Here is a 72,089-nt window from a genome sequence, read left to right as displayed (position 1 = left end):
TGGAGTAGCAACGGGCAGTAAAGTAACCTGAGGCAGATAATTGTACAGGTAGTTATAGACCAGAGACTGAGACAGACTGAGTAAAGGTATGCCAGGAACACATGTTAAACTATCACCTGAGTGTAGTTATGCAGCAGCAGTCTGGCTGAGGGCATCAGAATCAGAAGACAACTGGTGTATCTGTGTAACTATATATGTGTCTATGTAACAGTTTATATGTATCTGTAACTGTAGTTATGTGTCTGTAACAATATGTATGTCTGAGTTACTGTATATATATATATAAATATGTCTGTATATATGTATCACTGTAACTATATGTGTCTGTAACTGTATACATGTGTCTGTGTAACTATATGTTCTGTGTACCTGTATATGTCTTTGTAACTGTATATGTCTGTCTGTGTATAAGTTTCCGTGTCACTATGTATATTATATGGGCACAGTCGTGCTCCTTATATAAAGGCTGAATTTAAAAAATCTGAATTCTCCCATATAGAACTCCCGAGGAAGGGCATGGTGTTTAAGGGGCTACACCTCCAAAGTTATTGGAGGTACTGTGCTGAAATTTAGCATGGGCGGGTAGAACTGTCGCTCGTGCTGCATTCCAAATTTCATGGAAAAAACATAAATAAATAGGTATTGGAAGTAATCTGAATTTCCAAATGTCAGTTTTTTCTGACACTCTCAATTAGGACCACTTTTCTGCTGTTCTCTATAATGGATTTTTGGGAAGGCATAACTCAGGGTAGTGGATGAATTTAGACTTGGGTTTGTTTTATTAGGTTGCTTTTGTTCCAAGATAGGTACTTTTGGGGTTTAGGTTACTGAGAAAGTTACTGTATTACCTCACAAATCCGCCATTGTAGAGATAGGTAGTTCCAACTTGTTGCGCAGCATCAGTAGGTACAGATGTACTCACTGTGGCTTCACTTGGGTGCACCAAGATGGCTGGCCAGTGCAGGCGGTAGTGGCGCTGGGCTCTTTCTAGAGGGGGCTAATGCAACAGCCAGGGGAGCCCTTTGGCAGCACAGAAGACCTGCCAAAGAAAGAAGACACCGGGAAAGTCCTGGATGGGTGGCGGCCATAAAGAAGAGCTTAAAGGCCGCCGCCCTCCAGGTGAAGACACCGGAGAAGTCCTGGGGAAGTGGCAGCCATGCAAAAGAGCTTAAAGGCTGCCATCCCCCAGGTGATGGTACAGAAAAATAAAATTTTAAAACAATCGGTGTCTGTGTTTTTTCTATAAATTTCTTTTACAGGGATACTATAGGTATCAGCGGAGCTCTTTATGCCGTGCTTGTTGGTACTTGTGGTTCTCTAAGTACCAGCATGTGGGGAAGACTTGCTGGGGCCTGTAGTGCTTCTGTAAAAGACAATAAATTATATCTTTCTTATGCACTAAACATTACATAATCAACCCGGCACCCACCAGCCTGGGCTTGGGGTGCCCTGGAGAGGGGGAACCCTTTATTGGAGGAAGTCCCCAGGCATTCCCGGCCTGGGGGCTGACTAGCGGTCATTGTTGATGCTTCGGCCGGGGGTCCCAGTAAAAGCGCTTTCCTTGCTGTGGAATTAGCCCCCGCTAGAAAAAGTTTGGTGCTATCTCTGGTAAATACATATGGACCCTTCGCATATTTTTCACCTGTATTTCCAGGACCGACTCAAAGCCCATTTCTGGTTACGCTGAATACGGGGGCCCCCTACATCTTTTGTCCTCCTGTATTTTGGCAACCAGGACTGGTTCTAAAAAGCCTGGTGCTGGTTGTGCTTAATATGGAGGACCCTATGTCGTTTGTCCCATGTATTTAGCACAACCAGTACTGGGTGTCCAAAGCCCACTGCTAGTTGTTGTTTTTTTGGGAGGCCATACCCTGAATAATAGCTACCGAATAAAACAAACCCCAAGTCTAAATTCGCTACATAGACTGCATGTGTGTATTCCAATGAGCACACAATTTTGTGAATTAGCATTTACACCATTTTGTGAGTGACAGCAATTTCACTCTGTGAGAGTACTGAATCTGCAGTTAACCACAGGGTGTGATGGCATACCTTATTTTTATGCGCAAGGAACACTTCCATTAAGGTGATCAGAATTTCATTTTTTTTTTAGTTTAAGTGGCAAAAATTCAGTAGGTTTTGTGAAATTTCAGATCATGTCTAAGAATCCTTAATGGGACATGTGAAACCGTAAGGTTTTTTGTCTAAGGTATATATATATACAGTATATATATATATATATATATATATATATATATATATATATCTGTGTATGTGCCTGTGTCACTGGATAAATGTTTCTGTGTACCTACAGTAAATATGTGTCTGTGTAACTGTAAATATCTGTCTGTATATGTTTTTGTGTAACTGTATACTGTTTATGTGTTTGTACATGATTTTATGTAACTGTATATGCTGTATGTCTGTACCTATATTTGTTTCAGTGTAACTGTATAAATGTGTATGTGTATATAGGTTTCTGAAACTGTATATTTGTGTCTGTGTATATGTCTGCATAATTACATATGTGTGTAACTTTCTTTTTTAAAAAAACCATGTTTTTTCTAGTGGGCTGCAGTGATTTGCCTTTATTTTTTAGTGCCATTAGTTCCTTTCTGTCTCTTTTCTGTGCAGGATATTTATTGGGTTCACTCTCCCTGTTTTTATGTAGATATTGGGCTTCGGTGTCAAAGTCCTAAACAGCATTGCACTCACATTTCCCAAACATGAGACCTGTGGGTGTTTAAAGACACTTTTGGATTGAGGTGGGAAATGTGACTATTTGTGATTTGGCGTTTTGTCCCCAATCTTATACTACAAAATCTCTTTTGCCTAATTCCAGTATCGGTGTTAAATAAACCTGCAAACAGAGAGAGGTGTAATGTGATATATATGCATTTTACTGCATCGCAGGAACATTATTAAAACTCTAGGTTTGTCCAAGTGGGACCATTCCATCCAACAATATGTGAGGTCAACAGCCAAGCAATATTCATTTATGAATTATTCACCCGTAATTTCACCTCAGGACAACTGTGAAGTTGTCTTTACCACAAAACATTTACTCAAGATAGGGTGAAGTAAAATATTTATGTTAGGTATGGACATTTTACTTAGGCAAAACTACCTGTATATGTGCATGTATAATGTATAGCAGGAACATATTATCACACCTCTAACTTTTTCCAGGTGGGCCTTCTCCAATGAACAAAATGTGAGGTCAACAGCCAAGCATACTACATTGCTGGACTATTAGAAGGTCACCTTCAGTCCAAACGTCTACTTGGGACAACTGTGAGGTCATCTTTACCACAAAACATATACTAAAGAAACAAGTTGAGTCACCTGCCTCTGCTGACACCACAGGAGCAAAGCTTGGACCTGGAGGAGAAGCACAAGATAAGAAAACACAGGACAGGTAATTATTATTAATTACTGGTAACTCCCAGGCTGGACCCTTGTTCTAGGCCTGCAGAGGTGTGATAATATGTTCCTGCTATACATTCATACTGTTAGGGCTCACCTAGGAAACCACATGAATTCCTAGAATCATGCTAGAGAGGTCTTCACCTATAGCAGCTGCCATTTACATAGAGTTTTATATTCTCACAAGTACTTAGATGCCCCCCAAGACATAAGCTCAAGATAGTAGGAGTTTAAGTAAGAAACGAGGTGGCTGCAGAGAGTTAAGCTGGAGTAGCAACGGGCAGTAAAGTAACCTGAGGCAGATAATTGTACAGGTAGTTATAGACCAGAGACTGAGACAGACTGAGTAAAGGTATGCCAGGAACACATGTTAAACTATCACCTGAGTGTAGTTATGCAGCAGCAGTCTGGCTGAGGGCATCAGAATCAGAAGACAACTGGTGTATCTGTGTAACTGTATATATGTGTCTATGTAACAGTTTATATGTATCTGTAACTGTAGTTATGTGTCTGTAACAATATGTATGTCTGAGTTACTGTATATATATATAAATATGTCTGTATATATGTATCACTGTAACTATATGTGTCTGTAACTGTATACATGTGTCTGTGTAACTATATGTTCTGTGTACCTGTATATGTCTTTGTAACTGTATATGTCTGTCTGTGTATAAGTTTCCGTGTCACTATGTATATTATAAGGGCACAGTCGTGCCCTTATATTAAGGCTGAATTTAAAAAAACTGAATTCTCCCATAGAGAACTCCCGAGGAAGGGCATGGTGTTTAAGGGGCTACACCTCCAAAGTTATCGGAGGTACTGTGCTGAAATTTAGCATGGGCGGGTAGAACTGTCGCTCGTGCTGCATTCCAAATTTCATGGAAAAAACATAAATAAATAGGTTTTGGAAGTAATCTGAATTTCCAAATGTCAGTTTTTTCTGACACTCAATTAGGACCACTTTTCTGCTGTTCTCTATAATGGATTTTTGGGAAGGCATAACTGAGGGTAGTGGATGAATTTAGACTTGGGTTTGTTTTATTAGGTTGCTTTTGTTCCAAGATAGGTACTTTTGGGGTTTAGGATACTGAGAAAGTTATCGTATTCCCTCACAAATCCGCCATTGTAGAGATAGGTAGTTCCAACTTGTTGCGCAGCATCAGTAGGAGCAGATGTACTCACTGTGGCTTCACTTGGGTGCACCAAGATGGCTGGCCAGTGCAGGCGGTAGTGGCGCTGGGCTCTTTCTAGAGGGGGCTAATGCAACAGCCAGGGGAGCCCTTTGGCAGCACAGAAGACCTGCCAAAGAAAGAAGACACCGGGAAAGTCCTGGATGGGTGGCGGCCATAAAGAAGAGCTTAAAGGCTGCCGCCCTCCAGGTGAAGACACCGGAGAAGTCCTGGGGAAGTGGCAGCCATGCAAAAGAGCTTAAAGGCTGCCATCCCCCAGGTGATGGTACAGAAAAATAAAATTTTAAAACAATCGGTGTCTGTGTTTTTTCTATAAATTTCTTTTACAGGGATACTATAGGTATCAGCGGAGCTCTTTATGCCGTGCTTGTTGGTACTTGTGGTTCTCTAAGTACCAGCATGTGGGGAAGACTTGCTGGGGCCTGCAGTGCTTCTGTAAAAGACAATAAATTATATCTTTCTTATGCACTAAACATTACATAATCAACCCGGCACCCACCAGCCTGGGCTTGGGGTGCCCTGGAGAGGGGGAACCCTTTATTGGAGGAAGTCCCCAGGCATTCCCGGCCTGGGGGCTGACTAGCGGTCATTGTTGATGCTTCGGCCGGGGGTCCCAGTAAAAGGGCTTTCCTTGCTGTGGAATTAGCCCCCGCTAGAAAAAGTTTGGTGCTATCTCTGGTAAATACATATGGACCCTTCGCATATTTTTCACCTGTATTTCCAGGACCGACTCAAAGCCCATTTCTGGTTACGCTGAATATGGGGGCCCCCTACATCTTTTGTCTTCCTGTATTTTGGCAACCAGGACTGGTTCTAAAAAGCCTGGTGCTGGTTGTGCTTAATATGGAGGACCCTATGTCGTTTGTCCCATGTATTTAGCACAACCAGTACTGGGTGTCCAAAGCCCGCTGCTAGTTGTTGTTTTTTTGGGGGGCCATACCCTGAATAATAGCTACCGAATAAAACAAACCCCAAGTCTAAATTCGCTACATAGACTGCATGTGTGTGTTCCAATAAGCACACAATTTTGTGAATTAGCATTTACACCATTTTGTGAGTGACAGCAATTTCACTCTGTGAGAGTACTGAATCTGCAGTTAACCACAGGGTGTGATGGCATACCATATTTTTTTGCGCAAGGAACACTTCCATTAAGGTGATCAGAATTTCATTTTTTTTTAGTTTAAGTGGCAAAAATTCAGTAGGTTTTGTGAAATTTCAGATCATGTCTAAGAATCCTTAATGGGACATGTGAAACCGTAAGGTTTTTTATCTAAGGAATATATGTATACAGTATATATATATATATATATATATATATATATCTGTGTATGTGCCTGTGTCACTGGATAAATGTTTCTGTGTACCTACAGTATATATGTGTCTGTGTAACTGTAAATATCTGTCTGTATATGTTTTTGTGTAACTGTATACTGTTTGTGTTTGTACATGTTTTTAAGTAACTGTATATGCTGTATGTCTGTACCTATATTTGTTTCAGTGTAACTGTATAAATGTGTATGTGTATATAGGTTTCTGAAACTGTATATTTGTGTCTGTGTATATGTCTGCATAATTACATATGTGTGTAACTTTCTTTTTTAAAAATCACCATGTTTTTTCTAGTGGGCTGCAGTGATTTGCCTTTATTTTTTAGTGCCATTAGTTCCTTTCTGTCTCTTTTCTGTGCAGGATATTTATTGGGTTCACTCTCCCTGTTTTTATGTAGATATTGGGCTTCGGTGTCAAAGTCCTAAACAGCATTGCATTCACATTTCCCAAACATGAGTCCTGTGGGTGTTTAAAGACACTTTTGGATTGAGGTGGGAAATGTGACTATTTGTGATTTGGCGTTTTGTCCCCAATCTTATACTACAAAATCTCTTTTGCCTAATTCCAGTATCGGTGTTAAATCAACCTGCAAACAGAGAGAGGTGTAATGTGATATATATGCATTTTACTGCATCACTGGAACATTATTAAAACTCTAGGTTTGTCCAAGTGGGACCATTCCATCCAACAATATGTGAGGTCAACAGCCAAGCAATATTCATTTATGAATTATTCACCCGTAATTTCACCTCAGGACAACTGTGAAGTTGTCTTTACCACAAAACATTTACTCAAGATAGGGTGAAGTAAAATATTTATGTTAGGTATGGACATTTTACTTAGGCAAAACTACCTGTATATGTGCATGTATAATGTATAGCAGGAACATATTATCACACCTCTAACTTTTTCCAGGTGGGCCTTCTCCAATGAACAAAATGTGAGGTCAACAGCCAAGCATACTACATTGCTGGACTATTAGAAGGTCACCTTCAGTCCAAACGTCTACTTGGGACAACTGTGAGGTCATCTTTACCACAAAACATATACTAAAGAAACAAGTTGAGTCACCTGCCTCTGCTGACACCACAGGAGCAAAGCTTGGACCTGGAGGAGAAGCACAAGATAAGAAAACACAGGACAGGTAATTAATTATTATTAATTACTGGTAACTCCCAGGCTGGACCCTTGTTCTAGGCCTGCAGAGGTGTGATAATATGTTCCTGCTATACATTCATACTGCTAGGGCTCACCTAGGAAACCACATGAATTCCTAGAATCAAGCTAGAGAGGTCTTCACCTATAGCAGCTGCCATTTCCATAGAGTTTTATATTCTCACAAGTACTTAGATGCCCCCCAAGACATAAGCTCAAGATAGTAGGAGCTTAAGTAAGAAACGAGGTGGCTGCAGAGAGTTAAGCTGGAGTAGCAACGGGCAGTAAAGTAACCTGAGGCAGATAATTGTACAGGTAGTTATAGACCAGAGACTGAGACAGACTGAGTAAAGGTATGCCAGGAACACATGTTAAACTATCACCTGAGTGTAGTTATGCAGCAGCAGTCTGGCTGAGGGCATCAGAATCAGAAGACAACTGGTGTATCTGTGTAACTGTATATATGTGTCTATGTAACAGTTTATATGTATCTGTAACTGTAGTTATGTGTCTGTAACAATATGTATGTCTGAGTTACTGTATATATATATATAAATATGTCTGTATATATGTATCACTGTAACTATATGTGTCTGTAACTGTATACATGTGTCTGTGTAACTATATGTTCTGTGTACCTGTATATGTCTTTGTAACTGTATATGTCTGTCTGTGTATAAGTTTCCGTGTCACTATGTATATTATAAGGGCACAGTCGTGCCCTTATATTAAGGCTGAATTTAAAAAACTGAATTCTCCCATAGAGAACTCCCGAGGAAGGGCATGGTGTTTAAGGGGCTACACCTCCAAAGTTATCGGAGGTACTGTGCTGAAATTTAGCATGGGCGGGTAGAACTGTCACTCGTGCTGCATTCCAAATTTCATGGAAAAAACATAAATAAATAGGTTTTGGAAGTAATCTGAATTTCCAAATGTCAGTTTTTTCTGACACTCTCAATTAGGACCACTTTTCTGCTGTTCTCTATAATGGATTTTTGGGAAGGCATAACTGAGGGTAGTGGATGAATTTAGACTTGGGTTTGTTTTATTAGGTTGCTTTTGTTCCAAGATAGGTACTTTTGGGGTTTAGGATACTGAGAAAGTTACCGTATTCCCTCACAAATCCGCCATTGTAGAGATAGGTAGTTCCAACTTGTTGCGCAGCATCAGTAGGAGCAGATGTACTCACTGTGGCTTCACTTGGGTGCACCAAGATGGCTGGCCAGTGCAGGCGGTAGTGGCGCTGGGCTCTTTCTAGAGGGGGCTAATGCAACAGCCAGGGGAGCCCTTTGGCAGCACAGAAGACCTGCCAAAGAAAGAAGACACCGGGAAAGTCCTGGATGGGTGGCGGCCATAAAGAAGAGCTTAAAGGCTGCCGCCCTCCAGGTGAAGACACCGGAGAAGTCCTGGGGAAGTGGCAGCCATGCAAAAGAGCTTAAAGGCTGCCATCCCCCAGGTGATGGTACAGAAAAATAAAATTTTAAAACAATCGGTGTCTGTGTTTTTTCTATAAATTTCTTTTACAGGGATACTATAGGTATCAGCGGAGCTCTTTATGCCGTGCTTGTTGGTACTTGTGGTTCTCTAAGTACCAGCATGTGGGGAAGACTTGCTGGGGCCTGCAGTGCTTCTGTAAAAGACAATAAATTATATCTTTCTTATGCACTAAACATTACATAATCAACCCGGCACCCACCAGCCTGGGCTTGGGGTGCCCTGGACAGGGGGAACCCTTTATTGGAGGAAGTCCCCAGGCATTCCCGGCCTGGGGGCTGAGTAGTGGTCATTGTTGATGCTTCGGCCGGGGGTCCCAGTAAAAGCGCTTTCCTTGCTGTGGAATTAGCCCCTGCTAGAAAAAGTTTGGTGCTATCTCTGGTAAATACATATGGACCCTTCGCATATTTTTCACCTGTATTTCCAGGACCGACTCAAAGCCCATTTCTGGTTACGCTGAATACGGGGGCCCCTACATCTTTTGTCCTCCTGTATTTTGGCAACCAGGACTGGTTCTAAAAAGCCTGGTGCTGGTTGTGCTTAATATGGATGACCCTATGTCGTTTGTCCCATGTATTTAGCACAACCAGTACTGGGTGTCCAAAGCCCGCTGCTAGTTGTTGTTTTTTTGGGGGGCCATACCCTGAATAATAGCTACCGAATAAAACAAACCCCAAGTCTAAATTCGCTACATAGACTGCATGTGTGTATTCCAATAAGCACACAATTTTGTGAATTAGCATTTACACCATTTTGTGAGTGACAGCAATTTCACTCTGTGAGAGTACTGAATCTGCAGTTAACCACAGGGTGTGATGGCATACCATATTTTTTTGCGCAAGGAACACTTCCATTAAGGTGATCAGAATTTCATTTTTTTTTTAGTTTAAGTGGCACAAATTCAGTAGGTTTTGTGAAATTTCAGATCATGTCTAAGAATCCTTAATGGGACATGTGAAACTGTAAGGTTTTTTATCTAAGGAATATATATATAAAGTATATATATATATATATATATCTGTGTATGTGCCTGTGTCACTGGATAAATGTTTCTGTGTACCTACAGTATATATGTGTCTGTGTAACTGTAAATATCTGTCTGTATATGTTTTTGTGTAACTGTATACTGTTTATGTGTTTGTACATGTTTTTAAGTAACTGTATATGCTGTATGTCTGTACCTATATTTGTTTCAGTGTAACTGTATAAATGTGTATGTGTATATAGGTTTCTGAAACTGTATATTTGTGTCTGTGTATATGTCTGCATAATTACATATGTGTGTAACTTTCTTTTTTAAAAATCACCATGTTTTTTCTAGTGGGCTGCAGTGATTTGCCTTTATTTTTTAGTGCCATTAGTTCCTTTCTGTCTCTTTTCTGTGCAGGATATTTATTGGGTTCACTCTCCCTGTTTTTATGTAGATATTGGGCTTCGGTGTCAAAGTCCTAAACAGCATTGCATTCACATTTCCCAAACATGAGACCTGTGGGTGTTTAAAGACACTTTTGGATTGAGGTGGGAAATGTGACTATTTGTGATTTGGCGTTTTGTCCCCAATCTTATACTACAAAATCTCTTTTGCCTAATTCCAGTATCGGTGTTAAATCAACCTGCAAACAGAGAGAGGTGTAATGTGATATATATGCATTTTACTGCATCACTGGAACATTATTAAAACTCTAGGTTTGTCCAAGTGGGACCATTCCATCCAACAATATGTGAGGTCAACAGCCAAGCAATATTCATTTATGAATTATTCACCCGTAATTTCACCTCAGGACAACTGTGAAGTTGTCTTTACCACAAAACATTTACTCAAGATAGGGTGAAGTAAAATATTTATGTTAGGTATGGACATTTTACTTAGGCAAAACTACCTGTATATGTGCATGTATAATGTATAGCAGGAACATATTATCACACCTCTAACTTTTTCCAGGTGGGCCTTCTCCAATGAACAAAATGTGAGGTCAACAGCCAAGCACACTACATTGCTGGACTATTAGAAGGTCACCTTCAGTCCAAACGTCTACTTGGGACAACTGTGAGGTCATCTTTACCACAAAACATATACTAAAGAAACAAGTTGAGTCACCTGCCTCTGCTGACACCACAGGAGCAAAGCTTGGACCTGGAGGAGAAGCACAAGATAAGAAAACACAGGACAGGTAATTAATTATTATTAATTACTGGTAACTCCCAGGCTGGACCCTTGTTCTAGGCCTGCAGAGGTGTGATAATATGTTCCTGCTATACATTCATACTGCTAGGGCTCACCTAGGAAACCACATGAATTCCTAGAATCAAGCTAGAGAGGTCTTCACCTATAGCAACTGCCATTTCCATAGAGTTTTATATTCTCACAAGTACTTAGATGCCCCCCAAGACATAAGCTCAAGATAGTAGGAGCTTAAGTAAGAAACGAGGTGGCTGCAGAGAGTTAAGCTGGAGTAGCAACGGGCAGTAAAGTAACCTGAGGCAGATAATTGTACAGGTAGTTATAGACCAGAGACTGAGACAGACTGAGTAAAGGTATGCCAGGAACACATGTTAAACTATCACCTGAGTGTAGTTATGCAGCAGCAGTCTGGCTGAGGGCATCAGAATCAGAAGACAACTGGTGTATCTGTGTAACTGTATATATGTGTCTATGTAACAGTTTATATGTATCTGTAACTGTAGTTATGTGTCTGTAACAATATGTATGTCTGAGTTACTGTATATATATATATATATAAATATGTCTGTATATATGTATCACTGTAACTATATGTGTCTGTAACTGTATACATGTGTCTGTGTAACTATATGTTCTGTGTACCTGTATATGTCTTTGTAACTGTATATGTCTGTCTGTGTATAAGTTTCCGTGTCACTATGTATATTATAAGGGCACAGTCGTGCCCTTATATTAAGGCTGAATTTAAAAAAACTGAATTCTCCCATAGAGAACTCCCGAGGAAGGGCATGGTGTTTAAGGGGCTACACCTCCAAAGTTATCGGAGGTACTGTGCTGAAATTTAGCATGGGCGGGTAGAACTGTCGCTCGTGCTGCATTCCAAATTTCATGGAAAAAACATAAATAAATAGGTTTTGGAAGTAATCTGAATTTCCAAATGTCAGTTTTTTCTGACACTCTCAATTAGGACCACTTTTCTGCTGTTCTCTATAATGGATTTTTGGGAAGGCATAACTCAGGGTAGTGGATGAATTTAGACTTGGGTTTGTTTTATTAGGTTGTTTTTGTTCCAAGATAGGTACTTTTGGGGTTTAGGTTACTGAGAAAGTTACTGTATTACCTCACAAATCCGCCATTGTAGAGATATGTAGTTCCAACTTGTTGCGCAGCATCAGTAGGAACAGATGTACTCACTGTGGCTTCACTTGGGTGCACCAAGATGGCTGGCCAGTGCAGGCGGTAGTGGCGCTGGGCTCTTTCTAGAGGGGGCTAATGCAACAGCCAGGGGAGCCCTTTGGCAGCACAGAAGACCTGCCAAAGAAAGAAGACACCGGGAAAGTCCTGGATGGGTGGCGGCCATAAAGAAGAGCTTAAAGGCCGCCGCCCTCCAGGTGAAGACACCGGAGAAGTCCTGGGGAAGTGGCAGCCATGCAAAAGAGCTTAAAGGCTGCCATCCCCCAGGTGATGGTACAGAAAAATAAAATTTTAAAACAATCGGTGTCTGTGTTTTTTCTATAAATGTCTTTTACAGGGATACTATAGGTATCAGCGGAGCTCTTTATGCCGTGCTTGTTGGTACTTGTGGTTCTCTAAGTACCAGCATGTGGGGAAGACTTGCTGGGGCCTGTAGTGCTTCTGTAAAAGACAATAAATTATATCTTTCTTATGCACTAAACATTACATAATCAACCCGGCACCCACCAGCCTGGGCTTGGGGTGCCCTGGAGAGGGGGAACCCTTTATTGGAGGAAGTCCCCAGGCATTCCCGGCCTGGGGGCTGACTAGCGGTCATTGTTGATGCTTCGGCCGGGGGTCCCAGTAAAAGCGCTTTCCTTGCTGTGGAATTAGCCCCCGCTAGAAAAAGTTTGGTGCTATCTCTGGTAAATACATATGGACCCTTCGCATATTTTTCACCTGTATTTCCAGGACCGACTCAAAGCCCATTTCTGGTTACGCTGAATACGGGGGCCCCCTACATCTTTTGTCCTCCTGTATTTTGGCAACCAGGACTGGTTCTAAAAAGCCTGGTGCTGGTTGTGCTTAATATGGAGGACCCTATGTCGTTTGTCCCATGTATTTAGCACAACCAGTACTGGGTGTCCAAAGCCCACTGCTAGTTGTTGTTTTTTTGGGAGGCCATACCCTGAATAATAGCTACCGAATAAAACAAACCCCAAGTCTAAATTCGCTACATAGACTGCATGTGTGTATTCCAATGAGCACACAATTTTGTGAATTAGCATTTACACCATTTTGTGAGTGACAGCAATTTCACTCTGTGAGAGTACTGAATCTGCAGTTAACCACAGGGTGTGATGGCATACCATATTTTTATGCGCAAGGAACACTTCCATTAAGGTGATCAGAATTTCATTTTTTTTTTAGTTTAAGTGGCAAAAATTCAGTAGGTTTTGTGACATTTCAGATCATGTCTAAGAATCCTTAATGGGACATGTGAAACCGTAAGGTTTTTTGTCTAAGGAATATATATATACAGTATATATATATATATATATATATATCTGTGTATGTGCCTGTGTCACTGGATAAATGTTTCTGTGTACCTACAGTATATATGTGTCTGTGTAACTGTAAATATCTGTCTGTATATGTTTTTGTGTAACTGTATACTGTTTATGTGTTTGTACATGTTTTTAAGTAACTGTATATGCTGTATGTCTGTACCTATATTTGTTTCAGTGTAACTGTATAAATGTGTATGTGTATATAGGTTTCTGAAACTGTATATTTGTGTCTGTGTATATGTCTGCATAATTACATATGTGTGTAACTTTCTTTTTTAAAAATCACCATGTTTTTTCTAGTGGGCTGCAGTGATTTGCCTTTATTTTTTAGTGCCATTAGTTCCTTTCTGTCTCTTTTCTGTGCAGGATATTTATTGGGTTCACTCTCCCTGTTTTTATGTAGATATTGGGCTTCGGTGTCAAAGTCCTAAACAGCATTGCATTCACATTTCCCAAACATGAGACCTGTGGGTGTTTAAAGACACTTTTGGATTGAGGTGGGAAATGTGACTATTTGTGATTTGGCGTTTTGTCCCCAATCTTATACTACAAAATCTCTTTTGCCTAATTCCAGTATCGGTGTTAAATCAACCTGCAAACAGAGAGAGGTGTAATGTGATATATATGCATTTTACTGCATCACTGGAACATTATTAAAACTCTAGGTTTGTCCAAGTGGGACCATTCCATCCAACAATATGTGAGGTCAACAGCCAAGCAATATTCATTTATGAATTATTCACCCGTAATTTCACCTCAGGACAACTGTGAAGTTGTCTTTACCACAAAACATTTACTCAAGATAGGGTGAAGTAAAATATTTATGTTAGGTATGGACATTTTACTTAGGCAAAACTACCTGTATATGTGCATGTATAATGTATAGCAGGAACATATTATCACACCTCTAACTTTTTCCAGGTGGGCCTTCTCCAATGAACAAAATGTGAGGTCAACAGCCAAGCACACTACATTGCTGGACTATTAGAAGGTCACCTTCAGTCCAAACATCTACTTGGGACAACTGTGAGGTCATCTTTACCACAAAACATATACTAAAGAAACAAGTTGAGTCACCTGCCTCTGCTGACACCACAGGAGCAAAGCTTGGACCTGGAGGAGAAGCACAAGATAAGAAAACACAGGACAGGTAATTAATTATTATTAATTACTGGTAACTCCCAGGCTGGACCCTTGTTCTAGGCCTGCAGAGGTGTGATAATATGTTCCTGCTATACATTCATACTGCTAGGGCTCACCTAGGAAACCACATGAATTCCTAGAATCAAGCTAGAGAGGTCTTCACCTATAGCAACTGCCATTTCCATAGAGTTTTATATTCTCACAAGTACTTAGATGCCCCCCAAGACATAAGCTCAAGATAGTAGGAGCTTAAGTAAGAAACGAGGTGGCTGCAGAGAGTTAAGCTGGAGTAGCAACGGGCAGTAAAGTAACCTGAGGCAGATAATTGTACAGGTAGTTATAGACCAGAGACTGAGACAGACTGAGTAAAGGTATGCCAGGAACACATGTTAAACTATCACCTGAGTGTAGTTATGCAGCAGCAGTCTGGCTGAGGGCATCAGAATCAGAAGACAACTGGTGTATCTGTGTAACTGTATATATGTGTCTATGTAACAGTTTATATGTATCTGTAACTGTAGTTATGTGTCTGTAACAATATGTATGTCTGAGTTACTGTATATATATATATAAATATGTCTGTATATATGTATCACTGTAACTATATGTGTCTGTAACTGTATACATGTGTCTGTGTAACTATATGTTCTGTGTACCTGTATATGTCTTTGTAACTGTATATGTCTGTCTGTGTATAAGTTTCCGTGTCACTATGTATATTATAAGGGCACAGTCGTGCCCTTATATTAAGGCTGAATTTAAAAAAACTGAATTCTCCCATAGAGAACTCCCGAGGAAGGGCATGGTGTTTAAGGGGCTACACCTCCAAAGTTATCGGAGGTACTGTGCTGAAATTTAGCATGGGCGGGTAGAACTGTCGCTCGTGCTGCATTCCAAATTTCATGGAAAAAACATAAATAAATAGGTTTTGGAAGTAATCTGAATTTCCAAATGTCAGTTTTTTCTGACACTCTCAATTAGGACCACTTTTCTGCTGTTCTCTATAATGGATTTTTGGGAAGGCATAACTCAGGGTAGTGGATGAATTTAGACTTGGGTTTGTTTTATTAGGTTGTTTTTGTTCCAAGATAGGTACTTTTGGGGTTTAGGTTACTGAGAAAGTTACTGTATTACCTCACAAATCCGCCATTGTAGAGATATGTAGTTCCAACTTGTTGTGCAGCATCAGTAGGAACAGATGTACTCACTGTGGCTTCACTTGGGTGCACCAAGATGGCTGGCCAGTGCAGGCGGTAGTGGCGCTGGGCTCTTTCTAGAGGGGGCTAATGCAACAGCCAGGGGAGCCCTTTGGCAGCACAGAAGACCTGCCAAAGAAAGAAGACACCGGGAAAGTCCTGGATGGGTGGCGGCCATAAAGAAGAGCTTAAAGGCCGCCGCCCTCCAGGTGAAGACACCGGAGAAGTCCTGGGGAAGTGGCAGCCATGCAAAAGAGCTTAAAGGCTGCCATCCCCCAGGTGATGGTACAGAAAAATAAAATTTTAAAACAATCGGTGTCTGTGTTTTTTCTATAAATTTCTTTTACAGGGATACTATAGGTATCAGCGGAGCTCTTTATGCCGTGCTTGTTGGTACTTGTGGTTCTCTAAGTACCAGCATGTGGGGAAGACTTGCTGGGGCCTGTAGTGCTTCTGTAAAAGACAATAAATTATATCTTTCTTATGCACTAAACATTACATAATCAACCCGGCACCCACCAGCCTGGGCTTGGGGTGCCCTGGAGAGGGGGAACCCTTTATTGGAGGAAGTCCCCAGGCATTCCCTGCCTGGGGGCTGACTAGCGGTCATTGTTGATGCTTCGGCCGGGGGTCCCAGTAAAAGCGCTTTCCTTGCTGTGGAATTAGCCCCCGCTAGAAAAAGTTTGGTGCTATCTCTGGTAAATACATATGGACCCTTCGCATATTTTTCACCTGTATTTCCAGGACCGACTCAAAGCCCATTTCTGGTTACGCTGAATACGGGGGCCCCCTACATCTTTTGTCCTCCTGTATTTTGGCAACCAGGACTGGTTCTAAAAAGCCTGGTGCTGGTTGTGCTTAATATGGAGGACCCTATGTCGTTTGTCCCATGTATTTAGCACAACCAGTACTGGGTGTCCAAAGCCCACTGCTAGTTGTTGTTTTTTTGGGGGGCCATACCCTGAATAATAGCTACTGAATAAAACAAACCCCAAGTCTAAATTCGCTACATAGACTGCATGTGTGTATTCCAATGAGCACACAATTTTGTGAATTAGCATTTACACCATTTTGTGAGTGACAGCAATTTCACTCTGTGAGAGTACTGAATCTGCAGTTAACCACAGGGTGTGATGGCATACCATATTTTTATGCGCAAGGAACACTTCCATTAAGGTGATCAGAATTTCATTTTTTTTTTAGTTTAAGTGGCAAAAATTCAGTAGGTTTTGTGACATTTCAGATCATGTCTAAGAATCCTTAATGGGACATGTGAAACCGTAAGGTTTTTTGTCTAAGGAATATATATATACAGTATATATATATATATATATATATCTGTGTATGTGCCTGTGTCACTGGATAAATGTTTCTGTGTACCTACAGTATATATGTGTCTGTGTAACTGTAAATATCTGTCTGTATATGTTTTTGTGTAACTGTATACTGTTTATGTGTTTGTTCATGTTTTTAAGTAACTGTATATGCTGTATGTCTGTACCTATATTTGTTTCAGTGTAACTGTATAAATGTGTATGTGTATATAGGTTTCTGAAACTGTATATTTGTGTCTGTGTATATGTCTGCATAATTACATATGTGTGTAACTTTCTTTTTTAAAAATCACCATGTTTTTTCTAGTGGGCTGCAGTGATTTGCCTTTATTTTTTAGTGCCATTAGTTCCTTTCTGTCTCTTTTCTGTGCAGGATATTTATTGGGTTCACTCTCCCTGTTTTTATGTAGATATTGGGCTTCGGTGTCAAAGTCCTAAACAGCATTGCATTCACATTTCCCAAACATGAGACCTGTGGGTGTTTAAAGACACTTTTGGATTGAGGTGGGAAATGTGACTATTTGTGATTTGGCGTTTTGTCCCCAATCTTATACTACAAAATCTCTTTTGCCTAATTCCAGTATCGGTGTTAAATCAACCTGCAAACAGAGAGAGGTGTAATGTGATATATATGCATTTTACTGCATCACTGGAACATTATTAAAACTCTAGGTTTGTCCAAGTGGGACCATTCCATCCAACAATATGTGAGGTCAACAGCCAAGCAATATTCATTTATGAATTATTCACCCGTAATTTCACCTCAGGACAACTGTGAAGTTGTCTTTACCACAAAACATTTACTCAAGATAGGGTGAAGTAAAATATTTATGTTAGGTATGGACATTTTACTTAGGCAAAACTACCTGTATATGTGCATGTATAATGTATAGCAGGAACATATTATCACACCTCTAACTTTTTCCAGGTGGGCCTTCTCCAATGAACAAAATGTGAGGTCAACAGCCAAGCACACTACATTGCTGGACTATTAGAAGGTCACCTTCAGTCCAAACGTCTACTTGGGACAACTGTGAGGTCATCTTTACCACAAAACATATACTAAAGAAACAAGTTGAGTCACCTGCCTCTGCTGACACCACAGGAGCAAAGCTTGGACCTGGAGGAGAAGCACAAGATAAGAAAACACAGGACAGGTAATTAATTATTATTAATTACTGGTAACTCCCAGGCTGGACCCTTGTTCTAGGCCTGCAGAGGTGTGATAATATGTTCCTGCTATACATTCATACTGCTAGGGCTCACCTAGCAAACCACATGAATTCCTAGAATCAAGCTAGAGAGGTCTTCACCTATAGCAACTGCCATTTCCATAGAGTTTTATATTCTCACAAGTACTTAGATGCCCCCCAAGACATAAGCTCAAGAAAGTAGGAGCTTAAGTAAGAAACGAGGTGGCTGCAGAGAGTTAAGCTGGAGTAGCAACGGGCAGTAAAGTAACCTGAGGCAGATAATTGTACAGGTAGTTATAGACCAGAGACTGAGACAGACTGAGTAAAGGTATGCCAGGAACACATGTTAAACTATCACCTGAGTGTAGTTATGCAGCAGCAATCTGGCTGAGGGCATCAGAATCAGAAGACAACTGGTGTATCTGTGTAACTGTATATATGTGTCTATGTAACAGTTTATATGTATCTGTAACTGTAGTTATGTGTCTGTAACAATATGTATGTCTGAGTTACTGTATATATATATATATATAAATATGTCTGTATATATGTATCACTGTAACTATATGTGTCTGTAACTGTATACATGTGTCTGTGTAACTATATGTTCTGTGTACCTGTATATGTCTTTGTAACTGTATATGTCTGTCTGTGTATAAGTTTCCGTGTCACTATGTATATTATAAGGGCACAGTCGTGCCCTTATATTAAGGCTGAATTTAAAAAAACTGAATTCTCCCATAGAGAACTCCCGAGGAAGGGCATGGTGTTTAAGGGGCTACACCTCCAAAGTTATCGGAAATACTGTGCTGAAATTTAGCATGGGCGGGTAGAACTGTCGCTCGTGCTGCATTCCAAATTTCATGGAAAAAACATAAATAAATAGGTTTTGGAAGTAATCTGAATTTCCAAATGTCAGTTTTTTCTGACACTCTCAATTAGGACCACTTTTCTGCTGTTCTCTATAATGGATTTTTGGGAAGGCATAACTCAGGGTAGTGGATGAATTTAGACTTGGGTTTGTTTTATTAGGTTGCTTTTGTTCCAAGATAGGTACTTTTGGGGTTTAGGTTACTGAGAAAGTTACTGTATTACCTCACAAATCCGCCATTGTAGAGATATGTAGTTCCAACTTGTTGCGCAGCATCAGTAGGAACAGATGTACTCACTGTGGCTTCACTTGGGTGCACCAAGATGGCTGGCCAGTGCAGGCGGTAGTGGCGCTGGGCTCTTTCTAGAGGGGGCTAATGCAACAGCCAGGGGAGCCCTTTGGCAGCACAGAAGACCTGCCAAAGAAAGAAGACACCGGGAAAGTCCTGGATGGGTGGCGGCCATAATGAAGAGCTTAAAGGCCGCCGCCCTCCAGGTGAAGACACCGGAGAAGTCCTGGGGAAGTGGCAGCCATGCAAAAGAGCTTAAAGGCTGCCATCCCCCATGTGATGGTACAGAAAAATAAAATTTTAAAACAATCGGTGTCTGTGTTTTTTCTATAAATTTCTTTTACAGGGATACTATAGGTATCAGCGGAGCTCTTTATGCCGTGCTTGTTGGTACTTGTGGTTCTCTAAGTACCAGCATGTGGGGAAGACTTGCTGGGGCCTGTAGTGCTTCTGTAAAAGACAATAAATTATATCTTTCTTATGCACTAAACATTACATAATCAACCCGGCACCCACCAGCCTGGGCTTGGGGTGCCCTGGAGAGGGGGAACCCTTTATTGGAGGAAGTCCCCAGGCATTCCCGGCCTGGGGGCTGACTAGCGGTCATTGTTGATGCTTCAGCCGGGGGTCCCAGTAAAAGCGCTTTCCTTGCTGTGGAATTAGCCCCCGCTAGAAAAAGTTTGGTGCTATCTCTGGTAAATACATATGGACCCTTCGCATATTTTTCACCTGTATTTCCAGGACTGACTCAAAGCCCATTTCTGGTTACGCTGAATACGGGGGCCCCCTACATCTTTTGTCCTCCTGTATTTTGGCAACCAGGACTGGTTCTAAAAAGCCTGGTGCTGGTTGTGCTTAATATGGAGGACCCTATGTCGTTTGTCCCATGTATTTAGCACAACCAGTACTGGGTGTCCAAAGCCCACTGCTAGTTGTTGTTTTTTTGGGAGGCCATACCCTGAATAATAGCTACCGAATAAAACAAACCCCAAGTCTAAATTCGCTACATAGACTGCATGTGTGTATTCCAATGAGCACACAATTTTGTGAATTAGCATTTACACCATTTTGTGAGTGACAGCAATTTCACTCTGTGAGAGTACTGAATCTGCAGTTAACCACAGGGTGTGATGGCATACCATATTTTTATGCGCAAGGAACACTTCCATTAAGGTGATCAGAATTTCATTTTTTTTTTAGTTTAAGTGGCAAAAATTCAGTAGGTTTTGTGACATTTCAGATCATGTCTAAGAATCCTTAATGGGACATGTGAAACCGTAAGGTTTTTTGTCTAAGGTATATATATATATACAGTATATATATATATATATATATATATATATATCTGTGTATGTGCCTGTGTCACTGGATAAATGTTTCTGTGTACCTACAGTAAATATGTGTCTGTGTAACTGTAAATATCTGTCTGTATATGTTTTTGTGTAACTGTATACTGTTTATGTGTTTGTACATGATTTTATGTAACTGTATATGCTGTATGTCTGTACCTATATTTGTTTCAGTGTAACTGTATAAATGTGTATGTGTATATAGGTTTCTGAAACTGTATATTTGTGTCTGTGTATATGTCTGCATAATTACATATGTGTGTAACTTTCTTTTTTAAAAAACACCATGTTTTTTCTAGTGGGCTGCAGTGATTTGCCTTTATTTTTTAGTGCCATTAGTTCCTTTCTGTCTCTTTTCTGTGCAGGATATTTATTGGGTTCACTCTCCCTGTTTTTATGTAGATATTGGGCTTCGGTGTCAAAGTCCTAAACAGCATTGCACTCACATTTCCCAAACATGAGACCTGTGGGTGTTTAAAGACACTTTTAGATTGAGGTGGGAAATGTGACTATTTGTGATTTGGCGTTTTGTCCCCAATCTTATACTACAAAATCTCTTTTGCCTAATTCCAGTATCGGTGTTAAATCAACCTGCAAACAGAGAGAGGTGTAATGTGATATATATGCATTTTACAGCATCGCAGGAACATTATTAAAACTCTAGGTTTGTCCAAGTGGGACCATTCCATCCAACAATATGTGAGGTCAACAGCCAAGCAATATTCATTTATGAATTATTCACCTGTAATTTCACCTCAGGACAACTGTGAAGTTGTCTTTACCACAAAACATTTACTCAAGATAGGGTGAAGTAAAATATTTATGTTAGGTATGGACATTTTACTTAGGCAAAACTACCTGTATATGTGCATGTATAATGTATAGCAGGAACATATTATCACACCTCTAACTTTTTCCAGGTGGGCCTTCTCCAATGAACAAAATGTGAGGTCAACAGCCAAGCATACTACATTGCTGGACTATTAGAAGGTCACCTTCAGTCCAAACGTCTACTTGGGACAACTGTGAGGTCATCTTTACCACAAAACATATACTAAAGAAACAAGTTGAGTCACCTGCCTCTGCTGACACCACAGGAGCAAAGCTTGGACCTGGAGGAGAAGCACAAGATAAGAAAACACAGGACAGGTAATTAATTATTATTAATTACTGGTAACTCCCAGGCTGGACCCTTGTTCTAGGCCTGCAGAGGTGTGATAATATGTTCCTGCTTGACATTCATACTGTTAGGGCTCACCTAGGAAACCACATGAATTCCTAGAATCATGCTAGAGAGGTCTTCACCTATAGCAGCTGCCATTTACATAGAGTTTTATATTCTCACAAGCACTTAGATGCCCCCCAAGACATAAGCTCAAGATAGTAGGAGCTTAAGTAAGAAACGAGGTGGCTGCAGAGAGTTAAGCTGGAGTAGCAACGGGCAGTAAAGTAACCTGAGGCAGATAATTGTACAGGTAGTTATAGACCAGAGACTGAGACAGACTGAGTAAAGGTATGCCAGGAACACATGTTAAACTATCACCTGAGTGTAGTTATGCAGCAGCAGTCTGGCTGAGGGCATCAGAATCAGAAGACAACTGGTGTATCTGTGTAACTGTATATATGTGTCTATGTAACAGTTTATATGTATCTGTAACTGTAGTTATGTGTCTGTAACAATATGTATGTCTGAGTTACTGTATATATATATAAATATGTCTGTATATATGTATCACTGTAACTATATGTGTCTGTAACTGTATACATGTGTCTGTGTAACTATATGTTCTGTGTACCTGTATATGTCTTTGTAACTGTATATGTCTGTCTGTGTATAAGTTTCCGTGTCACTATGTATATTATAAGGGCACAGTCGTGCCCTTATATTAAGGCTGAATTTAAAAAAACTGAATTCTCCCATAGAGAACTCCCGAGGAAGGGCATGGTGTTTAAGGGGCTACACCTCCAAAGTTATCGGAGGTACTGTGCTGAAATTTAGCATGGGCGGGTAGAACTGTCGCTCGTGCTGCATTCCAAATTTCATGGAAAAAACATAAATAAATAGGTTTTGGAAGTAATCTGAATTTCCAAATGTCAGTTTTTTCTGACACTCTCAATTAGGACCACTTTTCTGCTGTTCTCTATAATGGATTTTTGGGAAGGCATAACTGAGGGTAGTGGATGAATTTAGACTTGGGTTTGTTTTATTAGGTTGCTTTTGTTCCAAGATAGGTACTTTTGGGGTTTAGGATACTGAGAAAGTTACCGTATTCCCTCACAAATCCGCCATTGTAGAGATAGGTAGTTCCAACTTGTTGAGCAGCATCAGTAGGAGCAGATGTACTCACTGTGGCTTCACTTGGGTGCACCAAGATGGCTGGCCAGTGCAGGCGGTAGTGGCGCTGGGCTCTTTCTAGAGGGGGCTAATGCAACAGCCAGGGGAGCCCTTTGGCAGCACAGAAGACCTGCCAAAGAAAGAAGACACCGGGAAAGTCCTGGATGGGTGGCGGCCATAAAGAAGAGCTTAAAGGCTGCCGCCTTCCAGGTGAAGACACCGGAGAAGTCCTGGGGAAGTGGCAGCCATGCAAAAGAGCTTAAAGGCTGCCATCCCCCAGGTGATAGTACAGAAAAATAAAATTTTAAAACAATCGGTGTCTGTGTTTTTTCTATAAATTTCTTTTACAGGGATACTATAGGTATCAGCGGAGCTCTTTATGCCGTGCTTGTTGGTACTTGTGGTTCTCTAAGTACCAGCATGTGGGGAAGACTTACTGGGGCCTGCAGTGCTTCTGTAAAAGACAATAAATTATATCTTTCTTATGCACTAAACATTACATAATCAACCCGGCACCCACCAGCCTGGGCTTGGGGTGCCCTGGAGAGGGGGAACCCTTTATTGTAGGAAGTCCCCAGGCATTCCCGGCCTGGGGGCTGACTAGCGGTCATTGTTGATGCTTCGGCCGGGGGTCCCAGTAAAAGGGCTTTCCTTGCTGTGGAATTAGCCCCCGCTAGAAAAAGTTTGGTGCTATCTCTGGTAAATACATATGGACCCTTCGCATATTTTTCACCTGTATTTCCAGGACCGACTCAAAGCCCATTTCTGGTTACGCTGAATATGGGGGCCCCCTACATCTTTTGTCCTCCTGTATTTTGGCAACCAGGACTGGTTCTAAAAAGCCTGGTGCTGGTTGTGCTTAATATGGAGGACCCTATGTCGTTTGTCCCATGTATTTAGCACAACCAGTACTGGGTGTCCAAAGCCCGCTGCTAGTTGTGGTTTTTTTGGGGGGCCATACCCTGAATAATAGCTACCGAATAAAACAAACCCCAAGTCTAAATTCGCTACATAGACTGCATGTGTGTATTCCAATAAGCACACAATTTTGTGAATTAGCATTTACACCATTTTGTGAGTGACAGCAATTTCACTCTGTGAGAGTACTGAATCTGCAGTTAACCACAGGGTGTGATGGCATACCATATTTTTTTGCGCAAGGAACACTTCCATTAAGATGATCAGAATTTCATTTTTTTTTAGTTTAAGTGGCAAAAATTCAGTAGGTTTTGTGAAATTTCAAATCATGTCTAAGAATCCTTAATGGGACATGTGAAACCGTAAGGTTTTTTATCTAAGGAATATATGTATACAGTATATATATATATATATATATATATCTGTGTATGTGCCTGTGTCACTGGATAAATGTTTCTGTGTACCTACAGTATATATGTGTCTGTGTAACTGTAAATATCTGTCTGTATATGTTTTTGTGTAACTGTATACTGTTTATGTGTTTGTACATGTTTTTATGTAACTGTATATGCTGTATGTCTGTACCTATATTTGTTTCAGTGTAACTGTATAAATGTGTGTGTATATAGGTTTCTGAAACTGTATATTTGTGTCTGTGTATATGTCTGCATAATTACATATGTGTGTAACTTTCTTTTTTAAAAATCACCATGTTTTTTCTAGTGGGCTGCAGTGATTTGCCTTTATTTTTTAGTGCCATTAGTTCCTTTCTGTCTCTTTTCTGTGCAGGATATTTATTGGGTTCACTCTCCCTGTTTTTATGTAGATATTGGGCTTCGGTGTCAAAGTCCTAAACAGCATTGCACTCACATTTCCCAAACATGTGACCTGTGGGTGTTTAAAGACACTTTTGGATTGAGGTGGGAAATGTGACTATTTGTGATTTGGCGTTTTGTCCCCAATCTTATACTACAAAATCTCTTTTGCCTAATTCCAGTATCGGTGTTAAATCAACCTGCAAACAGAGAGAGGTGTAATGTGATATATATGCATTTTACTGCATCACTGGAACATTATTAAAACTCTAGGTTTGTCCAAGTGGGACCATTCCATCCAACAATATGTGAGGTCAACAGCCAAGCAATATTCATTTATGAATTATTCACCCGTAATTTCACCTCAGGACAACTGTGAAGTTGTCTTTACCACAAAACATTTACTCAAGATAGGGTGAAGTAAAATATTTATGTTAGGTATGGACATTTTACTTAGGCAAAACTACCTGTATATGTGCATGTATAATGTATAGCAGGAACATATTATCACACCTCTAACTTTTTCCAGGTGGGCCTTCTCCAATGAACAAAATGTGAGGTCAACAGCCAAGCATACTACATTGCTGGACTATTAGAAGGTCACCTTCAGTCCAAACGTCTACTTGGGACAACTGTGAGGTCATCTTTACCACAAAACATATACTAAAGAAACAAGTTGAGTCACCTGCCTCTGCTGACACCACAGGAGCAAAGCTTGGACCTGGAGGAGAAGCACAAGATAAGAAAACACAGGACAGGTAATTAATTATTATTAATTACTGGTAACTCCCAGGCTGGACCCTTGTTCTAGGCCTGCAGAGGTGTGATAATATGTTCCTGCTATACATTCATACTGTTAGGGCTCACCTAGTAAACCACATGAATTCCTAGAATCATGCTAGAGAGGTCTTCACCTATAGCAGCTGCCATTTCCATACAGTTTTATATTCTCACAAGTACTTAGATGCCCCCCAAGACATAAGCTCAAGATAGTAGGAGCTTAAGTAAGAAACGAGGTGGCTGCAGAGAGTTAAGCTGGAGTAGCAACGGGCAGTAAAGTAACCTGAGGCAGATAATTGTACAGGTAGTTATAGACCAGAGACTGAGACAGACTGAGTAAAGGTATGCCAGGAACACATGTTAAACTATCACCTGAGTGTAGTTATGCAGCAGCAGTCTGGCTGAGGGCATCAGAATCAGAAGACAACTGGTGTATCTGTGTAACTGTATATATGTGTCTATGTAACAGTTTATATGTATCTGTAACTGTAGTTATGTGTCTGTAACAATATGTATGTCTGAGTTACTGTATATATATATATAAATATGTCTGTATATATGTATCACTGTAACTATATGTGTCTGTAACTGTATACATGTGTCTGTGTAACTATATGTTCTGTGTACCTGTATATGTCTTTGTAACTGTATATGTCTGTCTGTGTATAAGTTTCCGTGTCACTATGTATATTATAAGGGCACAGTCGTGCCCTTATATTAAGGCTGAATTTAAAAAAACTGAATTCTCCCATAGAGATCTCCCGAGGAAGGGCATGGTGTTTAAGGGGCTACACCTCCAAAGTTATCGGAGGTACTGTGCTGAAATTTAGCATGGGCGGGTAGAACTGTCGCTCATGCTGCATTCCAAATTTCATGGAAAAAACATAAATAAATAGGTTTTGGAAGTAATCTGAATTTCCAAATGTCAGTTTTTTCTGACACTCTCAATTAGGACCACTTTTCTGCTGTTCTCTATAATGGATTTTTGGGAAGGCATAACTGAGGGTAGTGGATGAATTTAGACTTGTGTTTGTTTTATTAGGTTGCTTTTGTTCCAAGATAGGTACTTTTGGGGTTTAGGTTACTGAGAAAGTTACCGTATTACCTCACAAATCCGCCATTGTAGAGATAGGTAGTTCCAACTTGTTGCGCAGCATCAGTAGGAACAGATGTACTCACTGTGGCTTCACTTGGGTGCACCAAGATGGCTGGCCAGTGCAGGCGGTAGTGGCGCTGGGCTCTTTCTAGAGGGGGCTAATGCAACAGCCAGGGGAGCCCTTTGGCAGCACAGAAGACCTGCCAAAGAAAGAAGACACCGGGAAAGTCCTGGATGGGTGGCGGCCATAAAGAAGAGCTTAAAGGCCGCCGCCCTCCAGGTGAAGACACCGGAGAAGTCCTGGGGAAGTGGCAGCCATGCAAAAGAGCTTAAAGGCTGCCATCCCCCAGGTGATGGTACAGAAAAATAAAATTTTAAAACAATCGGTGTCTGTGTTTTTTCTATAAATTTCTTTTACAGGGATACTATAGGTATCAGCGGAGCTCTTATGCCGTGCTTGTTGGTACTTGTGGTTCTCTAAGTACCAGCATGTGGGGAAGACTTGCTGGGGCCTGTAGTGCTTCTGTAAAAGACAATAAATTATATCTTTTTTATGCACTAAACATTACATAATCAACCCGGCACCCACCAGCCTGGGCTTGGGGTGCCCTGGAGAGGGGGAACCCTTTATTGGAGGAAGTCCCCAGGCATTCCCGGCCTGGGGGCTGACTAGCGGTCATTGTTGATGCTTCGGCCGGGGGTCCCAGTAAAAGCGCTTTCCTTGCTGTGGAATTAGCCCCCGCTAGAAAAAGTTTGGTGCTATCTCTGGTAAATACATATGGACCCTTCGCATATTTTTCACCTGTATTTCCAGGACCGACTCAAAGCCCATTTCTGGTTACGCTGAATACGGGGGCCCCCTACATCTTTTGTCCTCCTGTATTTTGGCAACCAGGACTGGTTCTAAAAAGCCTGGTGCTGGTTGTGCTTAATATGGAGGACCCTATGTCGTTTGTCCCATGTATTTAGCACAACCAGTACTGGGTGTCCAAAGCGCGCTGCTAGTTGTTGATTTTTTGGGGGGCCATACCCTGAATAATAGCTACCGAATAAAACAAACCCCAAGTCTAAATTCGCTACATAGACTGCATGTGTGTATTCCAATAAGCACACAATTTTGTGAATTAGCATTTACACCATTTTGTGAGTGACAGCAATTTCACTCTGTGAGAGTACTGAATCTGCAGTTAACCACAGGGTGTGATGGCATACCATATTTTTTTGCGCAAGGAACACTTCCATTAAGGTGATCAGAATTTCATTTTTTTTTTAGTTTAAGTGGCAAAAATTCAGTAGGTTTTGTGAAATTTCAGATCATGTCTAAGAATCCTTAATGGGACATGTGAAACCGTAAGGTTTTTTGTCTAAGGAATATATATATACAGTATATATATATATATATATATATATATATATCTGTGTATGTGCCTGTGTCACTGGATAAATGTTTCTGTGTACCTACAGTATATATGTGTCTGTGTAACTGTAAATATCTGTCTGTATATGTTTTTGTGTAACTGTATACTATTTATGTGTTTGTACATGATTTTATGTAACTGTATATGCTGTATGTCTGTACCTATATTTGTTTCAGTGTAACTGTATAAATGTGTATGTGTATATAGGTTTCTGAAACTGTATATTTGTGTCTGTGTATATGTCTGCATAATTACATATGTGTGTAACTTTCTTTTTAAAAAAACACCATGTTTTTTCTAGTGGGCTGCAGTGATTTGCCTTTATTTTTTAGTACCATTAGTTCCTTTCTGTCTCTTTTCTGTGCAGGATATTTATTGGGATCACTCTCCCTGTTTTTATGTAGATATTGGGCTTCGGTGTCAAAGTCCTAAACAGCATTGCACTCACATTTCCCAAACATGAGACCTGTGGGTGTTCAAAGACACTTTTGGATTGAGGTGGGAAATGTGACTATTTGTGATTTGGCATTTTGTCCCCAATCATATACTACAAAATCTCTTTTGCCTAATTCCAGTATCGGTGTTAAATCAACCTGCAAACAGAGAGAGGTGTAATGTGATATATATGCATTTTACTGCATCGCAGGAACATTATTAAAACTCTAGGTTTGTCCAAGTGGGACCATTCCATCCAACAATATGTGAGGTCAACAGCCAAGCAATATTCATTTATGAATTATTCACCCATAATTTCACCGCAGGACAACTGTGAAGTTGTCTTTACCACAAAACATTTACTCAAGATAGGGTGAAGTAAAATATTTATGTTAGGTATGGACATTTTGCTTAGGCAAAACTACCTATATATGTGCATGCATAATGTATAGCAGGAACATATTATCACACCTCTAACTTTTTCCAGGTGGGCCTTCTCCAATGAACAAAATGTGAGGTCAACAGCCAAGCATACTACATTGCTGGACTATTAGAAGGTCACCTTCAGTCCAAACGTCTACTTGGGACAACTGTGAGGTCATCTTTACCACAAAACATATACTAAAGAAACAAGTTGAGTCACCTGCCTCTGCTGACACCACAGGAGCATAGCTTGGACCTGGAGGAGAAGCACAAGATAAGAAAACACAGGACAGGTAATTAATTATTATTAATTACTGGTAACTCCCAGGCTGGACCCATGTTCTAGGCCTGCAGAGGTGTGATAATATGTTCCTGCTATACATTCATACTGTTAGGGCTCACCTAGGAAACCACATGAATTCCTAGAATCAAGCTAGAGAGGTCTTCACCTATAGCAGCTGCAATTTCCATAGAGTTTTATATTCTCACAAGTACTTAGATGCCCCCCAAGACATAAGCTCAAGATGGTAGGAGCTTAAGTAAGAAACGAGGTGGCTGCAGAGAGTTAAGCTGGAGTAGCAATGGGCAGTAAAGTAACCTGAGGCAGATAATTGTACAGGTAGTTATAGACCAGAGACTGAGACAGACTGAGTAAAGGTATGCCAGGAACACATGTTAAACTATCACCTGAGTGTAGTTATGCAGCAGCAGTCTGGCTGAGGGCATCAGAATCAGAAGACAACTGGTGTATCTGTGTAACTGTATATATGTGTCTATGTAACAGTTTATATGTATCTGTAACTGTAGTTATGTGTCTGTAACAATATGTATGTCTGAGTTACTGTATATATATATATATATAAATATGTCTGTATATATGTATCACTGTAACTATATGTGTCTGTAACTGTATACATGTGTCTGTGTAACTATATGTTCTGTGTACCTGTATATGTCTTTGTAACTGTATATGTCTGTCTGTGTATAAGTTTCCGTGTCACTATGTATATTATAAGGGCACAGTCGTGCCCTTATATTAAGGCTGAATTTAAAAAAACTGAATACTCCCATAGAGAACTCCCGAGGAAAGGCATGGTGTTTAAGGGGCTACACCTCCAAAGTTATCGGAGGTACTGTGCTGAAATTTAGCATGGGCGGGTAGAACTGTCGCTCGTGCTGCATTCCAAATTTCATGGAAAAAATATAAATAAATAGGTTTTGGAAGTAATCTGAATTTCCAAATGTCAGTTTTTTCTGACACTCTCAATTAGGACCACTTTTCTGCTGTTCTCTATAATGGATTTTTGGGAAGGCATAACTGAGGGTAGTGGATGAATTTAGACTTGTGTTTGTTTTATTAGGTTGCTTTTGTTCCAAGATAGGTACTTTTGGGGTTTAGGTTACTGAGAAAGTTACCGTATTACCTCACAAATCCGCCATTGTAGAGATAGGTAGTTCCAACTTGTTGCGCAGCATCAGTAGGAACAGATGTACTCACTGTGGCTTCACTTGGGTGCACCAAGATGGCTGGCCAGTGCAGGTGGTAGTGGCGCTGGGCTCTTTCTAGAGGGGGCTAATGCAACAGCCAGGGGAGCCCTTTGGCAGCACAGAAGACCTGCCAAAGAAAGAAGACACCGGGAAAGTCCTGGATGGGTGGCGGCCATAAAGAAGAGCTTAAAGGCCGCCGCCCTCCAGGTGAAGACACCGGAGAAGTCCTGGGGAAGTGCCATGCAAAAGAGCTTAAAGGCTGCCATCCCCCAGGTGATGGTACAGAAAAATAAAATTTTAAAACAATCGGTGTCTGTGTTTTTTCTATAAATTTCTTTTACAGGGATACTATATGTATCAGCGGAGCTCTTTATGCCGTGCTTGTTGGTACTTGTGGTTCTCTAAGTACCAGCATGTGGGGAAGACTTGCTGGGGCCTGTAGTGCTTCTGTAAAAGACAATAAATTATATCTTTTTTATGCATTAAACATTACATAATCAACCCGGCACCCACCAGCCTGGGCTTGGGGTGCCCTGGAGAGGGGGAACCCTTTATTGGAGGAAGTCCCCAGGCATTCCCGGCCTGGGGGCTGACTAGCGGTCATTGTTGATGCTTCGGCCGGGGGTCCCAGTAAAAGCGCTTTCCTTGCTGTGGAATTAGCCCCCGCTTGAAAAAGTTTGGTGCTATCTCTGGTAAATACATATGGACCCTTCGCATATTTTTCACCTGTATTTCCAGGACCGACTCAAAGCCCATTTCTGGTTACGCTGAATACGGGGGCCCCCTACATCTTTTGTCCTCCTGTATTTTGGCAACCAGGACTGGTTCTAAAAAGCCTGGTGCTGGTTGTGCTTAATATGGAGGACCCTATGTCGTTTGTCCCATGTATTTAGCACAACCAGTACTGGGTGTTCAAAACGAGCTGCTAGTTGTGGATTTTTTGGGGGGCCATACCCTGAATAATAGATACCGAATAAAACAAACCCCAAGTCTAAATTCGCTACATAGACTGCATGTGTGTATTCCAATAAGCACACTATTTTGTGAATTAGCATTTACACCATTTTGTGAGTGACAGCAATTTCACTCTGTGAGAGTACTGAATCTGCAGTTAACCACAGGGTGTGATGGCATACCATATTTTTTTGCGCAAGGAACACTTCCATTAAGGTGATCAGAATTTCATTTTTTTTTTAGTTTAAGTGGCAAAAATTCAGTAGGTTTTGTGAAATTTCAGATCATGTCTAAGAATCCTTAATGGGACATGTGAAACCGTAAGGTTTTTTGTCTAAGGAATATATATATACAGTATATATATATATATATATATATATATATATATCTGTGTATGTGCCTGTGTCACTGGATAAATGTTTCTGTGTACCTACAGTATATATGTGTCTGTGTAACTGTAAATATCTGTCTGTATATGTTTTTGTGTAACTGTATACTGTTTATGTGTTTGTACATGTTTTTATGTAACTGTATATGCTGTATGTCTGTACCTATATTTGTTTCAGTGTAACTGTATAAATGTGTATGTGTATATAGGTTTCTGAAACTGTATATTTGTGTCTGTGTATATGTCTGCATAATTACATATGTGTGTAACTTTCTTTTTTAAAAAACACCATGTTTTTTCTAGTGGGCTGCAGTGATTTGCCTTTATTTTTTAGTGCCATTAGTTTCTTTCTGTCTCTTTTCTGTGCAGGATATTTATTGGGTTCACTCTCCCTGTTTTTATGTAGATATTGGGCTTCGGTGTCAAAGTCCTAAACAGCATTGCACTCACATTTCCCAAACATGAGACCTGTGGGTGTTTAAAGACACTTTTGGATTGAGGTGGGAAATGTGACTATTTGTGATTTGGCGTTTTGTCCCCAATCTTATACTACAAAATCTCTTTTGCCTAATTCCAGTATCGGTGTTAAATCAACCTGCAAACAGAGAGAGGTGTAATGTGATATATATGCATTTTACTGCATCGCAGGAACATTATTAAAACTCTAGGTTTGTCCAAGTGGGACCATTCCATCCAACAATATGTGAGGTCAACAGCCAAGCAATATTCATTTATGAATTATTCACCCGTAATTTCACCTCAGGACAACTGTGAAGTTGTCTTTACCACAAAACATTTACTCAAGATAGGGTGAAGTAAAATATTTATGTTAGGTATGGACATTTTACTTAGGCAAAACTACCTGTATATGTGCATGTATAATGTATAGCAGGAACATATTATCACACCTCTAACTTTTTCCAGGTGGGCCTTCTCCAATGAACAAAATGTGAGGTCAACAGCCAAGCATACTACATTGCTGGACTATTAGAAGGTAACCTTCAGTCCAAACGTCTACTTGGGACAACTGTGAGGTCATCTTTACCACAAAACATATACTAAAGAAACAAGTTGAGTCACCTGCCTCTGCTGACACCACAGGAGCAAAGCTTGGACCTGGAGGAGAAGCACAAGATAAGAAAACACAGGACAGGTAATTAATTATTATTAATCACTGGTAACTCCCAGGCTGGACCCTTGTTCTAGGCCTGCAGAGGTGTGATAATATGTTCCTGCTATACATTCATACTGTTAGGGCTCACCTAGGAAACCACATGAATTCCTAGAATCATGCTAGAGAGGTCTTCACCTATAGCAGCTGCCATTTACATAGAGTTTTATATTCTCACAAGCACTTAGATGCCCCCCAAGACATAAGCTCAAGATAGTAGGAGCTTAAGTAAGAAACGAGGTGGCTGCAGAGAGTTAAGCTGGAGTAGCAACGGGCAGTAAAGTAACCTGAGGCAGATAATTGTACAGGTAGTTATAGACCAGAGACTGAGACAGACTGAGTAAAGGTATGCCAGGAACACATGTTAAACTATCACCTGAGTGTAGTTATGCAGCAGCAGTCTGGCTGAGGGCATCAGAATCAGAAGACAACTGGTGTATCTGTGTAACTGTATATATGTGTCTATGTAACAGTTTATATGTATCTGTAACTGTAGTTATGTGTCTGTAACAATATGTATGTCTGAGTTACTGTATATATATATAAATATGTCTGTATATATGTATCACTGTAACTATATGTGTCTGTAACTGTATACATGTGTCTTTGTAACTATATGTTCTGTGTACCTGTATATGTCTTTGTAACTGTATATGTCTGTCTGTGTATAAGTTTCCGTGTCACTATGTATAATATAAGGGCACAGTCGTGCCCTTATATTAAGGCTGAATTTAAAAAAACTGAATTCTCCCATAGAGAACTCCCGAGGAAGGGCATGGTGTTTAAGGGGCTACACCTCCAAAGTTATCGGAGGTACTGTGCTGAAATTTAGCATGGGCGGGTAGAACTGTCGCTCGTGCTGCATTCCAAATTTCATGGAAAAAACATAAATAAATAGGTTTTGGAAGTAATCTGAATTTCCAAATGTCAGTTTTTTCTGACACTCTCAATTAGGACCACTTTTCTGCTGTTCTCTATAATGGATTTTTGGGAAGGCATAACTGAGGGTAGTGGATGAATTTAGACTTGGGTTTGTTTTATTAGGTTGCTTTTGTTCCAAGATAGGTACTTTTGGGGTTTAGGATACTGAGAAAGTTACCGTATTCCCTCACAAATCCGCCATTGTAGAGATAGGTAGTTCCAACTTGTTGCGCAGCATCAGTAGGAGCAGATGTACTCACTGTGGCTTCACTTGGGTGCACCAAGATGGCTGGCCAGTGCAGGCGGTAGTGGCGCTGGGCTCTTTCTAGAGGGGGCTAATGCAACAGCCAGGGGAGCCCTTTGGCAGCACAGAAGACCTGCCAAAGAAAGAAGACACCGGGAAAGTCCTGGATGGGTGGCGGCCATAAAGAAGAGCTTAAAGGCTGCCGCCCTCCAGGTGAAGACACCGGAGAAGTCCTGGGGAAGTGGCAGCCATGCAAAAGAGCTTAAAGGCTGCCATCCCCCAGGTGATAGTACAGAAAAATAAAATTTTAAAACAATCGGTGTCTGTGTTTTTTCTATAAATTTCTTTTACAGGGATACTATAGGTATCAGCAGAGCTCTTTATGCCGTGCTTGTTGGTACTTGTGGTTCTCTAAGTACCAGCATGTGAGGAAGACTTGCTGGGGCCTGCAGTGCTTCTGTAAAAGACAATAAATTATATCTTTCTTATGCACTAAACATTACATAATCAACCCGGCACCCACCAGCCTGGGCTTGGGGTGCCCTGGAGAGGGGGAACCCTTTATTGGAGGAAGTCCCCAGGCATTCCCTGCCTGGGGGCTGACTAGCGGTCATTGTTGATGCTTCGGCCGGGGGTCCCAGTAAAAGCGCTTTCCTTGCTGTGGAATTAGCCCCCGCTAGAAAAAGTTTGGTGCTATCTCTGGTAAATACATATGGACCCTTCGCATATTTTTCACCTGTATTTCCAGGACCGACTCAAAGCCCATTTCTGGTTATGCTGAATATGGGGGCCCCCTACATCTTTTGTCCTCCTGTATTTTGGCAACCAGGACTGGTTCTAAAAGCCTGGTGCTGGTTGTGCTTAATATGGAGGACCCTATGTTGTTTGTCCCATGTATTTAGCACAACCAGTACTGGGTGTCCAAAGCCCGCTGCTAGTTGTGGTTTTTTTGGGGGGCCATACCCTGAATAATAGCTACCGAATAAAACAAACCCCAAGTCTAAATTCGCTACATAGACTGCATGTGTGTATTCCAATAAGCACACAATTTTGTGAATTAGCATTTACACCATTTTGTGAGTGACAGCAAATTCACTCTGTGAGAGTACTGAATCTGCAGTTAACCACAGGGTGTGATGGCATACCATATTTTTTTGCGCAAGGAACACTTCCATTAAGATGATCAGAATTTCATTTTTTTTTAGTTTAAGTGGCAAAAATTCAGTAGGTTTTGTGAAATTTCAAATCATGTCTAAGAATCCTTAATGGGACATGTGAAACCGTAAGGTTTTTTATCTAAGGAATATATGTATACAGTATATATATATATATATATATATATATATATCTATCTGTGTATGTGCCTGTGTCACTGGATAAATGTTTCTGTGTACCTACAGTATATATGTGTCTGTGTAACTGTAAATATCTGTCTGTATATGTTTTTGTGTAACTGTATACTGTTTATGTGTTTGTACATGTTTTTATGTAACTGTATATGCTGTATGTCTGTACCTATATTTGTTTCAGTGTAACTGTATAAATGTGTGTGTATATAGGTTTCTGAAACTGTATATTTGTGTCTGTGTATATGTCTGCATAATTACATATGTGTGTAACTTTCTTTTTTAAAAATCACCATGTTTTTTCTAGTGGGCTGCAGTGATTTGCCTTTATTTTTTAGTGCCATTAGTTCCTTTCTGTCTCTTTTCTGTGCAGGATATTTATTGGGTTCACTCTCCCTGTTTTTATGTAGATATTGGGCTTCGGTGTCAAAGTCCTAAACAGCATTGCACTCACATTTCCCAAACATGTGACCTGTGGGTGTTTAAAGACACTTTTGGATTGAGGTGGGAAATGTGACTATTTGTGATTTGGCGTTTTGTCCCCAATCTTATACTACAAAATCTCTTTTGCCTAATTCCAGTATCGGTGTTAAATCAACCTGCAAACAGAGAGAGGTGTAATGTGATATATATGCATTTTACTGCATCACTGGAACATTATTAAAACTCTAGGTTTGTCCAAGTGGGACCATTCCATCCAACAATATGTGAGGTCAACAGCCAAGCAATATTCATTTATGAATTATTCACCCGTAATTTCACCTCAGGACAACTGTGAAGTTGTCTTTACCACAAAACATTTACTCAAGATAGGGTGAAGTAAAATATTTATGTTAGGTATGGACATTTTACTTAGGCAAAACTACCTGTATATGTGCATGTATAATGTATAGCAGGAACATATTATCACACCTCTAACTTTTTCCAGGTGGGCCTTCTCCAATGAACAAAATGTGAGGTCAACAGCCAAGCATACTACATTGCTGGACTATTAGAAGGTCACCTTCAGTCCAAACGTCTACTTGGGACAACTGTGAGGTCATCTTTACCACAAAACATATACTAAAGAAACAAGTTGAGTCACCTGCCTCTGCTGACACCACAGGAGCAAAGCTTGGACCTGGAAGAGAAGCACAAGATAAGAAAACACAGGACAGGTAATTAATTATTATTAATTACTGGTAACTCCCAGGCTGGACCCTTGTTCTAGGCCTGCAGAGGTGTGATAATATGTTCCTGCTATACATTCATACTGTTAGGGCTCACCTAGGAAACCACATGAATTCCTAGAATCATGCTAGAGAGGTCTTCACCTATAGCAGCTGCCATTTCCATAGAGTTTTATATTCTCACAAGTACTTAGATGCCCCCCAAGACATAAGCTCAAGATAGTAGGAGCTTAAGTAAGAAACGTGGTGGCTGCAGAGAGTTAAGCTGGAGTAGCAACGGGCAGTAAAGTAACCTGAGGCAGATAATTGTACAGGTAGTTATAGACCAGAGACTGAGACAGACTGAGTAAAGGTATGCCAGGAACACATGTTAAACTATCACCTGAGTGTAGTTATGCAGCAGCAGTCTGGCTGAGGGCATCAGAATCAGAAGACAACTGGTGTATCTGTGTAACTGTATATATGTGTCTATGTAACAGTTTATATGTATCTGTAACTGTAGTTATGTGTCTGTAACAATATGTATGTCTGAGTTACTGTATATATATATATAAATATGTCTGTATATATGTATCACTGTAACTATATGTGTCTGTAACTGTATACATGTGTCTGTGTAACTATATGTTCTGTGTACCTGTATATGTCTTTGTAACTGTATATGTCTGTCTGTGTATAAGTTTCCGTGTCACTATGTATATTATAAGGGCACAGTCGTGCCCTTATATTAAGGCTGAATTTAAAAAAACTGAATTCTCCCATAGAGAACTCCCGAGGAAGGGCATGGTGTTTAAGGGGCTACACCTCCAAAGTTATCGGAGGTACTGTGCTGAAATTTAGCATGGGCGGGTAGAACTGTCGCTCGTGCTGCATTCCAAATTTCATGGAAAAAACATAAATAAATAGGTTTTGGAAGTAATCTGAATTTCCAAATGTCAGTTTTTTCTGACACTCTCAATTAGGACCACTTTTCTGCTGTTCTCTATAATGGATTTTTGGGAAGGCATAACTGAGGGTAGTGGATGAATTTAGACTTGTGTTTGTTTTATTAGGTTGCTTTTGTTCCAAGATAGGTACTTTTGGGGTTTAGGTTACTGAGAAAGTTACCGTATTACCTCACAAATCCGCCATTGTAGAGATAGGTAGTTCCAACTTGTTGCGCAGCATCAGTAGGAACAGATGTACTCACTGTGGCTTCACTTGGGTGCACCAAGATGGCTGGCCAGTGCAGGCGGTAGTGGCGCTGGGCTCTTTCTAGAGGGGGCTAATGCAACAGCCAGGGGAGCCCTTTGGCAGCACAGAAGACCTGCCAAAGAAAGAAGACACCGGGAAAGTCCTGGATGGGTGGCGGCCATAAAGAAGAGCTTAAAGGCCGCCGCCCTCCAGGTGAAGACACCGGAGAAGTCCTGGGGAAGTGGCAGCCATGCAAAAGAGCTTAAAGGCTGCCATCCCCCAGGTGATGGTACAGAAAAATAAAATTTTAAAACAATCGGTGTCTGTGTTTTTTCTATAAATTTCTTTTACAGGGATACTATAGGTATCAGCGGAGCTCTTTATGCCGTGCTTGTTGGTACTTGTGGTTCTCTAAGTACCAGCATGTGGGGAAGACTTGCTGGGGCCTGTAGTGCTTCTGTAAAAGACAATAAATTATATCTTTTTTATGCACTAAACATTACATAATCAACCCGGCACCCACCAGCCTGGGCTTGGGGTGCCCTGGAGAGGGGGAACCCTTTATTGGAGGAAGTCCCCAGGCATTCCCGGCCTGGGGGCTGACTAGCGGTCATTGTTGATGCTTCGGCCGGGGGTCCCAGTAAAAGCGCTTTCCTTGCTGTGGAATTAGCCCCCGCTAGAAAAAGTTTGGTGCTATCTCTGGTAAATACATATGGACCCTTCGCATATTTTTCACCTGTATTTCCAGGACCGACTCAAAGCCCATTTCTGGTTACGCTGAATACGGGGGCCCCCTACATCTTTTGTCCTCCTGTATTTTGGCAACCAGGACTGGTTCTAAAAAGCCTGGTGCTGGTTGTGCTTAATATGGAGGACCCTATATCGTTTGTCCCATGTATTTAGCACAACCAGTACTGGGTGTCCAAAGCGCGCTGCTAGTTGTTGATTTTTTGGGGGGCCATACCCTGAATAATAGCTACCGAATAAAACAAACCCCAAGTCTAAATTCGCTACATAGACTGCATGTGTGTATTCCAATAAGCACACTATTTTGTGAATTAGCATTTACACCATTTTGTGAGTGACAGCAATTTCACTCTGTGAGAGTACTGAATCTGCAGTTAACCACAGGGTGTGATGGCATACCATATTTTTTTGCGCAAGGAACACTTCCATTAAGGTGATCAGAATTTCATTTTTTTTTTAGTTTAAGTGGCAAAAATTCAGTAGGTTTTGTGAAATTTCAGATCATGTCTAAGAATCCTTAATGGGACATGTGAAACCGTAAGGTTTTTTGTCTAAGGAATATATATATACAGTATATATATATATATATATATATATATCTGTGTATGTGCCTGTGTCACTGGATAAATGTTTCTGTGTACCTACAGTATATATGTGTCTGTGTAACTGTAAATATCTGTCTGTATATGTTTTTGTGTAACTGTATACTATTTATGTGTTTGTACATGATTTTATGTAACTGTATATGCTGTATGTCTGTACCTATATTTGTTTCAGTGTAACTGTATAAATGTGTATGTGTATATAGGTTTCTGAAACTGTATATTTGTGTCTGTGTATATGTCTGCATAATTACATATGTGTGTAACTTTCTTTTTTTAAAAAACACCATGTTTTTTCTAGTGGGCTGCAGTGATTTGCCTTTATTTTTTAGTACCATTAGTTCCTTTCTGTCTCTTTTCTGTGCAGGATATTTATTGGGTTCACTCTCCCTGTTTTTATGTAGATATTGGGCTTCGGTGTCAAAGTCCTAAACAGCATTGCACTCACATTTCCCAAACATGAGACCTGTGGGTGTTCAAAGACACTTTTTGGATTGAGGTGGGAAATGTGACTATTTGTGATTTGGCATTTTGTCCCCAATCTTATACTACAAAATCTCTTTTGCCTAATTCCAGTATCGGTGTTAAATCAACCTGCAAACAGAGAGAGGTGTAATGTGATATATATGCATTTTACTGCATCGCAGGAACATTATTAAAACTCTAGGTTTGTCCAAGTGGGACCATTCCATCCAACAATATGTGAGGTCAACAGCCAAGCAATATTCATTTATGAATTATTCACCCATAATTTCACCGCAGGACAACTGTGAAGTTGTCTTTACCACAAAACATTTACTCAAGATAGGGTGAAGTAAAATATTTATGTTAGGTATGGACATTTTACTTAGGCAAAACTACCTATATATGTGCATGCATAATGTATAGCAGGAACATATTATCACACCTCTAACTTTTTCCAGGTGGGCCTGCTCCAATGAACAAAATGTGAGGTCAACAGCCAAGCATACTACATTGCTGGACTATTAGAAGGTCACCTTCAGTCCAAACGTCTACTTGGGACAACTGTGAGGTCATCTTTACCACAAAACATATACTAAAGAAACAAGTTGAGTCACCTGCCTCTGCTGACACCACAGGAGCAAAGCTTGGACCTGGAGGAGAAGCACAAGATAAGAAAACACAGGACAGGTAATTAATTATTATTAATTACTGGTAACTCCCAGGCTGGACCCATGTTCTAGGCCTGCAGAGGTGTGATAATATGTTCCTGCTATACATTCATACTGTTAGGGCTCACCTAGGAAACCACATGAATTCCTAGAATCAAGCTAGAGAGGTCTTCACCTATAGCAGCTGCAATTTCCATAGAGTTTTATATTCTCACAAGTACTTAGATGCCCCCCAAGACATAAGCTCAAGATGGTAGGAGCTTAAGTAAGAAACGAGGTGGCTGCAGAGAGTTAAGCTGGAGTAGCAATGGGCAGTAAAGTAACCTGAGGCAGATAATTGTACAGGTAGTTATAGACCAGAGACTGAGACAGACTGAGTAAAGGTATGCCAGGAACACATGTTAAACTATCACCTGAGTGTAGTTATGCAGCAGCAGTCTGGCTGAGGGCATCAGAATCAGAAGACAACTGGTGTATCTGTGTAACTGTATATATGTGTCTATGTAACAGTTTATATGTATCTGTAACTGTAGTTATGTGTCTGTAACAATATGTATGTCTGAGTTACTGTATATATATATAAATATGTCTGTATATATGTATCACTGTAACTATATGTGTCTGTAACTGTATACATGTGTCTGTGTAACTATATGTTCTGTGTACCTGTATATGTCTTTGTAACTGTATATGTCTGTCTGTGTATAAGTTTCCGTGTCACTATGTATATTATAAGGGCACAGTCGTGCCCTTATATTAAGGCTGAATTTAAAAAAACTGAATACTCCCATAGGGAACTCCCGAGGAAGGGCATGGTGTTTAAGGGGCTACACCTCCAAAGTTATCGGAGGTACTGTGCTGAAATTTAGCATGGGCGGGTAGAACTGTCGCTCGTGCTGCATTCCAAATTTCATGGAAAAAATATAAATAAATAGGTTTTGGAAGTAATCTGAATTTCCAAATGTCAGTTTTTTCTGACACTCTCAATTAGGACCACTTTTCTGCTGTTCTCTATAATGGATTTTTGGGAAGGCATAACTGAGGGTAGTGGATGAATTTAGACTTGTGTTTGTTTTATTAGGTTGCTTTTGTTCCAAGATAGGTACTTTTGGGGTTTAGGTTACTGAGAAAGTTACCGTATTACCTCACAAATCCGCCATTGTAGAGATAGGTAGTTCCAACTTGTTGCGCAGCATCAGTAGGAACAGATGTACTCACTGTGGCTTCACTTGGGTGCACCAAGATGGCTGGCCAGTGCAGGCGGTAGTGGCGCTGGGCTCTTTCTAGAGGGGGCTAATGCAACAGCCAGGGGAGCCCTTTGGCAGCACAGAAGACCTGCCAAAGAAAGAAGATACCGGGAAAGTCCTGGATGGGTGGCGGCCATAAAGAAGAGCTTAAAGGCCGCCGCCCTCCAGGTGAAGACACCGGAGAAGTCCTGGGGAAGTGGCAGCCATGCAAAAGAGCTTAAAGGCTTGCATCCCCCAGGTGATGGTACAGAAAAATAAAATTTTAAAACAATCGGTGTCTGTGTTTTTTCTATAAATTTCTTTTACAGGGATACTATAGGTATCAGCGGAGCTCTTTATGGCGTGCTTGTTGGTACTTGTGGTTCTCAAAGTACCAGCATGTGGGGAAGACTTGCTGGGGCCTGTAGTGCTTCTGTAAAAGACAATAAATTATATCTTTTTTATGCACTAAACATTACATAATCAACCCGGCACCCACCAGCCTGGGCTTGGGGTGCCCTGGAGAGGGGGAACCCTTTTTTGGAGGAAGTCCCCAGGCATTCCCGGCCTGGGGGCTGACTAGCGGTCATTGTTGATGCTTCGGCCGGGGGTCCCAGTAAAAGCACTTTCCTTGCTGTGGAATTAGCCCCCGCTTGAAAAAGTTTGGTGCTATCTCTGGTAAATACATATGGACCCTTCGCATATTTTTCACCTGTATTTCCAGGACCGACTCAAAGCCCATTTCTGGTTATGCTGAATACGGGGGCCCCCTACATCTTTTGTCCTCCTGTATTTTGGCAACCAGGACTGGTTCTAAAAAGCCTGGTGCTGGTTGTGCTTAATATGGAGGACCCTATGTCGTTTGTCCCATGTATTTAGCACAACCAGTACTGGGTGTTCAAAACGAGCTGCTAGTTGTGGATTTTTTGGGGGGCCATACCCTGAATAATAGCTACCGAATAAAACAAACCCCAAGTCTAAATTCGCTACATAGACTGCATATGTGTATTCCAATAAGCACACTATTTTGTGAATTAGCATTTACACCATTTTGTGAGTGACATCAATTTCACTCTGTGAGAGTACTGAATCTGCAGTTAACCACAGGGTGTGATGGCATACCATATTTTTTTGCGCAAGGAACACTTCCATTAAGGTGATCAGAATTTCATTTTTTTTTTAGTTTAAGTGGCAAAAATTCAGTAGGTTTTGTGAAATTTCAGATCATGTCTAAGAATCCTTAATGGGACATGTGAAACCGTAAGGTTTTTTGTCTAAGGAATATATATATACAGTATATATATATATATATATATATATATATATATATCTGTGTATGTGCCTGTGTCACTGGATAAATGTTTCTGTGTACCTACAGTATATATGTGTCTGTGTAACTGTAAATATCTGTCTGTATATGTTTTTGTGTAACTGTATACTGTTTATGTGTTTGTACATGTTTTTATGTAACTGTATATGTTGTATGTCTGTACCTATATTTGTTTCAGTGTAACTGTATAAATGTGTATGTGTATATAGGTTTCTGAAACTGTATATTTGTGTCTGTGTATATGTCTGCATAATTACATATGTGTGTAACTTTCTTTTTTAAAAAACACCATGTTTTTTCTAGTGGGCTGCAGTGATTTGCCTTTATTTTTTAGTGCCATTAGTTTCTTTCTGTCTCTTTTCTGTGCAGGATATTTATTGGGTTCACTCTCCCTGTTTTTATGTAGATATTGGGCTTCGGTGTCAAAGTCCTAAACAGCATTGCACTCACATTTCCCAAACATGAGACCTGTGGGTGTTTAAAGACACTTTTGGATTGAGGTGGGAAATGTGACTATTTGTGATTTGGCGTTTTGTCCCCAATCTTATACTACAAAATCTCTTTTGCCTAATTCCAGTATCGGTGTTAAATCAACCTGCAAACAGAGAGAGGTGTAATGTGATATATATGCATTTTACTGCATCGCAGGAACATTATTAAAACTCTAGGTTTGTCCAAGTGGGACCATTCCATCCAACAATATGTGAGGTCAACAGCCAAGCAATATTCATTTATGAATTATTCACCCGTAATTTCACCTCAGGACAACTGTGAAGTTGTCTTTACCACAAAACATTTACTCAAGATAGGGTGAAGTAAAATATTTATGTTAGGTATGGACATTTTACTTAGGCAAAACTACCTGTATATGTGCATGTATAATGTATAGCAGGAACATATTATCACACCTCTAACTTTTTCCAGGTGGGCCTTCTCCAATGAACAAAATGTGAGGTCAACAGCCAAGCATACTACATTGCTGGACTATTAGAAGGTAACCTTCAGTCCAAACGTCTACTTGGGACAACTGTGAGGTCATCTTTACCACAAAACATATACTAAAGAAACAAGTTGAGTCACCTGCCTCTGCTGACACCACAGGAGCAAAGCTTGGACCTGGAGGAGAAGCACAAGATAAGAAAACACAGGACAGGTAATTAATTATTATTAATTACTGGTAACTCCCAGGCTGGACCCTTGTTCTAGGCCTGCAGAGGTGTGATAATATGTTCCTGCTATACATTCATACTGTTAGGGCTCACCTAGGAAACCACATGAATTCCTAGAATCAAGCAAGAGAGGTCTTCACCTATAGCAGCTGCCATTTCCATAGAGTTTTATATTCTCACAAGTACTTAGATGCCCCCCAAGACATAAGCTCAAGATAGTAGGAGCTTAAGTAAGAAACGAGGTGGCTGCTGAGAGTTATGCTGGAGTAGCAACGGGCAGTAAAGTAACCTGAGGCAGATAATTGTACAGGTAGTTATAGACCAGAGACTGAGACAGACTGAGTAAAGGTATGCCAGGAACACATGTTAAACTATCACCTGAGTGTAGTTATGCAGCAGCAGTCAGGCTGAGGGCATCAGAATCAGAAGACAACTGGAGTATCTGTGTAACTGTATATATGTGTCTATGTAACAGTTTATATGTATCTGTAACTGTAGTTATGTGTCTGTAACAATATGTATGTCTGAGTTACTGTATATATATATAAATATGTCTGTATATATGTATCACTGTAACTATATGTGTCTGTAACTTTATACATGTGTCTGTGTAACTATATGTTCTGTGTACCTGTATATGTCTTTGTAACTGTATATGTCTGTCTGTGTATAAGTTTCCGTGTCACTATGTATATTATAAGGACACAGTCGTGCCCTTATATTAAGGCTGAATTTAAAAAAACTGAATTCTCCCATAGAGAACTCCCGAGGAAGGGCATGGTGTTTAAGGGGCTACACTTCCAAAGTTATCGGAGGTACTGTGCTGAAATTTAGCATGGGTGGGTAGAACTGTCGCTCGTGCTGCATTCCAAATTTCATGGAAAAAACATAAATAAATAGGTTTTGGAAGTAATCTGAATTTCCAAATGTCAGTTTTTTCTGACACTCTCAATTAGGCCCACTTTTCTTCTGTTCTCTATAATGGTTTTTTGGTAAGGCATAACTCAGGGTAGTGGATGAATTTAGACTTGGGTTTGTTTTATTAGGTTGCTTTTGTTCCAAGATAGGTACTTTTGGGGTTTAGGTTACTGAGAAAGTTACCGTATTACCTCACAAATCCGACATTGTAGAGATAGGTAGTTCCAACTTGTTGCGCAGCATCAGTAGGAACATATGTACTCACTGTGGCTTCACTTGGGTGCACCAAGATGGCTGGCCAGTGCAGGCGGTAGTGGCGCTGGGCTCTTTCTAGAGGGGGCTAATGCAACAGCCAGGGGAGCCCTTTGGCAGCACAGAAGACCTGCCAAAGAAAGAAGACACCGGGAAAGTCCTGGATGGGTGGCGGCCATAAAGAAGAGCTTAAAGGCCGCCGCCCTCCAGGTGAAGACACCGGAGAAGTCCTGGGGAAGTGGCAGCCATGCAAAAGAGCTTAAAGGCTGCCATCCCCCAGGTGATGGTACACAAAAATAAAATTTTAAAACAATCGGTGTCCGTGTTTTTTCTATAAAATTCTTTTACAGGGATACTATAGGTATCAGCGGAGCTCTTTATGCCGTGCTTGTTGGTACTTGTGGTTCTCTAAGTACCAGCATGTGGGGAAGACTTGCTGGGGCCTGTAGTGCTTCTGTAAAAGACAATAAATTATATCTTTCTTATGCACTAAACATTACATAATCAACCCGGCACCCACCAGCCTGGGCTTGGGGTGCCCTGGAGAGGGGGAACCCTTTATTGGAGGAAGTCCCCAGGCATTCCCGGCCTGGGGGCTGACTAGCGGTCATTGTTGATGCTTCGGCCGGGGGTTCCATGTAAAAGCGCTTTCCTTGCTGTGGAATTAGCCCCTGCTAGAAAAAGTTTGGTGCTATCTCTGGTAAATACATATGGACCCTTCGCATATTTTTCACCTGTATTTCCAGGACCGACTCAAAGCCCATTTCTGGTTACGCTGAATACGGGGGCCCCCTACATCTTTTGTCCTCCTGTATTTTGGCAACCAGGACTGGTTCTAAAAAGCCTGGTGCTGGTTGTGCTTAATATGGAGGACCCTATGTCGTTTGTCCCATGTATTTAGCACAACCAGTACTGGGTGTTCAAAACGAGCTGCTAGTTGTGGATTTTTTGGGGGGCCATACCCTGAATAATAGCTACCGAATAAAACAAACCCCAAGTCTAAATTCGCTACATAGACTGCATGTGTGTATTCCAATAAGCACACTATTTTGTGAATTAGCATTTACACCATTTTGTGAGTGACAGCAATTTCACTCTGTGAGAGTACTGAATCTGCAGTTAACCACAGGGTGTGATGGCATACCATATTTTTTTGCGCAAGGAACACTTCCATTAAGGTGATCAGAATTTCATTTTTTTTTTAGTTTAAGTGGCAAAAATTCAGTAGGTTTTGTGAAATTTCAGATCATGTCTAAGAATCCTTAATGGGACATGTGAAACCGTAAGGTTTTTTGTCTAAGGAATATATATATACAGTATATATATATATATATATATATATATATATCTGTGTATGTGCCTGTGTCACTGGATAAATGTTTCTGTGTACCTACAGTATATATGTGTCTGTGTAACTGTAAATATCTGTCTGTATATGTTTTTGTGTAACTGTATACTGTTTATGTGTTTGTACATGTTTTTATGTAACTGTATATGCTGTATGTCTGTACCTATATTTGTTTCAGTGTAACTGTATAAATGTGTATGTGTATATAGGTTTCTGAAACTGTATATTTGTGTCTGTGTATATGTCTGCATAATTACATATGTGTGTAACTTTCTTTTTTAAAAAACACCATGTTTTTTCTAGTGGGCTGCAGTGATTTGCCTTTATTTTTTAGTGCCATTAGTTTCTTTCTGTCTCTTTTCTGTGCAGGATATTTATTGGGTTCACTCTCCCTGTTTTTATGTAGATATTGGGCTTCGGTGTCAAAGTCCTAAACAGCATTGCACTCACATTTCCCAAACATGAGACCTGTGGGTGTTTAAAGACACTTTTGGATTGAGGTGGGAAATGTGACTATTTGTGATTTGGCGTTTTGTCCCCAATCTTATACTACAAAATCTCTTTTGCCTAATTCCAGTATCGGTGTTAAATCAACCTGCAAACAGAGAGAGGTGTAATGTGATATATATGCATTTTACTGCATCGCAGGAACATTATTAAAACTCTAGGTTTGTCCAAGTGGGACCATTCCATCCAACAATATGTGAGGTCAACAGCCAAGCAATATTCATTTATGAATTATCTACCCATAATTTCACCTCAGGACAACTGTGAAGTGTCTTTACCACAAAACATTTATTCAAGATAGGGTGAAGTAAAATATTTATGTTAGGTATGGACATTTTACTTAGGCAAAACTACCTGTATATGTGCATGTATAATGTATAGCAGGAACATATTATCACACCTCTAACTTTTTCCAGGTGGGCCTTCTCCAATGAACAAAATGTGAGGTCAACAGCCAAGCATACTACATTGCTGGACTATTAGAAGGTAACCTTCAGTCCAAACGTCTACTTGGGACAACTGTGAGGTCATCTTTACCACAAAACATATACTAAAGAAACAAGTTGAGTCACCTGCCTCTGCTGACACCACAGGAGCAAAGCTTGGACCTGGAGGAGAAGCACAAGATAAGAAAACACAGGACAGGTAATTAATTATTATTAATTACTGGTAACTCCCAGGCTGGACCCTTGTTCTAGGCCTGCAGAGGTGTGATAATATGTTCCTGCTATACATTCATACTGTTAGGGCTCACCTAGGAAACCACATGAATTCCTAGAATCAAGCAAGAGAGGTCTTCACCTATAGCAGCTGCCATTTCCATAGAGTTTTATATTCTCACAAGTACTTAGATGCCCCCCAAGACATAAGCTCAAGATAGTAGGAGCTTAAGTAAGAAACGAGGTGGCTGCAGAGAGTTATGCTGGAGTAGCAACGGGCAGTAAAGTAACCTGAGGCAGATAATTGTACAGGTAGTTATAGACCAGAGACTGAGACAGACTGAGTAAAGGTATGCCAGGAACACATGTTAAACTATCACCTGAGTGTAGTTATGCAGCAGCAGTCAGGCTGAGGGCATCAGAATCAGAAGACAACTGGTGTATCTGTGTAACTGTATATATGTGTCTATGTAACAGTTTATATGTATCTGTAACTGTAGTTATGTGTCTGTAACAATATGTATGTCTGAGTTACTGTATATATATATAAATATGTCTGTATATATGTATCACTGTAACTATATGTGTCTGTAACTGTATACATGTGTCTGTGTAACTATATGTTCTGTGTACCTGTATATGTCTTTGTAACTGTATATGTCTGTCTGTGTATAAGTTTCCGTGTCACTATGTATATTATAAGGACACAGTCGTGCCCTTATATTAAGGCTGAATTTAAAAAAACTGAATTCTCCCATAGAGAACTCCCGAGGAAGGGCATGGTGTTTAAGGGGCTACACTTCCAAAGTTATCGGAGGTACTGTGCTGAAATTTAGCATGGGTGGGTAGAACTGTCGCTCGTGCTGCATTCCAAATTTCATGGAAAAAACATAAATAAATAGGTTTTGGAAGTAATCTGAATTTCCAAATGTCAGTTTTTTCTGACACTCTCAATTAGGCCCACTTTTCTTCTGTTCTCTATAATGGTTTTTTGGTAAGGCATAACTCAGGGTAGTGGATGAATTTAGACTTGGGTTTGTTTTATTAGGTTGCTTTTGTTCCAAGATAGGTACTTTTGGGGTTTAGGTTACTGAGAAAGTTACCGTATTACCTCACAAATCCGACATTGTAGAGATAGGTAGTTCCAACTTGTTGCGCAGCATCAGTAGGAACAGATGTACTCACTGTGGCTTCACTTGGGTGCACCAAGATGGCTGGCCAGTGCAGGCGGTAGTGGCGCTGGGCTCTTTCTAGAGGGGGCTAATGCAACAGCCAGGGGAGCCCTTTGGCAGCACAGAAGACCTGCCAAAGAAAGAAGACACCGGGAAAGTCCTGGATGGGTGGCGGCCATAAAGAAGAGCTTAAAGGCCGCCGCCCTCCAGGTGAAGACACCGGAGAAGTCCTGGGGAAGTGGCAGCCATGCAAAAGAGCTTAAAGGCTGCCATCCCCCAGGTGATGGTACACAAAAATAAAATTTTAAAACAATCGGTGTCCGTGTTTTTTCTATAAAATTCTTTTACAGGGATACTATAGGTATCAGCGGAGCTCTTTATGCCGTGCTTGTTGGTACTTGTGGTTCTCTAAGTACCAGCATGTGGGGAAGACTTGCTGGGGCCTGTAGTGCTTCTGTAAAAGACAATAAATTATATCTTTCTTATGCACTAAACATTACATAATCAACCCGGCACCCACCAGCCTGGGCTTGGGGTGCCCTGGAGAGGGGGAACCCTTTATTGGAGGAAGTCCCCAGGCATTCCCGGCCTGGGGGCTGACTAGCGGTCATTGTTGATGCTTCGGCCGGGGGTCCCAGTAAAAGCGCTTTCCTTGCTGTGGAATTAGCCCCTGCTAGAAAAAGTTTGGTGCTATCTCTGGTAAATACATATGGACCCTTCGCATATTTTTCACCTGTATTTCCAGGACCGACTCAAAGCCCATTTCTGGTTACGCTGAATACGGGGGCCCCCTACATCTTTTGTCCTCCTGTATTTTGGCAACCAGGACTGGTTCTAAAAAGCCTGGTGCTGGTTGTGCTTAATATGGAGGACCCTATGTCGTTTGTCCCATGTATTTAGCACAACCAGTACTGGGTGTCCAAAGCGCGCTGCTAGTTGTTGATTTTTTGGGGGGCCATACCCTGAATAATAGCTACTGAATAAAACAAACCCCAAGTCTAAATTCGCTACATAGACTGCATGTGTGTATTCCAATAAGCACACAATTTTGTGAATTAGCATTTACACCATTTTGTGAGTGACAGCAATTTCACTCAGTGAGAGTACTGAATCTGCAGTTAACCACAGGGTGTGATGGCATACCATATTTTTTTGCGCAAGGAACACTTCCATTAAGGTGATCAGAATTTCATTTTTTTTTTAGTTTAAGTGGCAAAAATTCAGTAGGTTTTGTGAAATTTCAGATCATGTCTAAGAATCCTTAATGGGACATGTGAAACCGTAAGGTTTTTTGTCTAAGGAATATATATATACAGTATATATATATATATATATATATATATATCTGTGTATGTGGCTGTGTCACTGGATAAATGTTTCTGTGTACCTACAGTATATATGTGTCTGTGTAACTGTAAATATCTGTCTGTATATGTTTTTGTGTAACTGTATACTGTTTATGTGTTTGTACATGTTTTTATGTAACTGTATATGCTGTATGTCTGTACCTATATTTGTTTCAGTGTAACTGTATAAATGTGTATGTGTATATAGGTTTCTTAAACTGTATATTTGTGTCTGTGTATATGTCTGCATAATTACATATGTGTGTAACTTTCTTTTTTTAAAAACACCATGTTTTTTCTAGTGGGCTGCAGTGATTTGCCTTTATTTTTAGTGCCATTAGTTCCTTTCTGTCTCTTTTCTGTGCAGGATATTTATTGGGTTCACTCTCCCTGTTTTTATGTAGATATTGGGCTTCGGTGTCAAAGTCCTAAACAGCATTGCACTTACATGTCCCAAAAATGAGACCTGTTGGTGTTTAAAGACACTTTTGGATTGAGGTGGGAAATGTGACTATTTGTGATTTGGCGTTTTGTCCCCAATCTTATACTACAAAATCTCTTTTGTCTAATTCCAGTATCTGTGTTAAATCACCCTGCAAACAGAGAGAGGTGTAATGTGATATTTATGCATTTTACTGCATCGCAGGAACATTATTAAAACTCTAGGTTTGTCCAAGTGGGACCATTCCATCCAACAATATGTGAGGTCAACAGCCAAGCAATATTCATTTATGAATTATTCACCCGTAATTTCACCTCAGGACAACTGTGAAGTTGTCTTTACCACAAAACATTTACTCAAGATAGGGTGAAGTAAAATATGTATGTTAGGTATGGACATTTTACTTAGGCAAAACTACCTGTATATGTGCATGTATAATGTATAGCAGGAACATATTATCACACCTCTAACTTTTTCCAGGTGGGCCTTCTCCAATGAACAAAATGTGAGGTCAACAGCCAAGCATACTACATTGCTGGACTATTAGAAGGTCACCTTCAGTCCAAACGTCTACTTGGGACAACTGTGAGGTCATCTTTACCACAAAACATATAATAAAGAAACAAGTTGAGTCACCTGCCTCTGCTGACACCACAGGAGCAAAGCTTGGACCTGGAGGAGAAGCACAAGATAAGAAAACACAGGACAGGTAATTAATTATTATTAATTACTGGTAACTCCCAGGCTGGACCCTTGTTCTAGGCCTGCAGAGGTGTGATAATATGTTCCTGCTATACATTCATACTGTTAGGGCTCACCTAGGAAACCACATGAATTCCTAGAATCAAGCTAGAGAGGTCTTCACCTATAGCAGCTGCCATTTCCATAGAGTTTTATATTCTCACAAGTACTTAGATGCCCCCCAAGACATAAGCTCAAGATAGTAGGAGCTTAAGTAAGAAACGAGGTGGCTGCATAGAGTTAAGCTTAAGTAGCAACGGGCAGTAAAGTAACCTGAGGCAGATAATTGTACAGGTAGTTATAGACCAGAGACTGAGACAGACTGAGTAAAGGTATGCCAGGAACACATGTTAAACTATCACCTGAGTGTAGTTATGCAGCAGCAGTCTGGCTGAGGGCATCAGAATCAGAAGACAACTGGTGTATCTGTGTAACTGTATATATGTGTCTATGTAACAGTTTATATGTATCTGTAACTGTAGTTATGTGTCTGTAACAATATGTATGTCTGAGTTACTGTATATATATATAAATATGTCTGTATATATGTATCACTGTAACTATATGTGTCTGTAACTGTATACATGTGTCTGTGTAACTATATAATACCTGTATATGTCTTTGTAACTGTATATGTCTGTCTGTGTATAAGTTTCCGTGTCACTATGTATATTATAAGGGCACAGTCGTGCCCTTATATTGAGGCTGAATTTAAAAAAACTGAATTCTCCCATAGAGAACTCCCGAGGAAGGGCATGGTGTTTTAGGGGCTACACCTCCAAAGTTATCGGAGGTACTGTGCTGAAATTTAGCATGGGCGGGTAGAACTGTCACTCGTGCTGCATTCCAAATTTCATGGAAATAACAAATAAATAGGTTTTGGAAGTAATCTGAATTTCCAAATGTCAGTTTTTTCTGACACTCTCAATTAGGACCACTTTTCTGCTGTTCTCTATAATGGATTTTTGGGAAGGCATAACTGAGGGTAGTGGATGAATTTAGACTTGGGTTTGTTTTATTAGGTTGCTTTTGTTCCAAGATAGGTACTTTTGGGGTTTAGGTTACTGAGAAAGTTACCGTATTACCTCACAAATCCGCCATTGTAGAGATAGTTAGTTCCAACTTGTTGCGCAGCATCAGTAGGAGCAGATGTACTCACTGTGGCTTCACTTGGGTGCACCAAGATGGCTGGCCAGTGCAGGCGGTAGTGGCGCTGGGCTCTTTCTAGAGGGTGCTAATGCAACAGCCAGGGGAGCCCTTTGGCAGCACAGAAGACCTGCCAAAGAAAGAAGCCACCGGGAAAGTCCTGGATGGGTGGCGGCCATAAAGAAGAGCTTAAAGGCCGCCGCCCTCCAGGTGAAGACACCGGAGAAGTCCTGGGGAAGTGGCAGCCATGCAAAAGAGCTTAAAGGCTGCCATCCCCCAGGTGATGGTACAGAAAAATTAAATTTTAAAACAATCGGTGTCTGTGTTTTTTCTATAAATTTCTTTTACAGGGGTACTATAGGTATCAGCGGAGCTCTTTATGCCATGCATGTTGGTACTTGTGGTTCTCTAAGTACCAGCATGTGGGGAAGACTTGCTGGGGCCTGTAGTGCTTCTGTAAAAGACAATAAATTATATCTTTCTTATGCACTAAACATTACTTAATCAACCCGGCACCCACCAGCCTGGGCTTGGGGTGCCCTGGAGAGGGGGAACCCTTTATTGGAGGAAGTCCCCAGGCATTCCCGGCCTGGGGGCTGACTAGCAGTCATTGTTGATGCTTCGGCCGGGGGTCCCAGTAAAAGCGCTTTCCTTGCTGTGGAATTAGCCCCCGCTAGAAAAAGTTTGGTGCTATCTCTGGTAAATACATATGGACCCTTCGCATATTTTTCACCTGTATTTCCAGGACCGACTCAAAGCCCATTTCTGGTTACGCTGAATACGGGGGCCCCCTACATCTTTTGTCCTCCTGTATTTTGGCAACCAGGACTGGTTCTAAAAAGCATGGTGCTGGTTGTGCTTAATATGGAGGACCCTATGTCGTTTGTCCCATGTATTTAGCACAACCAGTACTGGGTGTCCAAAGCCCGCTGCTTGTTGTTGTTTTTTTGGGGGGCCATACCCTGAATAATAGCTACCGAATAAAACAAACCCCAAGTCTAAATTCGAGCATAGACTGCATGTGTGTATTCCAATAAGCACACAATTTTGTGAATTAGCATTTACACCATTTTGTGAGTGACAGCAATTTCACTCTGTGAGAGTACTGAATCTGCAGTTAACCACAGGGTGTGATTGCATACCATATTTTTTTGCACAAGGAACACTTCCATTAAGGTGATCAGAATTTCATTTTTTTTTTAGTTTAAGTGGCAAAAATTCAGTAGGTATTGTGAAATTTCAGATCATGTCTAAGAATCCTTAATGGGACATGTGAAACCGTAAGGTTTTTTGTCTAAGGAATATATATATATATATATATATATATATATCTGTGTATGTGCCTGTGTCACTGGATAAATGTTTCTGTGTACCTACAGTATATATGTGTCTGTGCAACTGTAAATATCTGTCTGTATATGTTTTTGTGTAACTGTATACTGTTTATGTGTTTGTACATGTTTTTATGTAACTGTATATGCTGTATGTCTGTACCTATATTTGTTTCAGTGTAACTGTATAAATGTGTATGTGTATATAGGTTTCTGAAACTGTATATTTGTGTCTGTGTATATGTCTGCATAATTACATATGTGTGTAACTTTCTTTTTAAAAAAACACCATGTTTTTTCTAGTGGGCTGCAGTGATTTGCCTTTATTTTTTAGTGCCATTAGTTCCTTTCTGTCTCTTTTCTGTGCAGGATATTTATTGGGTTCACTCTCCCTGTTTTTATGTAGATATTGGGCTTCGGTGTCAAAGTCCTAAACAGCATTGCACTCACATTTCCCAAACATGAGACCTGTGGGTGTTTAAAGACACTTTTGGATTGAGGTGGGAAATGTGACTATTTGTGATTTGGCGTTTTGTCCCCAATCTTATACTACAAAATCTCTTTTGCCTAATTCCAGTATCGGTGTTAAATCAACCTGCAAACAGAGACAGGTGTAATGTGATATATATGCATTTTACTGCATCGCAGGAACATTATTAAAACTCTAGGTTTGTCCAAGTGGGACCATTCCATCCAACAATATGTGAGGTCAACAGCCAAGCAATATTCATTTATGAATTATCTACCCATAATTTCACCTCAGGACAACTGTGAAGTGTCTTTACCACAAAACATTTATTCAAGATAGGGTGAAGTAAAATATTTATGTTAGGTATGGACATTTTACTTAGGCAAAACTACCTGTATATGTGCATGTATAATGTATAGCAGGAACATATTATCACACCTCTAACTTTTTCCAGGTGGGCCTTCTCCAATGAACAAAATGTGAGGTCAACAGCCAAGCATACTACATTGCTGGACTATTAGAAGGTCACCTTCAGTCCAAACGTCTACTTGGGACAACTGTGAGGTCATCTTTACCACAAAACATATACTAAAGAAATAAGTTGAGTCACCTGCCTCTGCTGACACCACAGGAGCAAAGCTTGGACCTGGAGGAGAAGCACAAGATAAGAAAACACAGGACAGGTAATTAATTATTATTAATTACTGGTAACTCCCAGGCTGGACCCTTGTTCTAGGCCTGCAGAGGTGTGATAATATGTTCCTGCTATACATTCATACTGTTAGGGCTCACCTAGGAAACCACATGAATTCCTAGAATCAAGCTAGAGAGGTCTTCACCTATAGCAGCTGCCATTTCCATAGAGTTTTATATTCTCACAAGTACTTAGATGCCCCCCAAGACATAAGCTCAAGATAGTAGGAGCTTAAGTAAGAAACGAGGTGGCTGCAGAGAGTTAAGCTGGAGTAGCAACGGGCAGTAAAGTAACCTGAGGCAGATAATTGTACAGGTAGTTATAGACCAGAGACTGAGACAGACTGAGTAAAGGTATGCCAGGAACACATGTTAAACTATCACCTGAGTGTAGTTATGCAGCAGCAGTCTGGCTGAGGGCATCAGAATCAGAAGACAACTGGTGTATCTGTGTAACTGTATATATGTGTCTATGTAACTGTTTATATGTATCTGTAACTGTAGTTATGTGTCTGAAACAATATGTATGTCTGAGTTACTGTATATATATATAAATATGTCTGTATATATGTATCACTGTAACTACATGTGTCTGTAACTGTATACAGGTGTCTGTGTAACTATATGTTCTGTGTACCGGTATATGTCTTTGTAACTGTATATGTCTGTCTGTGTATAAGTTTCCGTGTCACTATGTATATTATCAGGGCACAGTCGTGCCCTTATATTAAGGCTGAATTTAAAAAAAACTGAATTCTCCCATAGAGAACTCCCGAGGAAGGGCATGGTGTTTAAGGGGCTACACCTCCAAAGTTATCGGAGGTACTGTGCTGAAATTTAGCATGGGCGGGTAGAACTGTCGCTCGTGGTGCATTCCAAATTTCATGGAAAAAACATAAATAAATAGGTTTTGGAAGTAATCTGAATTTCCAAATGTCAGTTTTTTCTGACACTCTCAATTAGGACCACTTTTCAGCTGTTCTCTATAATGGATTTTTGGGAAGGCATAACTGAGGGTAGTGGATGAATTTAGACTTGGGTTTGTTTTATTAGGTTGCTTTTGTTCCAAGATAGGTACTTTTGGGGTTTAGGTTACTGAGAAAGTTACCGTATTACCTCACAAATCCGCCATTGTAGAGATAGGTATTTCCAACTTGTTGCGCAGCATCAGTAGGAGCAGATGTACTCACTGTGGCTTCACTTGGGTGCACCAAGATGGCTGGCCAGTGCAGGCGGTATTGGCGCTGGGCTCTTTCTAGAGGGGGCTAATGCAACAGCCAGGGGAGCCCTTTGGCAGCACAGAAGACCTGCCAAAGAAAGAAGACACCGGGAAAGTCCTGGATGGGTGGCGGCCATAAAGAAGAGCTTAAAGGCCGCCGCCCTCCAGGTGAAGACACCGGAGAAGTCCTGGGGAAGTGGCAGCCATGCAAAAGAGCTTAAAGGCTGCCATCCCCCAGGTGATGGTACAGAAAAATAAAATTTTAAAACAATCGGTGTCTGTGTTTTTTCTATAAATTTCTTTTACAGGGATACTATAGGTATCAGCAGAGCTCTTTATGCCGTGCTTGTTGGTACTTGTGGTTCTCTAAGTACCAGCATGTGGGGAAGACTTGCTGGGGCCTGTAGTGCTTCTGTAAAAGACAATAAATTATATCTTTCTTATGCACTAAACATTACATAATCAACCTGGCACCCACCAGCCTGGGCTTGGGGTGCCCAGGAGAGGGGGAACCCTTTATTGGAGGAAGTCCCCAGGCATTCCCGGCCTGGGGGCTGACTAGCGGTCATTGTTGATGCTTCAGCCGGGGGTCCCAGTAAAAGCGCTTTCCTTGCTGTGGAATTAGCCCCCGCTAGAAAAAGTTTGGTGCTATCTCTGGTAAATACATATGGACCCTTCTAATATTTTTCACCTGTATTTCCAGGACCGACTCAAAGCCCATTTCTGGTTACGCTGAATACGGGGGCCCCCTACATCTTTTGTCCTCCTGTATTTTGGCAAGCAGGACTGGTTCTAAAAAGCCTGGTGCTGGTTGTGCTTAATATGGAGGACCCTATGTCATTTGTCCCATGTATTTAGCACAACCAGTAATGGGTGTCCAAAGCCCGCTGCTAGTTGTTGTTTTTTTGGGGGGCCATACCCTGAATAATAGCTACCGAATAAAACAAACCCCAAGTCTAAATTTGCTACATAGACTGCATGTGTTTATTCCAATAAGCACACAATTTTGTGAATTAGCATTTACACCATTTTGTGAGTGACAGCAATTTCACTCTGTGAGAGTACTGAATCTGCAGTTAACCACAGGGTGTGATGGCATACCATATTTTTTTGCGCAAGGAACACTTCCATTAAGGTGATCAGAATTTCATTTTTTTTTTAGTTTAAGTGGCAAAAATTCAGTAGGTTTTGTGAAATTTCAGATCATGTCTAAGAATCCTTAATGGGACATGTGAAACCGTAAGGTTTTTTGTCTAAGGAATATATATATACAGTATATATATATATATATATATATATATATATATATATATATATATATATATATATATATATATATATATATCTGTGTATGTGCCTGTGTCACTGGATAAATGTTTCTGTGTACCTACAGTATATATGTGTCTGTGTAACTGTAAATATCTGTCTGTATATGTTTTTGTGTAACTGTATACTGTTTATGTGTTTGTACATGTTTTTATGTAACTGTATATGCTGTATGTCTGTACCTATATTTGTTTCAGTGTAACTGTATAAATGTGTATGTGTATATAGGTTTCTGAAACTGTATATTTGTGTCTGTGTATATGTCTGCATAATTACATATGTGTGTAACTTTCTTTTTTAAAAAACACCATGTTTTTTCTAGTGGGCTGCAGTGATTTGCCTTTATTTTTTAGTGCCATTAGTTTCTTTCTGTCTCTTTTCTGTGCAGGATATTTATTGGGTTCACTCATCCTGTTTTTATGTAGATATTGGGCTTCGGTGTCAAAGTCCTAAACAGCATTGCACTCACATTTCCCAAACATGAGACCTGTGGGTGTTTAAAGACACTTTTGGATTGAGGTGGGAAATGTGACTATTTGTGATTTGGCGTTTTGTCCCCAATCTTATACTACAAAATCTATTTTGCCTAATTCCAGTATCGGTGTTAAATCAACCTGCAAACAGAGAGAGGTGTAATGTGATATATATGCATTTTACTGCATCGCAGGAACATTATTAAAACTCTAGGTTTGTCCAAGTGGGACCATTCCATCCATCAATATGTGAGGTTAACAGCCAAGCAATATTCATTTATGAATTATTCACCCGTAATTTCACCTCAGGACAACTGTGAAGTTGTCTTTACCACAAAACATTTACTCAAGATAGGGTGAAGTAAAATATTTATGTTAGGTATGGACATTTTACTTAGGCAAAACTACCTGTATATGTGCATGTATAATGTATAGCAGGAACATATTATCACACCTCTAACTTTTTCCAGGTGGGCCTTCTCCAATGAACAAAATGTGAGGTCAACAGCCAAGCATACTACATTGCTGGACTATTAGAAGGTAACCTTCAGTCCAAACGTCTACTTGAGACAACTGTGAGGTCATCTTTACCACAAAACATATACTAAAGAAACAAGTTGAGTCACCTGCCTCTGCTGACACCACAGGAGCAAAGCTTGGACCTGGAGGAGAAGCACAAGATAAGAAAACACAGGACAGGTAATTAATTATTATTAATTACTGGTAACTCCCAGGCTGGACCCTTGTTCTAGGCCTGCAGAGGTGTGATAATATGTTCCTGCTATACATTCATACTGTTAGGGCTCACCTAGGAAACCACATGAATTCCTAGAATCAAGCTAGAGAGGTCTTCACCTATAGCAGCTGCCATTTCCATAGAGTTTTATATTCTCACAAGTACTTAGATGCCCACCAAGACATAAGCTCAAGATAGTAGGAGCTTAAGTAAGAAACGTGGTGGCTGCAGAGAGTTAAGCTGGAGTAGCAACGGGCAGTAAAGTAACCTGAGGCAGATAATTGTACAGGTAGTTATAGACCAGAGACTGAGACAGACTGAGTAAAGGTATGCCAGGAACACATGTTAAACTATCACCTGAGTGTAGTTATGCTGCAGCAGTCTGGCTGAGGGCATCAGAATCAGAAGACAACTGGTGTATCTGTGTAACTGTATATATGTGTCTATGTAACTATTTATATGTATCTGTAACTGTAGTTATGTGTCTGAAACAATATGTATGTCTGAGTTACTGTAAATATATATATAAATATGTCTGTATATATGTATCACTGTAACTATATGTGTCTGTAACTGTATACAGGTGTCTGTGTAACTATATGTTCTGTGTACCGGTATATGTCTTTGTAACTGTATATGTCTGTCTGTGTATAAGTTTCCGTGTCACTATGTATATTATCAGGGCACAGTCGTGCCCTTATATTAAGGCTGAATTTAAAAAAAACTGAATTCTCCCATAGAGAACTCCCGAGGAAGGGCATGGTGTTTAAGGGGCTACACCTCCAAAGTTATCGGAGGTACTGTGCTGAAATTTAGCATGGGCGGGTAGAACTGTCGCTCGTGGTGCATTCCAAATTTCATGGAAAAAACATAAATAAATAGGTTTTGGAAGTAATCTGAATTTCCAAATGTCAGTTTTTTCTGACACTCTCAATTAGGACCACTTTTCAGCTGTTCTCTATAATGGATTTTTGGGAAGGCATAACTGAGGGTAGTGGATGAATTTAGACTTGGGTTTGTTTTATTAGGTTGCTTTTGTTCCAAGATAGGTACTTTTGGGGTTTAGGTTACTGAGAAAGTTACCGTATTACCTCACAAATCCGCCATTGTAGAGATAGGTAGTTCCAACTTGTTGCGCAGCATCAGTAGGAGCAGATGTACTCACTGTGGCTTCACTTGGGTGCACCAAGATGGCTGGCCAGTGCAGGCGGTAGTGGCGCTGGGCTCTTTCTAGAGGGGGCTAATGCAACAGCCAGGGGAGCCCTTTGGCAGCACAGAAGACCTGCCAAAGAAAGAAGCCACCGGGAAAGTCCTGGATGGGTGGCGGCCATAAAGAAGAGCTTAAAGGCCGCCGCCCTCCAGGTGAAGACACCGGAGAAGTCCTGGGGAAGTGGCAGCCATGCAAAAGAGCTTAAAGGCTGCCATCCCCCAGGTGATGGTACAGAAAAATAAAATTTTAAAACAATCGGTGTCTGTGTTTTTTCTATAAATTTCTTTTACAGGGATACTATAGGTATCAGCGGAGCTCTTTATGCCGTGCTTGTTGGTACTTGTGGTTCTCTAAGTACCAGCATGTGGGGAAGACTTGCTGGGGCCTGTAGTGCTTCTGTAAAAGACAATAAATTATATCTTTCTTATGCACTAAACATTACATAATCAACCCGGCACCCACCAGCCTGGGCTTGGGGTGCCCTGGAGAGGGGGAACCCTTTATTGGAGGAAGTCCCCAGGCATTCCCGGCCTGGGGGCTGACTAGCGGTCATTGTTGATGCTTCGGCCGGGGGTCCCAGTAAAAGCGCTTTCCTTGCTGTGGAATTAGCCCCCGCTAGAAAAAGTTTGGTGCTATCTCTGGTAAATACATATGGACCCTTCGCATATTTTTCACCTGTATTTCCAGGACCGACTCAAAGCCCATTTCTGGTTACGCTGAATACGGGGGCCCCCTACATCTTTTGTCCTCCTGTATTTTGGCAAGCAGGACTGGTTCTAAAAAGCCTGGTGCTGGTTGTGCTTAATATGGAGGACCCTATGTCATTTGTCCCATGTATTTAGCACAACCAGTAATGGGTGTCCAAAGCCCGCTGCTAGTTGTTGTTTTTTTGGGGGGCCATACCCTGAATAATAGCTACCGAATAAAACAAACCCCAAGTCTAAATTCGCTACATAGACTGCATGTGTGTATTCCAATAAGCACACAATTTTGTGAATTAGCATTTACACCATTTTGTGAGTGACAGCAATTTCACTCAGTGAGAGTACTGAATCTGCAGTTAACCACAGGGTGTGATGGCATACCATATTTTTTTGCGCAAGGAACACTTCCATTAAGGTGATCAGAATTTCATTTTTTTTTTAGTTTAAGTGGCAAAAATTCAGTAGGTTTTGTGAAATTTCAGATCATGTCTAAGAATCCTTAATGGGACATGTGAAACCGTAAGGTTTTTTGTCTAAGGAATATATATATACAGTATATATATATATATATATATATCTGTGTATGTGCCTGTGTCACTGGATAAATGTTTCTGTGTACCTACAGTATATATGTGTCTGTGTAACTGTAAATATCTGTCTGTATATGTTTTTGTGTAACTGTATACTGTTTATGTGTTTGTACATGTTTTTATGTAACTGTATATGCTGTATGTCTGTACCTATATTTGTTTCAGTGTAACTGTATAAATGTGTATGTGTATATAGGTTTCTGAAACTGTATATTTGTGTCTGTGTATATGTCTGCATAATTACATATGTGTGTAACTTTCTTTTTTAAAAAACACCATGTTTTTTCTAGTGGGCTGCAGTGATTTGCCTTTATTTTTTAGTGCCATTAGTTTCTTTCTGTCTCTTTTCTGTGCAGGATATTTATTGGGTTCACTCTCCCTGTTTTTATGTAGATATTGGGCTTCGGTGTCAAAGTCCTAAACAGCATTGCACTCACATTTCCCAAACATGAGACCTGTGGGTGTTTAAAGACACTTTTGGATTGAGGTGGGAAATGTGACTATTTGTGATTTGGCGTTTTGTCCCCAATCTTATACTACAAAATCTCTTTTGCCTAATTCCAGTATCGGTGTTAAATCAACCTGCAAACAGAGAGAGGTGTAATGTGATATATATGCATTTTACTGCATCGCAGGAACATTATTAAAACTCTAGGTTTGTCCAAGTGGGACCATTCCATCCAACAATATGTGAGGTTAACAGCCAAGCAACATTCATTTATGAATTATTCACCCGTAATTTCACCTCAGGACAACTGTGAAGTTGTCTTTACCACAAAACATTTACTCAAGATAGGGTGAAGTAAAATATTTATGTTAGGTATGGACATTTTACTTAGGCAAAACTACCTGTATATGTGCATGTATAATGTATAGCAGGAACATATTATCACACCTCTAACTTTTTCCAGGTGGGCCTTCTCCAATGAACAAAATGTGAGGTCAACAGCCAAGCATACTACATTGCTGGACTATTAGAAGGTAACCTTCAGTCCAAACGTCTACTTGAGACAACTGTGAGGTCATCTTTACCACAAAACATATACTAAAGAAACAAGTTGAGTCACCTGCCTCTGCTGACACCACAGGAGCAAAGCTTGGACCTGGAGGAGAAGCACAAGATAAGAAAACACAGGACAGGTAATTAATTATTATTAATTACTGGTAACTCCCAGGCTGGACCCTTGTTCTAGGCCTGCAGAGGTGTGATAATATGTTCCTGCTATACATTCATACTGTTAGGGCTCACCTAGGAAACCGCATGAATTCCTAGAATCAAGCTAGAGAGGTCTTCACCTATAGCAGCTGCCATTTCCATAGAGTTTTATATTCTCACAAGTACTTAGATGCCCCCCAAGACATAAGCTCAAGATAGTAGGAGCTTAAGTAAGATACGTGGTGGCTGCAGAGAGTTAAGCTGGTGTAGCAACGGGCAGTAAAGTAACCTGAGGCAGATAATTGTACAGGTAGTTATAGACCAGAGACTGAGACAGACTGAGTAAAGGTATGCCAGGAACACATGTTAAACTATCACCTGAGTGTAGTTATGCAGCAGCAGTCTGGCTGAGGGCATCAGAATCAGAAGACAACTGGTGTATCTGTGTAACTGTATATATGTGTCTATGTAACTATTTATATATATCTGTAACTGTAGTTATGTGTCTGAAACAATATGTATGTCTGAGTTACTGTATATATATATAAATATGTCTGTATATATGTATCACTGTAACTATATGTGTCTGTAACTGTATACAGGTGTCTGTGTAACTATATGTTCTGTGTACCGGTATATGTCTTTGTAACTGTATATGTCTGTCTGTGTATAAGTTTCCATGTCACTATGTATATTATCAGGGCACAGTCGTGCCCTTATATTAAGGCTGAATTTAAAAAAAACTGAATTCTCCCATAGAGAACTCCCGAGGAAGGGCATGGTGTTTAAGGGGCTACACCTCCAAAGTTATCGGAGGTACTGTGCTGAAATTTAGCATGGGCGGGTAGAACTGTCGCTCGTGGTGCATTCCAAATTTCATGGAAAAAACATAAATAAATAGGTTTTGGAAGTAATCTGAATTTCCAAATTTCAGTTTTTTCTGACACTCTCAATTAGGACCACTTTTCAGCTGTTCTCTATAATGGATTTTTGGGAAGGCATAACTGAGGGTAGTGGATGAATTTAGACTTGGGTTTGTTTTATTAGGTTGCTTTTGTTCCAAGATAGGTACTTTTGGGGTTTAGGTTACTGAGAAAGTTACCGTATTACCTCACAAATCCGCCATTGTAGAGATAGGTAGTTCCAACTTGTTGCGCAGCATCAGTAGGAGCAGATGTACTCACTGTGGCTTCACTTGGGTGCACCAAGATGGCTGGCCAGTGCAGGCGGTAGTGGCGCTGGGCTCTTTCTAGAGGGGGCTAATGCAACAGCCAGGGGAGCCCTTTGGCAGCACAGAAGACCTGCCAAAGAAAGAAGACACCGGGAAAGTCCTGGATGGGTGGCGGCCATAAAGAAGAGCTTAAAGGCCGCCGCCCTCCAGATGAAGACATCGGAGAAGTCCTGGGGAAGTGGCAGCCATGCAAAAGAGCTTAAAGGCTGCCATCCCCCAGGTGATGGTACAGAAAAATAAAATTTTAAAACAATCGGTGTCTGTGTTTTTTCTATAAATTTCTTTTACAGGGATACTATAGGTATCAGCGGAGCTCTTTATGCCGTGCTTGTTGGTACTTGTGGTTCTCTAAGTACCAGCATGTGGGGAAGACTTGCTGGGGCCTGTAGTGCTTCTGTAAAAGACAATAAATTATATCTTTCTTATGCACTAAACATTACATAATCAACCCGGCACCCACCAGCCTGGGCTTGGGGTGCCCTGGAGAGGGGGAACCCTTTATTGGAGGAAGTCCCCAGGCATTCCCGGCCTGGGGGCTGACTAGCGGTCATTGTTGATGCTTCGGCCGGGGGTCCCAGTAAAAGCGCTTTCCTTGCTGTGGAATTAGCCCCCGCTAGAAAAAGTTTGGTGCTATCTCTGGTAAATACATATGGACCCTTCGCATATTTTTCACCTGTATTTCCAGGACCGACTCAAAGCCCATTTCTGGTTACGCTGAATACGGGGGCCCCCTACATCTTTTGTCCTCCTGTATTTTGGCAAGCAGAACTGGTTCTAAAAAGCCTGGTGCTGGTTGTGCTTAATATGGAGGACCCTATGTCATTTGTCCCATGTATTTAGCACAACCAGTAATGGGTGTCCAAAGCCCGCTGCTAGTTGTTGTTTTTTTGGGGGGCCATACCCTGAATAATAGCTACCGAATAAAACAAACCCCAAGTCTAAATTCGCTACATAGACTGCATGTGTGTATTCCAATAAGCACACAATTTTGTGAATTAGCATTTACACCATTTTGTGAGTGACAGCAATTTCACTCAGTGAGAGTACTGAATCTGCAGTTAACCACAGGGTTTGATGGCATACCATATTTTTTTGCGCAAGGAACACTTCCATTAAGGTGATCAGAATTTCATTTTTTTTTAGTTTAAGTGGCAAAAATTCAGTAGGTTTTGTGAAATTTCAGATCATGTCTAAGAATCCTTAATGGGACATGTGAAACCGTAAGGTTTTTTGTCTAAGGAATATATATATACAGTATATATATATATATATATATATATATATATATATATATATATATCTGTGTATGTGCCTGTGTCACTGGATAAATGTTTCTGTGTACCTACAGTATATATGTGTCTGTGTAACTGTAAATATCTGTCTGTATATGTTTTTGTGTAACTGTATACTGTTTATGTGTTTGTACATGTTTTTATGTAACTGTATATGCTGTATGTCTGTACCTATATTTGTTTCAGTGTAACTGTATAAATGTGTATGTGTATATAGGTTTCTGAAACTGTATATTTGTGTCTGTGTATATGTCTGCATAATTACATATGTGTGTAACTTTCTTTTTTAAAAAACACCATGTTTTTTCTAGTGGGCTGCAGTGATTTGCCTTTATTTTTTAGTGCCATTAGTTTCTTTCTGTCTCTTTTCTGTGCAGGATATTTATTGGGTTCACTCTCCCTGTTTTTATGTAGATATTGGGCTTCGGTGTCAAAGTCCTAAACAGCATTGCACTCACATTTCCCAAACATGAGACCTGTGGGTGTTTAAAGACACTTTTGGATTGAGGTGGGAAATGTGACTATTTGTGATTTGGCGTTTTGTCCCCAATCTTATACTACACAATCTCTTTTGCCTAATTCCAGTATCGGTGTTAAATCAACCTGCAAACAGAGAGAGGTGTAATGTGATATATATGCATTTTACTGCATCGCAGGAACATTATTAAAACTCTAGGTTTGTCCAAGTGGGACCATTCCATCCAACAATATGTGAGGTTAACAGCCAAGCAACATTCATTTATGAATTATTCACCCGTAATTTCACCTCAGGACAACTGTGAAGTTGTCTTTACCACAAAACATTTACTCAAGATAGGGTGAAGTAAAATATTTATGTTAGGTATGGACATTTTACTTAGGCAAAACTACCTGTATATGTGCATGTATAATGTATAGCAGGAACATATTATCACACCTCTAACTTTTTCCAGGTGGGCCTTCTCCAATGAACAAAATGTGAGGTCAACAGCCAAGCATACTACATTGCTGGACTATTAGAAGGTAACCTTCAGTCCAAACGTCTACTTGAGACAACTGTGAGGTCATCTTTACCACAAAACATATACTAAAGAAACAAGTTGAGTCACCTGCCTCTGCTGACACCACAGGAGCAAAGCTTGGACCTGGAGGAGAAGCACAAGATAAGAAAACACAGGACAGGTAATTAATTATTATTAATTACTGGTAACTCCCAGGCTGGACCCTTGTTCTAGGCCTGCAGAGGTGTGATAATATGTTCCTGCTATACATTCATACTGTTAGGGCTCACCTAGGAAACCGCATGAATTCCTAGAATCAAGCTAGAGAGGTCTTCACCTATAGCAGCTGCCATTTCCATAGAGTTTTATATTCTCACAAGTACTTAGATGCCCCCCAAGACATAAGCTCAAGATAGTAGGAGCTTAAGTAAGATACGTGGTGGCTGCAGAGAGTTAAGCTGGTGTAGCAACGGGCAGTAAAGTAACCTGAGGCAGATAATTGTACAGGTAGTTATAGACCAGAGACTGAGACAGACTGAGTAAAGGTATGCCAGGAACACATGTTAAACTATCACCTGAGTGTAGTTCTGCAGCAGCAGTCTGGCTGAGGGCATCAGAATCAGAAGACAACTGGTGTATCTGTGTAACTGTATATATGTGTCTATGTAACTATTTATATGTATCTGTAACTGTAGTTATGTGTCTGAAACAATATGTATGTCTGAGTTACTGTATATATATATAAATATGTCTGTATATATGTATCACTGTAACTATATGTGTCTGTAACTGTATACAGGTGTCTGTGTAACTATATGTTCTGTGTACCGGTATATGTCTTTGTAACTGTATATGTCTGTCTGTGTATAAGTTTCCATGTCACTATGTATATTATCAGGGCACAGTCGTGCCCTTATATTAAGGCTGAATTTAAAAAAAACTGAATTCTCCCATAGAGAACTCCCGAGGAAGGGCATGGTGTTTAAGGGGCTACACCTCCAAAGTTATCGGAGGTACTGTGCTGAAATTTAGCATGGGCGGGTAGAACTGTCGCTCGTGGTGCATTCCAAATTTCATGGAAAAAACATAAATAAATAGGTTTTGGAAGTAATCTGAATTTCCAAATTTCAGTTTTTTCTGACACTCTCAATTAGGACCACTTTTCAGCTGTTCTCTATAATGGATTTTTGGGAAGGCATAACTGAGGGTAGTGGATGAATTTAGACTTGGGTTTGTTTTATTAGGTTGCTTTTGTTCCAAGATAGGTACTTTTGGGGTTTAGGTTACTGAGAAAGTTACCGTATTACCTCACAAATCCGCCATTGTAGAGATAGGTAGTTCCAACTTGTTGCGCAGCATCAGTAGGAGCAGATGTACTCACTGTGGCTTCACTTGGGTGCACCAAGATGGCTGGCCAGTGCAGGCGGTAGTGGCGCTGGGCTCTTTCTAGAGGGGGCTAATGCAACAGCCAGGGGAGCCCTTTGGCAGCACAGAAGACCTGCCAAAGAAAGAAGACACCGGGAAAGTCCTGGATGGGTGGCGGCCATAAAGAAGAGCTTAAAGGCCGCCGCCCTCCAGATGAAGACATCGGAGAAGTCCTGGGGAAGTGGCAGCCATGCAAAAGAGCTTAAAGGCTGCCATCCCCCAGGTGATGGTACAGAAAAATAAAATTTTAAAACAATCGGTGTCTGTGTTTTTTCTATAAATTTCTTTTACAGGGATACTATAGGTATCAGCGGAGCTCTTTATGCCGTGCTTGTTGGTACTTGTGGTTCTCTAAGTACCAGCATGTGGGGAAGACTTGCTGGGGCCTGTAGTGCTTCTGTAAAAGACAATAAATTATATCTTTCTTATGCACTAAACATTACATAATCAACCCGGCACCCACCAGCCTGGGCTTGGGGTGCCCTGGAGAGGGGGAACCCTTTATTGGAGGAAGTCCCCAGGCATTCCCGGCCTGGGGGCTGACTAGCGGTCATTGTTGATGCTTCGGCCGGGGGTCCCAGTAAAAGCGCTTTCCTTGCTGTGGAATTAGCCCCCGCTAGAAAAAGTTTGGTGCTATCTCTGGTAAATACATATGGACCCTTCGCATATTTTTCACCTGTATTTCCAGGACCGACTCAAAGCCCATTTCTGGTTATGCTGAATACGGGGGCCCCCTACATCTTTTGTCCTCCTGTATTTTGGCAAGCAGAACTGGTTCTAAAAAGCCTGGTGCTGGTTGTGCTTAATATGGAGGACCCTATGTCATTTGTCCCATGTATTTAGCACAACCAGTAATGGGTGTCCAAAGCCCGCTGCTAGTTGTTGTTTTTTTGGGGGGCCATACCCTGAATAATAGCTACCGAATAAAACAAACCCCAAGTCTAAATTCGCTACATAGACTGCATGTGTGTATTCCAATAAGCACACAATTTTGTGAATTAGCATTTACACCATTTTGTGAGTGACAGCAATTTCACTCAGTGAGAGTACTGAATCTGCAGTTAACCACAGGGTGTGATGGCATACCATATTTTTTTGCGCAAGGAACACTTCCATTAAGGTGATCAGAATTTCATTTTTTTTTAGTTTAAGTGGCAAAAATTCAGTAGGTTTTGTGAAATTTCAGATCATGTCTAAGAATCCTTAATGGGACATGTGAAACCGTAAGGTTTTTTATCTAAGGAATATATATATACAGTATATATATATATATATATATATATATATCTGTGTATGTGCCTGTGTCACTGGATAAATGTTTCTGTGTACCTACAGTATATATGTGTCTGTGTAACTGTAAATATCTGTCTGTATATGTTTTTGTGTAACTGTATACTGTTTATGTGTTTGTACATGTTTTTATGTAACTGTATATGCTGTATGTCTGTACCTATATTTGTTTCAGTGTAACTGTATAAATATGTATGTGTATATAGGTTTCTGAAACTGTATATTTGTGTCTGTGTATATGTCTGCATAATTACATATGTGTGTAACTTTCTTTTTTAAAAAACACCATGTTTTTTCTAGTGGGCTGCAGTGATTTGCCTTTATTTTTTAGTGCCATTAGTTTCTTTCTGTCTCTTTTCTGTGCAGGATATTTATTGGGTTCACTCTCCCTGTTTTTATGTAGATATTGGGCTTCGGTGTCAAAGTCCTAAACAGCATTGCACTCACATTTCCCAAACATGAGACCTGTGGGTGTTTAAAGACACTTTTGGATTGAGGTGGGAAATGTGACTATTTGTGATTTGGCGTTTTGTCCCCAATCTTATACTACAAAATCTCTTTTGCCTAATTCCAGTATCGGTGTTAAATCAACCTGCAAACAGAGAGAGGTGTAATGTGATATATATGCATTTTACTGCATCGCAGGAACATTATTAAAACTCTAGGTTTGTCCAAGTGGGACCATTCCATCCAACAATATGTGAGGTTAACAGCCAAGCAATATTCATTTATGAATTATTCACCCGTAATTTCACCTCAGGACAACTGTGAAGTTGTCTTTACCACAAAACATTTACTCAAGATAGGGTGAAGTAAAATATTTATGTTAGGTATGGACATTTTACTTAGGCAAAACTACCTGTATATGTGCATGTATAATGTATAGCAGGAACATATTATCACACCTCTAACTTTTTCCAGGTGGGCCTTCTCCAATGAACAAAATGTGAGGTCAACAGCCAAGCATACTACATTGCTGGACTATTAGAAGGTAACCTTCAGTCCAAACGTCTACTTGAGACAACTGTGAGGTCATCTTTACCACAAAACATATACTAAAGAAACAAGTTGAGTCACCTGCCTCTGCTGACACCACAGGAGCAAAGCTTGGACCTGGAGGAGAAGCACAAGATAAGAAAACACAGGACAGGTAATTAATTATTATTAATTACTGGTAACTCCCAGGCTGGACCCTTGTTCTAGGCCTGCAGAGGTGTGATAATATGTTCCTGCTATACATTCATACTGTTAGGGCTCACCTAGGAAACCGCATGAATTCCTAGAATCAAGCTAGAGAGGTCTTCACCTATAGCAGCTGCCATTTCCATAGAGTTTTATATTCTCACAAGTACTTAGATGCCCACCAAGACATAAGCTCAAGATAGTAGGAGCTTAAGTAAGAAACGTGGTGGCTGCAGAGAGTTAAGCTGGAGTAGCAACGGGCAGTAAAGTAACCTGAGGCAGATAATTGTACAGGTAGTTATAGACCAGAGACTGAGACAGACTGAGTAAAGGTATGCCAGGAACACATGTTAAACTATCACCTGAGTGTAGTTATTCAGCAGCAGTCTGGCTGAGGGCATCAGAATCAGAAGACAACTGGTGTATCTGTGTAACTGTATATATGTGTCTATGTAACTATTTATATGTATCTGTAACTGTAGTTATGTGTCTGCAACAATATGTATGTCTGAGTTACTGTATATATATATAAATATGTCTGTATATATGTATCACTGTAACTATATGTGTCTGTAACTGTATACAGGTGTCTGTGTAACTATATGTTCTGTGTACCGGTATATGTCTTTGTAACTGTATATGTCTGTCTGTGTATAAGTTTCCGTGTCACTATGTATATTATAAGGGCACAGTCGTGCCCTTATATTAAGGCTGAATTTAAAAAAAAATGAATTCTCCCATAGAGAACTCCCGAGGAAGGGCATGGTGTTTAAGGGGCTACACCTCCAAAGTTATCGGAGGTACTGTGCTGAAATTTAGCATGGGCGGGTAGAACTGTCGCTCGTGGTGCATTCCAAATTTCATGGAAAAAACATAAATAAATAGGTTTTGGAAGTAATCTGAATTTCCAAATGTCAGTTTTTTCTGACACTCTCAATTAGGACCACTTTTCAGCTGTTCTCTATAATGGATTTTTGGGAAGGCATAACTGAGGGTAGTGGATGAATTTAGACTTGGGTTTGTTTTATTAGGTTGCTTTTGTTCCAAGATAGGTACTTTTGGGGTTTAGGTTACTGAGAAAGTTACCGTATTACCTCACAAATCCGCCATTGTAGAGATAGGTAGTTCCAACTTGTTGCGCAGCATCAGTAGGAGCAGATGTACTCACTGTGGCTTCACTTGGGTGCACCAAGATGGCTGGCCAGTGCAGGCGGTAGTGGCGCTGGGCTCTTTCCAGAGGGGGCTAATGCAACAGCCAGGGGAGCCATTTGGCAGCACAGAAGACCTGCCAAAGAAAGAAGACACCGGGAAAGTCCTGGATGGGTGGCGGCCATAAAGAAGAGCTTAAAGGCCGCCGCCCTCCAGGTGAAGACACCGGAAAAGTCCTGGGGAAGTGGCAGCCATACAAAAGAGCTTAAAGGCTGCCATCCCCCAGGTGATGGTACAGAAAAATAAAATTTTAAAACAATCGGTGTCTGTGTTTTTTCTATAAATTTCATTTACAGGGATACTATATGTATCAGCGGAGCTCTTTATGCCGTGCTTGTTGGTACTTGTGGTTCTCTAAGTACCAGCATGTGGGGAAGACTTGCTGGGGCCTGTAGTGCTTCTGTAAAAGACAATAAATTATATCTTTCTTATGCACTAAACATTACATAATCAACCCGGCACCCACCAGCCTGGGCTTGGGGTGCCCTGGAGAGGGGGAACCCTTTATTGGAGGAAGTCCCCAGGCATTCCCGGCCTGGGGGCTGACTAGCGGTCATTGTTGATGCTTCGGCCGGGGGTCCCAGTAAAAGCGCTTTCCTTGCTGTGGAATTAGCCCCCGCTAGAAAAAGTTTGGTGCTATCTCTGGTAAATACATATGGACCCTTCGCATATTTTTCACCTGTATTTCCAGGACCGACTCAAAGCCCATTTCTGGTTACGCTGAATACGGGGGCCCCCTACATCTTTTGTCCTCCTGTATTTTGGCAAGCAGGACTGGTTCTAAAAAGCCTGGTGCTGGTTGTGCTTAATATGGAGGACCCTATGTCATTTGTCCCATGTATTTAGCACAACCAGTACTGGGTGTCCAAAGCCCGCTGCTAGTTGTTGTTTTTTTGGGGGGCCATACCCTGAATAATAGCTACCGAATAAAACAAACCCCAAGTCTAAATTCGCTACATAGACTGCATGTGTGTATTCCAATAAGCACACAATTTTGTGAATTAGCATTTACACCATTTTGTGAGTGACAGCAATTTCACTCTGTGTGAGTACTGAATCTGCAGTTAACCACAGGGTGT

This window comes from Taudactylus pleione, unplaced genomic scaffold, assembly GCF_031769625.1.
Source record: "Taudactylus pleione unplaced genomic scaffold, aTauple2 ptg000032l, whole genome shotgun sequence".
NCBI classification, from domain to species: Eukaryota; Metazoa; Chordata; class Amphibia; order Anura; family Myobatrachidae; genus Taudactylus; species Taudactylus pleione.
The sequence above is the reverse complement of the archived record's forward strand: the minus strand, read 5'-3'. Positions refer to the sequence as shown.